General features: G+C 39.7%; 2 long non-coding RNA genes and 1 other non-coding gene across 4 annotated transcripts; 1 reads left to right on the forward strand and 2 right to left on the reverse strand.

The window, feature by feature from the left end:
- Positions 1 to 3,369: 3,369 nt before the first annotated feature.
- On the reverse strand, positions 3,370 to 6,060 carry LOC145723082 (uncharacterized). The gene is made up of 2 exons (XR_014147905.1): positions 5,729 to 6,060; positions 3,370 to 3,861 (listed from the first exon to the last, which is right to left on the reverse strand). It is a non-coding gene; the product is annotated as an uncharacterized LOC145723082 (long non-coding RNA).
- Positions 6,061 to 9,522: 3,462 nt separating this feature from the next.
- On the forward strand, positions 9,523 to 43,414 carry LOC145722860 (uncharacterized). 2 transcript variants are annotated; one of them, XR_014147433.1, is made up of 3 exons: positions 9,523 to 9,592; positions 42,514 to 42,688; positions 42,991 to 43,414. It is a non-coding gene; the product is annotated as an uncharacterized LOC145722860 (long non-coding RNA). The 2 variants fall into 2 exon arrangements; XR_014147434.1 differs by lacking the exon at positions 9,523 to 9,592 and adding an exon at positions 40,166 to 40,312.
- LOC115944337 (U6 spliceosomal RNA) lies at positions 37,731 to 37,832 on the reverse strand. The gene has a single exon (XR_004078900.1). It is a non-coding gene; the product is annotated as a U6 spliceosomal RNA (small nuclear RNA).
- Positions 43,415 to 72,089: the final 28,675 nt, after the last annotated feature.

Raw genomic sequence — 72,089 nt, forward strand, 5'->3', positions numbered from 1 at the left:
AGTACAGATGAATGTCCACTCCTTGGCATTCCCAGAGCGTATGTACTCTCTCTGTGATTGCATTTATCGTGCTGTGTTATCCTTGGCTTTTTTTCTGAATCTCTTACTAGCCTCCCCCTTAAGAACAAAGATTCTATCTATTTTGTTTGAAGCTTAATCTCTGACATCTGGCCTCATGCTTGGCACATAGTTAGCCTCAGAAAATATTTGCTAATGCCTGCCTTGAAAAATAAATTACACGAAATCACTTTTCCTACGTGAGTGAGATATACTGGAAAGAAAAATACTTCTTACCTTGTATTTAAAGCTAGAAATGGGTTTTCCCTTTCCTAACCTTACTGGCTGTTTTAATGATCAGGAAAAGGCAACTTCTGTATGAAGTGGGGTGAGGCAGAAACTGTAGATAGAAGTTTGATAGGAACGGTGCCAGTGGCCAGTGAGAGCAGATTCCCTTTCATCATGAGATCCACACAGAATGGGGGCTCTAGAAACCTCTAAAGTAATTCCCCCAGGGATTGTTGTGGGGTTTGTTTTTTAACTTATTGATTTACTGACTGATCTGAGATAGAACCAATAATAAGTACATTTCAAACTCCTGGTGCATTCTGGAAGATCGCACTATCAGTTTTTCTATGCACATTAAATACATACTAATAATGTCATTCAGACCTCATACTTGGCAGAGTATTTACATCAAAAGGAGCCTAATTCTTATCTGACTACTCAGACCACCTGGCACTCCCAGTAAATTCAAAGGGACTCCAGGTTTGATTCCTTTCCAATTAGACCCTAAGCAAGGCAAGAAAAGTAGTAGTATATTCAATGATTCAGTGATTAATCATGTCAAAGTTAAAGCCCAAGGTGCAAAGAAATCCACTGTCTTGCCCTGAGTGGATTAAGGAGAATGTTTTCAAGGAGGTGATTAAAACTAAAGGTCTTAGCTGGCAAAGCCTATAGAATCTGTTGACTCTTTCTGAGAAAATAAACTGCCTAAATTAAATAGTAACTCCACCAAGAGGCATTTGAAAGCCACTTAGAGCAGAATGCTCTTGTCAAGAACAAGAGGCTTAATTTTCTTCCTGGGTGCTGGGGACACTAGGTAGCGTGTAACATTGAGAAACAAAAGAAATAAACAAATATAATTCTTTTGTCATATCCAATGTTGGATTCCTGGATCCAACGTATCTTAAATTACAGCTAATGGGCCCTAGAAGAACTCAGGGAAAGTAAGCCTTTTAAGCACTGAGTTTACAAACCTAACCCTGAAACGTAGACTTCTGAACTCAGAGGGAGCCCCATTAGAGCTCTCTAGGGCTGGAGCCTTCTGGGTCCCCCAACGTTTAGATGCACATGTGGCAGAGTCAAACAAACACAGAACTCAAGTCAGGAGACCTGACTTTAAATCCAAACTTTTACACACACCAGCAGTGTAAACTCGGATAAGTAAATGCCTTTCCAGAGCTTTGGAAACCTCAAGGTACAACTTGTAGATTAAAAGACCGGGTTGGTTGGTCTCTTGTCTTCTCTTCTAGAAAAAATCTGCTACGGAAGTAGCAAGTCTCAGCTGGCCTCCTTGGCAAAGGGTTAAAATTCACTTCACATCTTTCTGCGTTGCTTTTAGCAGCAACCTGGAAAGCTCTTTCACTTACGCCCAGTTACACTGCAAAATGTCAAGCTTGTGAATTTAAAAACTTACTGTCAACACTTTGCTGCAAGTAGATATTAATTGATATTAAATCACTATGGAATGCCTATAGAAATGCACTGCATGCCAAAGACTTCCTGACAAAGGAAAGGTAAGCACAATGAAATAATTAGATATGACTTTCCATTTCATTACAAATGTTGCTAAATATTTAATTCAGTAGCACTTGGGTTCTCACTGTCTTTATTATTAGCTTACTTGTATTCATTTTGTCTAGTTCTCTGTAGGTGTTTTTTTTTTTAAGCCCCTTAAAATAAAAGAATATAATATTCAAAATCAATTTGCTTCGTTAATCATAGTGCTTTCTCAGCATTAACTATTAAACTGAAATCTGGGTCTGCAATAATGCTGAGACAATTCAAGACTTACAAACATTTTTATGAAAGAAGATGGGTACCTTGGACTTGAGCATGGAGTTATCATTGTAATTGGAAGGATATAGGTAAATTCAAAAATTATTTAAAATTCTTCTCTACCTTACAAAATTGGGGTTATGGAATAGATGTAAACGCTGCTTACCAGGACTGCCAACTTTCTTCTCTTCGGACAGGGGAATATTATACTTTTCGTGTCCTTGAGATTAGATGTAATCATGTGACTTGCTTTGGCCAATGAGAAAAGAGTGTCACTCCCAGGCAGAAGCATGTAATGGCTGGTAACCATTACAAGCCCTGCCTTGGTTACTGTAGAAGCACATATAGATATGAAGACATGACACTGAGTCGTCATGTGAAAGGCTACTCTACGGTGTCACCCAGCCATGCAGGAGACTTAAAATGAATAAGAAAGGAACTTCTGTTGCTTTAAGATTTAGGGCTATTTGTTACCACAACATGGTCTAGACTTTCTAACCAATACAGAGACCACCAAGACTTACCATACCAAGCTCCCTGGGTTCCCTAAGCATGTCCTCACAAACTGTCCATTCTCTCCTCTAATTTGCTACTAAACTTAGAATCATACTTTTGTTTTTGTTTTTTTTTTTAGGAAAACTATTAAGAATATATTGGGTACTAGCACCTGGAAAAGCAAATGATTGGATTGACTATATATACATATAACCTTGACAGAAAAATTCACACATTCATATACTGGATTAAATGTCTTCTGAAATTTTCTCGTACTGAATCTAAAGGGTGTATTAGTTTCCTATTGCTGCCAAAACAAAGGAAGTGACTGAAAATAATGTAAATGTATTCTTTTACAGTCCTGGAGAGCATGAATCTGAATCAAAGTGTTAGCAGGGCTGTGTTCCTTCTGGGGGCTTCAGGGGGAGGTCTGTTTCCTTGGCTTTTTTCACTTCTAGTGCTGCCTGTATTCCTTGGCTTGTTATCCCATTTTCAAAAAGCATCAGTTCAACCTCATTTCCATCATCACACTTCCTACCCATTCACTCTGATCTCTTGCCTCCCTCTGATAAGGACCCTGTATTTACACTGGGTTTACAAGGATAATCCAGAATAATCGCCCCCATCTCAAAATACTTAACTTAAACACATCTGCAAAGACCCTTTTGCCACACCAGGTAACATTCACAGTGGGTGTTTTTAAATCATCTGGCCCATCTTGCTTCGTCACCACTCTGCACCCCTTCTCTCCCTTGCCTAGCACAATGTCTTAAATAGAAATCCTTGCTGAAGAAATGAATGTTTAGCTCAAATGTACACTGTGTCATATCTCCTTTATCAAGAGCGCAAACAATATGGTTAATGAAGATACACACACAGAGAGAGAAAAGTAATGCCTCTCACAAAAGCAAGAATAGGAGAACTTAAAGTAGCTCGATTCAGGCTGATCAAAATTAATGGGAAAGGAAGTAAGATATTTTATCACACTGGCACTTAGTACTAAGTCTTTAGCAATATGAAAAAATGCATCGTCTATGACGATTCATATAAATACACATATTATACATACATATGTCAGCATTTGATACATCTGCATGGATTCAAATCACTAGTTACTAATCAGAATATGAGCTATTATGTCTTCTTGCTGAAAGTTGCTTATCAGTTGTCTTTCATTCTTCTCATATGAGACAATTTGCTGAAAGGAAGAGTCCATTATTTCACTCTTCTCAGTCTGGGGTCTGCGCAGGACAACTCCCTCTACTTCTATTCTGTTGGTGCTTTCATATTCCCCAATTCACATGGGCCCTGAGATTAAAAAAAAAAAACAAAACAGTAAAGATTCCCCTTAAAATGTGTGAGCTCCTTGGGCGCCTGAGTGGCTCAGCCAATTACGTGTTGGACTCTTGATTTCTGCTCTAGTCATGATTTCAGGGTTGTGAGATGGAGGCCTGCATCGGGCTCCATGCTGGGAGTGGAGCCTGCTTGGGATTCTCTCTCTCCTTCTGCTCCCCTCCGCCCCCACAATGTGCACTCTCTCTCTCTCAAAAAAAAAAAAAAAAAAGTGTGATCTCCCAATTCTACCAAACCCTGTGACTCCATGGTAATTTTTTCCAGCACTTTCCTCTGCTGACTCAGCGCTTACAGGTTGAGGAAATTCACTTTTATGGGCTGTCGAATTTGCTGGCACTCTAACAGCTGACCTACAGTTCATAATATTCTTTCTGAAGAACAACATTGACAATTCTGGGATCTCCCATTGGTGAGTATAATCTAATTGGAACAATTATTGATGGTTTCCTAGATTGCAAATAAATCTCAACCACAACAACAACAACAAAAAGCTTTCGTTTTACTGCAAGTTCTGAAGTGAAAGCTAAAAATGTGAAAGACCCAAGTGTTTTTTTAAAAGGCTATTAGAGAGAACACATAGTAAGTACTTTTTGGCCACTGATAAGTGGTACCCAAAAGTCAGAAGGCACAGAGTGGCCTGAGAATGCCTCAGAGGTGGTAGCCCCCATGGCTGTGGCTGGGAACTAGGGTCAGATGAGCCACAACAGTAAATCCAACAACATTCCTTGACATGCCAGACCAATACCCTGCTCATGTAGGCAGGCTTTCTTCCCTTGAATTTCAGATCTCCTCTCCATGCTAGGTGTTCTGCTCACTTTATTCCTAGCTTAGCTTCAGTTTCATCATCCATAAAATAATGTTAGAAGAATGAATGAGGATAACTTATATAAAACACCTAACATATCACAGCACAACAGATCCCCCCAAAGTACTATTTGACTGATTGCTTGGTTGATTCATTGATTGAATCATTCATTCGATGTATTCAATTTGTACAAGTCTCTCTATTAGGTGTGGGAGATAATCCTGTCCAAAAAGTCATGGTTTTTTAAGGAGAGTTTTTTAACCTGGGGTCTATGGAACTCTAAGGTAAAAATATGTAACTTCAGAAGTTCTGTGATCTTCTGAAATTATAAGCAGAATTATATTGTGTTCATAAGTGCTTATGAAAATTTTTCTAGAAATAGGTTTCATCAAATACTTGAAGGAATCTGTGTAGTGGTCATCTTTGCCACCATGTGGGGAAGCCTACCTAAGATGAAAGCCAACAAGGAAGAAAACTATAAAAATCTGGAAAAAGACAGAATTACAACAACTTTTGTTGGAAGACATTCTTTCATCGGATTTTTTAGTTACATAAGGAATAAATTTTAGTTTTTGTGCAAACCTGTTACAATTGTCTTTCTCTCCTTTTAGTGAGAGTCAATCTGGTTAATTCAGTGTAAACTCTCCTTACAAACAAAGACACTAGTTAACTGCTCCCAGATACTAAGCTCTCTATTCTATGATTGCTGAGTCAACCTGGCTTTCTTATTTTTGAGGTCCATTACTTTACCCATCTCCAAGTCCAAATTCAATCCCACCATCAGCCCATGGCTTACAATGCCTTCTCGTTTTATTTTATCACTTCCACATTCACTTCTTCCCTTGTTCCAGAACATGACAGCAGAGATTATTTTTCCATTCTGATAGGCCCTGAGCCATTTGCAGAATCACAAAACCAACACTTAAGTTTCCTTCATCGTTTTCACTCCCATCTTCAGCATGCCAGAATGATGGTATAAACTCTGTCCCAATCAACATAGTTGTACTCAATACTCACTGGGCATTCAATACGTATTTGTGAAATAAATGAAATAAAGATTTCCCTCTTTCTCTGGAATCTTCCTCTTTCATTCCTAAAAGGAAGAGAAGCACCAGAAATGGAGTTTGATCCCAGGGCCTCACAGGGGACCAATCCCCAGGACGAAAGAATATTATCTTCAACCTAACTTGGTGCATGACAGGTCTGAGAGGAGAGTGCACATAAAGTTAGAGAAGTGGGGGGGCGCCCGGGTGGCTCAGTCGTTAAGCATCTGCCTTTGGCTCAGGTCATGATCTCAGCGTCCTAGGATCGAGCCCCGCATCGGGCTCCCTGCTCGGCAGGAAGCCTGCTTCTCCCTCTCCCACTCCCCCTGCTTGTGTTCCCTCTCTCTCTGTGTCTCTCTCTGTCAAATAAATAAATCTTTAAAAAAAAAAAAAGTTAGAGAAGTGGGCAGGCCCATTGCAATAAATTTGAGGCAACATCTAGTTTCACTTTCATGGCACAAATTTTTAAAGCCTACCTAAGCAATCATAACACATAAATAGTAAGTGAATAAAAAATGAAAGTTAATATTTGAAAATGAAATCAGTCATTAGATGAAAAGGGTGGGATGGGAGCTATATTTTCTCTTTTCAAAAAATTCTTATACAATGTTTAATGTTATTTAGAGTATTTTCAAAACACTGGCATAAATTGCTATTTTTTTAAACTATTGCAGATAATTCACTTGTGTTGCAACATATCCTCAAGTGGGAAGATTCCCTGATGACAAAATATCTAGAAAATAGGCCACTGAGGAGACAAATACCCACACACACATACATTTGGGGTAAAATGACAAATTCATTTGATTAAACGGACTCTATTTTATCATCATATGTATATGATGTATATGTATATCAAAATAGAGAAAAATGTCACAAGAATGACTGGAGAGTTGTTTTTTTTTTCATTGTCAGACCTGAATGAACATAAGACATGTATTTTTGAAGCTATGTTTAAAGAAGAAGAAGAGGGCCTATGCCCCTAGGTGGCAATCCCCTGTCGGGGTGGGGGGTGGGGAGCCAGCCCAAACTACTGGGCGGAGAAGAGAAGGAAGAGGCTTCTTAGGAAATCCCTGTGAGCTATAAAGGAAGTGAGGACACAGAAAATTCAGAGACCTAATAACCCCCTAAGAGCCACAGAAGCCTCTAAATTTCCATTGGAGGTTTTGAGAGGTGGCCCTGGTGAGAGGGGAAGGTGACACAGAGAGAAGAGAAACAGCAGCAAAGGCCTTTTGGGGGACGCCTAAGGAATGTGGAGGCACAGCGACAGGATCCGGGGCAATGGAGACACCAGGAGCAAAGATGGTCGACCCTCACTTCCCCGCTGTGCTCAAACAGCCCGCAGGACACTGGGGCAGACACTGGGCTGAGGGGTTGCCTGCACAGTGGGAAAGAGAAGTGTAAAACTCAAGAAGTGGGGGAAATGCCTCTTTCGGAGGGGACTTTCCCTTGCTAGTGAGGTTTCAGATCATGTTCTGCAACAACCTCGTGGCTTGTGACAGGGCTTCAGGGAAATGAGACAACCCAAATGCAAATCACAAAGGAAAAGAAATTCAGCAGTGGCTTGAGCAAACAAACTGAGCCACACCGAGTCTGACAAGGCAGAACTCTCAGGTAGTGTGAACCGTAGCAAGTGCTGCTTTGAAAGGGGAACAGCAGAGAGGAAGGGCACACGTCACTCAGGAGTAAATCATCATCAGAGCCTCCGTTTCTGGACGGCCTACTACGTGCCTTGAGCTCTGCATGCCTTACCTCTTCTCCGTCCAGCATATGATGTGGAAGAGACATTATTATCCCTATTCTCACCTGCACAGAAGAGGAAACACACTCAGAGAAATGCAGTAGGAAATCAGCCAACATCACCCAGTTCCAGGGCCAAGATTCAAACTGAGGCCCATCTGATACCAGGGATCGTGCTTCTCCCCTTGACCCTTCTGCCACTGCGCAAATCACAATCTTCTTTATGCCCAGATTTTCCTTTGTGACATGGTACAAGTAAGCTTAATATTAGGTAAGACAGCAGCTTAAAATTGGCCGATTTCAGCCCTGAGATGTCAGTCACTAACCAGTTTTGTGGAAATGGATAACTCATGCGACTTCTCTGAGTCTCCAGCGTTCTCATCTATAAAATGGGTCTGTGCTGGGGGCTCTTCAGTTCTCAACTTCTGTGAGGCATTCCTAGTCCTCCCCTGCCAAAGGAAGGAAATTTCAAAGTTGTGTTTCTTTTTTAACAAGAATATATGATAGGATTATCATATTCCAATTCTCTGTGGACACCATGCATGGAAGGATCCCATGCTTAGAAATTAAAACTACTCTTAAGATGGGGTTTTAGATGGCCCTGAGAATGGAGCCAGAGCATTCCCAGACAACCCTCTGGTAGCAGAAAGGCTGGATGGAAAAAAAAACACTCCACATTCTTTGCCCCTTCCCAGCATAAATCATCACTTACTGTGGGAAAATGATTACTTGCCAGGAGGTAGGGCCTATGACTCATTATACAGTCGTCCTCGGCCCCTGATCAAGCAAGAACTAAAGGTGGGGAGACTGAGAAGCCGGGGTGAGGACTCTGATTTGCCAACAGTTTCACCTATGACACCATAGGAGAGGAAAACTGAAAGCTAGGTGAGCAGCAGGGCAAAGTGGAGTCACCACGCTGCTATGCTGTGGGGCCGAGTCCAGAGCAGAACGACATGGGCCCCTGACTTTCTGAGTCATTCTTTGGGTCTGAGTCTTTACAGCCCCAAAGAGGCAATGATCAGCAAAATGCAAATAATGCCACCCCTCGGCTTGTCCTGACAGGCAACCAGCTGGCTAATTAACGCTTGTGTAAGAGATATCCTCCTCATCGGGAAACACCAGCAAACTTCACAAAGAGGAGTTAAATAGCTCAACATCAGCATTCATATTCTAGAATAGAAATACATGAGAGACAGACACCGCAAACACCTTCCCTTGTGGTTTCAGCAAATATTGTGCTATCCTTTCTCCTTTGTTGCTGTAAGCTATGGCATATCTACTATAAATACACTTTCTATTATATTTTTCTACATGGTCTTTGATGTCCTTAAAAATGATGTCCTTTGAACAAAGAGCTATTTTGTGATCAAAAGCATAGAAAGTTAAAATTACATACCACATATATAAAATCCTAGGAACTTACGAAAAGCAATAGGAAAATTGATCTGTTATCTGTGCTGAGTATTGTTCTCTACTTTCTTTAATGTCTTAAAGGTAGCAAAAGTAGTTCATTGTGGCGATGATGTAGAAGGGAAGATTTTTTAAATTCTCCTAGTCTGAGGAGGGGCTGTTAGATATGGTCTAGGGGTGGTGGTTTGTGATTAAGGAGCTAGAGCGAAGATACTTGGAATAATTAAATGAAACCAGTGTTAACTAGTCTCTAACTGATGTTAGGAAACAGTAGGTCTTTGGATGTGAAAAACTGAGAGAATGGAAGCCTCTTCCTCATGCTAGTAGGATAAGTATAGAATATTTCTTCAAGTATGTTCCACAGAACTCCAGGCCCTTGAGCCACTCTGCATAAGGAAGGTTTTATACTCCAAAGTAGGCAGTTTGGAGAACTCTGCAGAGTGATGTCTTCCACACCACACCCACCTTGTTGGAGAAACCTGGCACCATTGTCAGACCTAGCATTTCCCGAAGTTACTGAAGACCTCAGAACCATGCCCCTCCCCTTCTTAGGTTTCATGTGACACCCATTAATCCAGTACAACTAGTGCTTCATGACTAGTGTCATGATGAGAAAGAAAAATATAAGGGGAAGAATTTACATGGAAAGGGATCCACAGAAGGTTCCTGATCAGTGATGCCCAAAAAGGTAAGATCCTAATGTGAAGAGAGGTAGCCAAGAGACACCATGCAGGTGATGGATTAAACCGACCAGGGGAGGGGATTAAAACGAGAAAAGAGAATTAGCACTTATAATACTTAAATTATATGGCACACAATGTACCCAGCTTTGTGGGGAGGAATTATTACTCCATTTACCATTAGGAAGAATAAGCAACTCATCCAAGACCATATACCAAGTAAGTTAAAGCACTGAGGCTCAAAAGGCACTTACAGCCAGACAGCCACGCAGAGCAAGGTGCAGGGGTCGCCGGCCACCTAGCCTGGGATGGCAATGGTGCATGTGGACTTGTGACAGAGCAGTGACACGGTCCTCCTGGGACTTGAAAACAGATACGCAAGTTTTCAAAGCCGGAGTGTGCTTTCCTCTCTCTGCAAGCAGAAGCAGGCTGATGAAGCAAGAGGAAAAAACAAACACACAAAAAAAACCCCTTCTATTTCTTTCCTCCCCTCCATCTTGAGTCCCTTAGTTATCAAACTTCCAGAGAAACAGATAGGCAGGAATTGTGTCTTTAACACCTTCTCTTGCCAATTCAAAGCAGGCAAACTTTTCTCTCACAGGGGGTCCTCTCTTCTGATGTCCAGAGGAAAACAGACCCCAGTTTTTCTCTCCCAGAGGGGACAGACCACAGGGAATCTACATGAGCGCCTGTATTCGTCCTTCTGATTTCCATTCCTCTGGCTTTCTCAAATCCTTACTTTGGGAGCATTTGTGGCTGTATCTAGGATGTTGGACCACCATGACAGGGAAGGATTATGCAAAAAGGCAGGTGCTCTGTCCTAAAAATAAATGTTCTCTTTCAAGGACTGCCATCAACTTTATCTAAACTAATACTAGACTCTCAAGGTGGTTGGAGTTCAGAGGAAAACTTCAGATTTTCTTGGGTATATTGTTTACAGGAGAGATAGTGTCTTATAGAGCCCATCTTCACACAATGCATGGAGTGGAGGGACTGGGTATTACAGGCAAGGTGCTACCTAATCAGTAAGCTTCACCTTATTTAATCTCCCCTGCTTATCATTAAAAAAATATTACCCCAATAGATCTGTTTTTACCTACAAATTACATAACTGTGTTGCCAACTAATATACTATGAATAATATAAAGCATTCACAAAAAATGAATTTTTAAAATGATACTTAAAGATACATTTATTTATTTTAATTATTTCTCCCATACCTCAATAAATCAAGGGATATGTGCACCTCACTTTGGGATCACTGACCTTACTGTTTGCCTGTCACGATAGAACTCATCTATTAAAAGAGCTCAGAGGGTGCCTGGGTGGCTCAGATGGTTGAGCGTCTGCCTTCGGCTCAGGTCATGATCTTAGGGTCCTTGGATCGAGTCCTGCATCGGGCTCCCTGCTCCTTGGGAGCCTGCTTCTCCCTCTGCCTCTCTCTCTCTCTGTCTCTCATGAATAAATAAATAAAATCTTTAAAAAATTAAAATTAAAATTAAAAAATAAAATAAAAGAGCTCAGAAAGGTTTTGAGTCTCTAAATAATCTTGTTAAAATCCTAAATAGCCCATTAATAACATGATTGGTCTTAAGGCAATTGAACTATGCACTCAGAAGATTTCATCAAGCAAAAGAATTTAGGCCACTGGTTGGCTGGCTTATACCAAGTTACTTCTATTTCTCCAAATGTTTTTGGATCATGGCCCCTTGGATTTTAAGGGAACAGCTAAATATCATCTCCTCAGTGATGTTGTTCTCCCTCAAGTGTGTGTAATCTTGCAGAGCTGTTTCTCTAGAAGAGAGCAAGGTTATGTGAAGGGGAGAGAACATCTCTCCCTCCAGGGCACTTATGCAATGCAGGGTCAAGGGCTCTGTCTACAGAACTCAAAACCAGATCTTTAGGGAGTGCTAGGAGAAGAGACGGGGCTGAGCAGAGATGCTTGGGCATGGCAATTGCTTGAGTTTTCAGACAAAGAGTGCTGTCGGAAGCACAAGGAAATATTTGGCACAACCAATTAAAAAAAAAAAAAAATACAGGCCTGGGTATGGGGTATTACCTGAGGACAGGAAACCACTAACGCCCTTACATTCACTCTCCATCTAGATGCTCCCATGCACAAAATTCTCCTACACAGAAGGAGAGTATTGGTTGTTCGCCTCACTTTTCCTTTAAAGGTGTGTTCACTTCTCTTTCCATCTACAAAAAGTCTGTATTTGTTTTTTTAAAGACTCCTTGGCAGGGAAGCCCACCAAACTACCATTAACCTCTTAGTGTGGCCTTGGGGAAGGGTCCCATGACCAATGAAAGTGCTAAGAGAATTGAAAATTTGGTGATTGATAACACGGTAGAGAAGGAAGATGCAAAGGGAAACTAGAAAGGCTACTGATCTGAAAGGGGGAGATGCTGGGGGAGAGTGGTGAATAAGATCTCTGAAGGGCAAACAGAATCATTCAAACTTTGGTTTAGAAACCATTCTAATGGCAGCCACTCGAAATTTTGGTTCTTTGTTGGGTTAGTTCAGTGATCACTGAAATGAGGAAGTAAGCCGAACACTTTTGTAAGCCTCAGAGTCCACAAGAAGTTATGAAAATTCCTGGTGGGCTTCCACCAGACTCTAACACAAAGGCGAGGAAAGACAGGGAGATTCCACCGATGAGTCAGACCAAAGGGACAAGGAAGACTACAGAAGTTTTTCTCAGACAAAATGAGTCTTTAAGAGTTTGGGAGAATGAAATCAAGTTAACAACTTTGAGAGATATGGGTGCATTTTCTACAGAACCTGAAAAAGAACACTACATGATAAACCTTTGGCCATAAAGACTAATGTGAGAAGGATGCTCGGATTAAAGAGAGAAAAACAGAAAGCAAAGGAGCTGGGCCCTGAGGCTGGTGACAGTGTTGGGGGAGGCCCTTGAGATGTGGTCAGTTGGGACGAGGAAAGACCCAACCATACCTGGAGGTGCTCCGGGGAGGCGAAAGCAAGTCTATTCTCTGTGAGAGGAGTTGATGAGTGAGGCTGAGTACAGGGCCAGACTTTGTCACATCCTAATTCTTAATGAAATCAGCATGGCAATGACCTTGCCAAAGGCGCTTTAACTGTACGGCCTCAAGGAGACAGAGATTAACTGTATCAGGAAAAAGCACATTGATGGGAGATGACTAATATACGGATGAGAATTTCTCGTAAGCTTTTTCTTATTGAACACATCTGTGATAAAAGCTCTGGCATCAAATTGTATACAATACCAAAATTGTAAAAACTCTGAAGTGACTATTAAATGCGTGATGTCAGATCTAATGTGGGCATAAATAACACTGGACGCCGCAGACGGTAATTTAGAAGGTTCTAATCACATCTTGACAACAAAAACATTAGGGTCTATATAATGTCAAAGCATCTGAATGAAAAGAGAAAAACACAGGCAATAATTTTTCCTGCAAAAGCCAAACATCTGGATATTTTGGGAGACTGAACATACATTTCATAAAACCACGGCATTTAAAGTTAAAACATTCTATGATCTGCTTGGATCTAATTATTTTCCGTAAATCTGGCAAAATAGTATTGGTTCAATAACTAATAACTGAATATAATAATGTTTACTAATATGTAGCAGTGGTTGAGCTTCAAAATTACTATACGATGTATGTATGTTTAATGCCTGTATTTTATATATAATGAATCTTTTTCAAATAATTTGCTCAGTTGCAGACAGGCAGAGTCCTTCAGAACTCACGACTGTCTTTTGCTGTTTCCAGAATCCTAGTTCATCCTGTATGTGGTCATTTACATCTTTTAAATTGGACTTAAACAAGAATTTTTTTTTAATTAGCAACCATTTCTGTTATATGTTTTTATCTTATAGCCTCCTGGTTTTTTTTGTTGTTGTTGTTTTTAAAGATTTTATTTATTTATTTGACAGAAAGAGAGACAGCGAGAGAGGGAACACAAGCAGGGGGAGTGGGAGAGGGAGAAGCAGGCTTCCCGCTGAGCAAGGAGCCCGATGCGGGGCTCGATCCCAGGACCCTGGAATCATGACCTGAGCCGAAGGCAGACGCGTAACGACTGAGCCACCCAGGCACCCCTAGCCTCCTGTTCTATTGTAGCCAAAGTGTCTGCTTCCTTGCCATCTTCCCAACTACACCGTAATTCCTCCTGCGCTCACATGCGGTCCTCAGTTTCTGGCTGTGTTTGGAGCACAGCAGGTGCTCAATTAATATTTATTAAACTAAACAAGAGCTAAAACTGACATAAAATTAAGAATTCGGCTAGAGTTCAGAGAGCATGTCAGATCATTTGCACCTTAACTAATTTCTATACTTAAGCAAAACAAGTTAGGCCTGCAACTTTGATTTCATTGGGTTCTTCAGTATTCACATCAACTTGGATGCAGTTTTATTATTTTAAATGTGTGTAGTTCAGCTTGTTCATTATGACTTTCCTTTTTGTTTTTCCTTTTGCTGATTCCTTGCCAGCTTTTCTACACTTCCTTCTCACTCCCCACTTTATCACTGCCTCTGGACAAATCCATTCAGTCATTTGTTAGATTTAAGATAAAAGTTAGAGACACAGGAAGAAAAAACAAACAGAAACCTTGGGCATCGCCTTTTTACTTTAATTTTGTTTCCCAAATTACTGTAAAAACAACTTAGAGCTATGTTTTTTTTCTTTTCCCTTTTAGCACATTGTACACCCTGGACAGGCAGCTATGGTTTCTTAATGATTTTACATGATTTTTAATGCCTGGCCTTTAAATATTCAAAACAGTTTGTTAAGTCCATAATTAAATTTTAACTTGTTATTCAGAGTCTGTGCCCATGCCCAACCACTGAGAAACACGAAAGACAAATGTTGGCGCTCATTTTCGTAACATAATTAGAATCCATTTCCCAAGGGGGAAAAATATTTTTCTGGTTTGACACTTCTGTGCACAGTGACCCACCTCTCTGTAGACCCAGGCAGGGGTATACTACAGGCCAAGCCAGGTACAAGGGCTACCTTTAAATGATCCCAATTCCCGAATAGAGAGCAAGGTCAGGAGTGAAGCCCATAGCTATCCTTCAACATGGATCTCCAAATCTACCTCTTAACGCTTGCCTTCTTGCAGTTTGAATAATTTTTTTGGACTTATAAATTTTGAGTAAGTTTTTTTTAATCAATTTCAGCTGCACAGGAATAGAGATGGGAGTACAATAAGCCCTCCCACCTCCCCAAACCATTAATCAAATATTCTGATATGCTCTCTTCTAAAGGGGCACACCTCAGTCCATGATTTCCAGAACAGGCCAGGTCAAAATGTTACACACCCCAAATTCAAATGATATACAAAATAATTTGTCTGTTTTTTTTTTTTTCTACAGCATAATCTAAGCTAGCTCCCAAGAAGACTGCAGAATTGATTAATTTTATGTATTAAACTTTCTGTCCTACCCTCCAGCTTTCTAATTCCCTGGGGAATCTACATTTACAGATATACTTCAACACCTAAGTATGAACTAGACTTGAGGGTGTCTACCCAAGTCTTCAGCCTCACTGTTTATATGCTACAAGAATCTCGCTGCTCAAATGGAATTTTGTTGTTTCACATGTATTTAATTCAGTGTTTATATTGTTTGGTTTATTAGTTTGTTTTAGGGCTTTGCTCTTTATTTTCCCTCACATGGATATTTTGCCAAGTTTTCCCTACTTTGTCTTCTTCCTTCACTCCCTACCTTGCTATTGCCTCTCAGCAAACCGACTTCCAGATTTAGACATACTCATGTGGATAGAACACGAAGGCTGCATCTACACAGGCAAAGTGGGGAGCTAAGGCAACTCTTCTGTGTTCTCCGGAGAGTTGCCTTTCCTGTGCTGATATGAACTTTGGATTCATTGGGCCACTGTTCCACGCTCTAACTTTGTGTCTGAATTTAATGCCGAGCCCTGGAATCCATTTGTACTGTTGACATTTGTCATTCTTTAACCCTCTAATCACCTACCTTCACCAAACCCCTTCCCTAAAATACCAGCGAGGCTAGTAATCTTTCAGAAATAACAAGAAAAAAGAATTTACAATTATTTTGATAATGTCTGTGCAAACAGCCATAAATGCTATACTTTCCATCATGCTAAGGGCTGTAGTGTTGACAGTAAGAAAGGGTCAAACCAAATATTTGCATCTGGGGCCTCACCTGTTAGACCAGCAGTGAAGAGTCCAAAGTACAGCCCCAAGGCACCCACTGAGGCCTAACAGTGTACTTTATGAGTATTTTCCTGAAAGTTCCTGCTAGCCAACTCTCTCCGGCCCACTGCCGGCTCCTTTGAAATGGGGATATCAGCTCTCCCCATTCACTTATCGAAAATATGTCCATTACTGGATCAGATAAAATTGTTTGTATACTCATTTGAAATCCTTAGGCCTCATGCCTGCTTTGGACCAGGAAGACAGTCATTTAAAGTTACAGCCAGATAAAAGAAGAAAAAATAATTCAGGAAATTTATCCACACTCTCAACATCTCTTGTCTCCTTCCTGGAGTTTGAACTGAAAGCCCTGGTGTGCAGTAGTGATGGGGAAAATACCTATTCATTCTACTGGGAACCCCTAACACATCTTCCTTTTGTTCCTCAGATTATAGGAAATCAAGAACTTTAAAGAAAGCAATTTTATTTTGGTTCGGTAGATTGAAACAAATTCAAGCTGTTAGATAAAAGAAAGAGGAGGAATGGAAATATGGTCATCCTGCCCCACCTCAAGCCTGGAAACCTTACTGTCCCAAAACAGCATTTTTTAACATAATAGAAGCTGAAATACAGGGGCACCTGGGTGGCTCAGGCAGTTAAGCGTCTGCCTTCAGCTCAGGTCATGATCCCAGGGTCCTGGAATCCAGCCTGCCTTGGCTCCTTGTTCAGCGGGGAGTCTGCTTCTCCCTCTGCCCCTCCCCCTGCTCATGCTTTCTCCCCACTCCCCCAAACAAATAAATGAAAAAAAAAAATCTTAAAAAAAAAAATAAGCTGAAATACATCCCATTTCTTGGATGCTTACTTCAATAGTTTGTTAAAAGAAACAAGACCTCTTGTGGTCCTCAAGAGTATCCACACAGCCAACTTCCACTGAGCTAACAGTTTTGGTGTGAAAGCATTTGGGTGGGGGCTCAACTGTGGAACCAAAAAGGCCAGAGGATGGCTACTGAACACCAGGCGTGTACGAAGAATGTACGAAGAATGAAATTGCCTTAGACTATTAAAAGAAAAATTCCTAAATTATGTTTTCCTGATGCCTCCAGCACAATAAATGCAACCCCACAAAGCCCGGAGCCTTCCACAGGGAGCTGCCCCAGTCATGCCTTAGTGGGAGCTCTGGGAGATACCCTAAACCCCAGAGAATATGCACATGTGTGGAAATGCTCCCAGAGGATTGTGCTGGGTATATGTTGTGGTTTGAGTCCCTTTATGACTAAATGACATTTCTTTTTTTTTTTAAGGGTCTGAGTGGCTATGAAACATTGCCGTGAGGATAGTTTGCTGGGTTTGGTTTGTGTTTTCAAGGAGTGCACCAGTTCTTTTTGAAATGCAGCTGCCTCAAAAAGGAAGAAAAAACTATGAGGTGGGGGAGGTTGAGGCCCGGGAAGAGGGGGGGTGGTGAAGCACCGGGAGAGAATGCACAAAGTCTAAACACTTGTGATTCCGCCCCTCTGTCCTGGCGTGGGGGGGGCGGGGGGTGCTACTATTTCCCAATAATAAAAGGGTGGTGGGGTCCAGATTCTTTATTTAGTCTTAGGTCCCTCCAAGAACAGCGAAGCGGGAATTCAGCGTGTGAAGCGACTTCAGCACGCCCACACCCACCCCAGCCTCTGCAAGGCGTACCCACGTGGCCTTGGGGAGCAGTAAGTGCCGAGGTGGGTCAGGCCAGCCAGCTGACCGTGCGCCGTGCTTGCAACACTAATGGCTCCTTGTTTTCATGCTGAAAATATGCACCTCTTGGAACCTCTTCTGTCTTGGTCAGATGTGCGGGATGTGATTTACATTACGGAATGCAGGACAGGCATGCGCTTGCAAGTGTTCTGATCCAAGAATCAGGTTTCTATTATATACATGATCAGTATTGCCTTTTGTAGTGACCTGAATAGTTTGTGGTAGTTTTTTTTTGGACTTATTTTTAAATGATTCATTTTCTATCAAGCCCTACGCCCAAAATGTCTGCCTGGAAGGGCGCCTGGGTGGCTCAGTTGGTTAAGCGACTGCCTTCGGCTCAGGTCATGATCCTGGAGTCCCGGGATCGAGTCCCGCATCGGGCTCCCTGCTCGGCAGGGAGTCTGCTTCTCCCTCTGACCCTCTTCCCTCTCATGCTCTCTGTCTCTCATTCTCTGTCTCGCAAATAAATAAAATCTTAAAAAAAAAAAAATTTTTTTTGAAAAAAAAAAAATGTCTGCCTGGAAGATAACTGTGCTACAGTTCTCAAAATGTCCTGGAGACTAATTTCACAAGCTCCTTCTTCCTGTGGTCTAAGAGCCTTTGGCTTTACACCCAGGAAATGCTACGGTGTGGATAACAGCCAGGTTAGAGATACATCAGTCCTGGGCCCACTCTCTGGGCTGTCTCCTCTGCTGAGTGGTATGTGAATAAACATGACTGGGATTCCAAGCTTCTCAAAGAGACACCACAGGTCCCATGGAGACATAATTAATATATTTGCCGGAACTACTTACGTATTATTTTTTCCTTTTTCATGAAGTTATTTGTATTCATTGAAGCTTACCTCTCAGGGCTGTAGGGAGTAAGGAATAAGTTTAATGTTTCTGGAACTTAGAAAGCTTAGGGAGCTTAGTTTTAAGCCTTCACTCTACCACTAATGCGCTGGTAGACTTTTGTAACTTATTTTTCTGGGCGTTGGTTTGGGAACCCTTGTTTGGATTCTGAAAAGTTTTGGGGTTTTGATTTGTTTTTTGGTTTCTGTGTGTTTGTTTTTTCCTATAGGATCTCCCTGAGGCTTAGCTATACTAATGAGTATTATGAACTCCAAAAGTATCTAGTGAATCCCCAGCTGACAGGACTATTGAACACTTTTCCCCCCCAAAAAAAGTGTTCATATCCTGGACTCTATTGCAAGTGTTCTGTAGAATATAGATGAAAAAAGCTGAAGAACTAGAAGTGTTCTTCATGCTTTCAGTACTATGAATCTATAAAGGCAATGCAGAATTATACACATTTAATGGATATATAAAGAGGTCGTTTATGAGCTTGTTGTATCAATCAAGGCTTTATGTTGCAAGTAAAAGTACCCACTAGAGCTAGTTCAAGCAGAAAGGGACTTATTATTACCATTAGCTTATACCATCTATAGGAGGACCAAAGAACCAGTCTTGAATACTACCAAGGAAAATGCAGGAAAAAGTGGGCCAGAAAAAAATGCTCAACCACATCAGTTGTTCTAGCAAAAACACCTCCATTGCTGCCCATGGCTTGGCACATGTGGCACTAGGAAACAGGAGAAAACCCTACTCATGCTACCCTGGAAGCACCATTCTTCGCCCCTGGGCTTGCTGAAAGGTGCAGGCTCCCTGCCATGTGAACACTCCCTCACCTTGGTTACTTCTGCCTCTAAATGGAACGTCAGGGTAGGCAGAATTCTGAGATGGCCCCCAAGAGTCCTGCTGCCTGATGTAAATGCCCAGTACAATACCCTTTCCTTAAGTGTGAGCAGAACTTGTGAATATGATGGGCTATCATTTCCATGGTTACCTATTATTATAGGACAAAAAGGGATCTTGCAAATGTAATTAAAATCTCCAGTCAATTGACTGGGAATTAATCCAGAGGGAGTTATCTTGGGTGGGTCAGACCTAATTAAATGAGTCCTTCAAAGAAGTCAGAAATTCGAAGCCAGAGACCCTCTCCTGTTGGCGGCCTTAAAGAAGCAAACTACCATGTTGTAGACAGCGCCCTGGGGCAGAGAATGGCAAGGAGCCTCTACCACCAGCAAGAGAACAAGGAGCTCACTCCTGCAACTACAGGCAACTGAATTCTGCCAACAACCAGGGTGTGAGCTTGGAAGAGAACCCTGATGAAAGTGCAGCGCTGGCCGACGTCATTTCAGCCTTGTGAAGCCCTGAGCAGAGGATCCAGCTACCCCCTGCCCATACTTCTGATCTGCAGAAACTGTGAGCCAACAAATGATGTTATTTTAAGCCACCAAATCTGTGTCATTTGTTACACAAGAAAAGAAAATGAATACTTGTGTTTGCATGACAGAGCCAGGTCGGTCCTCAAAATTAAACTCCAATGGCTTTTCGATTTCTACCTTCCAAAACTTCATTTAAAAAAGCCAGAAGTGACTGGTGTTGGTATTGAGTGAATCAATCTCTAATATCAGCAACCATCGTCTTCGGGGAATTCTTTTCCAGAAGTCCATGTCTCTCATAGGACATATGATAAGTTTTAAAAAGTCCCTTAGTTTTTTGTTTTGGTTTGGGTTTTTTAAGATGGCAAAGATCAACCTAACATACAAGGACTCAAAAGAAAATAATTAACATTTTTGCCAGCAAGTCCCTTTTATGAATCAACCAGTTGTCTAAACTGACACACCAGTATTTCTAGGCTGATTCCTCTATAAAATTTTTTTTTTCATGGAATAGATAACGTTTTTAGGAAAATGATGCTATTCTAGGAATAGACTCTATAATGGGATTCTTTACATGGACATTTTCCATATCTTTATACATGTATTGATTATCTATGTATAAGGCCTCACCTCTGGGTCTCACCAACAATGAATGTATTGATTATATTTTTAGTAGTTTTTTCCCTGAGAATTAAAGAAATCATCAACAAAACAAAGCTAGTAAGGGAAGGATTTTTTTTTTTAATTTTTCCAGAAGAGAAGTAAAAGGGCAAATATTATTTATCTGATAATATACACTATTTCTCCCTGGGAATATGAGAAGACAGGGATCCCACAGTACTCCTAGAAAGTTGGAAAGTTTTCTGGTAAAGCTGAACTTGTTTCTCATCCTTATACGAATGCCCACTCACATACCCAATGTCTAGCCTACTACCTTTCCCCACATTAAAGTGGTTTAGTTTCTATCTGTTACATCAAGTAAGTTTGAACCATCTCCTCTGCCTTATTAGTACTCCCTGACCGAACTTCCTCTCATTTCAGAACCACTTGTGGTGAGGAAAGGTAAACAATGAGAATGACAATTAAGAACCCGTGATCTCCAGAAACAAAACAGAAGCCCCATTTGCTTTACCTCGTGTCGTAATTTCCCAGACCTGTTCCTCTTGGCCAATGTTGAGCCAGGCATTTTCTCCCTTGAAGGCTGAGCAACTTCTTACAAAACCACACTCTGTGGGTTTTCCCAGGTGCTGTTATTTCCTGAGCAGTACATGATAACAGTCCCTTACTTTTTACAGGCTGAAACTTTGCAAAGTGTGTTCAGAAAGTCTTGTCTCAGCTCATTTGATCCTCACAATATTTCCATAGGGGTCAGGCCAAGTGTCATTATTTCCCATTTATAAATAACAGAAACTTCTATTTCTGGAATTAGGTGACTGGTCTAAACTATGGTGAGCCGTGATGCTGAGATTGGAACCCACGTCTTTTGAGTGTAAATCGATGTTTCCCCAGGATTCTTACCCTATTACAAAAAAATACCAATGAATGGATGGAAATAAATATCCAATAGGCATTGGCTTCCTACTGTTCTCTAGTCTTACCCACCCAAATCCTCTGCCACACTTGTAAAAAGCACCTGTGACCATGGCTAACACCATCAAGTACAAGTTCCCAAGCATAAATCTGGATCCTGCCTACCTCTAAGCCTGACCCTTTATCCTCCAGGAACACTCCATTTTTTATAGTACGTACTTTCTTGCTTCTGCCTAGACTTGCCTCTGACTGCATTTTTTGTCTGAGTAAGTTATATTTGTCCTTGAAGACTCTGCTCAGACTTTGCCCAGGCTGGTCAAGATAGACCCCTTCTGTGTTCAGTCTGTTCCTCTGGTTTATCACATTATTAACATTTCTGCTAATATGTACATACATACCTCTCTAGGGTATGGGTCCATGTCTTATTTATCTTGTGTCCTCTGTATTTAACACAGTGCTAGGAATTTCATCCCTGAAATGCATGTAGAATTAGGATTTTTTTTTAAAGGAGTGGTTTTATTGGCTAGGAAATAAAAACCAAGTAACAGTGAGCCTCCAGAGGTGTAGCTTCCTTATCTAAACTGGTTCTGAAGGGACTGAGACTGAGAGTCTAAGAATGGAATGAATCACCATGAGTTGGGCTGGAGATGGGAGTGGAGAACAGAGGGAAAAATGCTCATAACCTTTGGAAAGTTCTGCTGAGAATCCTGAGGATTTAAGGTCACATGGTTGGGCACTTCGGTGGCCATGGAGTTACCCCTTTCAATTCTCCCTTCCAGAGTACCTGCTGCAGGGAACATAGCTGTCTGACAACCTCAAACTGCCATAACTTTGGACCCACTGCAGCATTCAAGTTAGGTCTCCTTCCCTTTGGCTGCTCCAGACAATGAGAACACAGTGGGAGTAGTAAGTCTGGGCCACTTCTGCCTGACAGAGGACTCCTCTGATGGGAAGTGAGCTCGAGGAGCTCAGGGATCCCCACTGACATAGCTGAGACTTTCTCAGAACTGCACTGTGGTCTGAGGCTGCTTCCAGCCCAATCCTCTCTTCTCTCCTGAAGCTTTTTCTTGCCTATTCATGACCCCAACCCCTTTTTTCCTTCAAAAGTATTTCCCCCTCGCCCATCTAATCCCTCCTTGACATCTGCTCTTCAGAAGAACTGGGCTTCTGAACTAAGAGTTAGTACTTAAAGTACTTAAGATTAAGTCTAAAAATCGAATTTTAGACTTGCTAACTCTAAATCTGTAAACTATGCTTAAAATTTAACAACACCCTTAGTCTAAAGCTATGTAGTAGTTCAGAATCAGAGCTAAAAATACCACGAAACAGGACAAATGGTTTCTGCTTCTGTATATCTGATATACACACAGGCAAAACAGAGGGTAAAAGTAGCCCAGGTTGGCCTTTAACTAATGTGAAAAATGTCATGGCTCAGTTGACTCGTGGGACAACAGGAGTGTGGCCACGTCATCGAGGTACCAGAGGGATTGAAGAGCGTGGACCAGGTGTCCAACAGTTACAGAGTATAAACAGCACAGCTGTCTCCACCACTAGCCAGGCGAAGAGAGCCCCAGAGAAGAGGAGATTGCAGAAGTGAATTGTGTATCATCCTATAATGGGGTGACATTTCAATCTATTTTTTAAAAATTTGTATTGGGCATTTCAAATCATTTTATATTTTTGTTGTGGTTATGGATTACTCATGACGGGAAAGGTATATGGAAATCATGAGGGTTGTATAACCTGGAAGCATTTGATTGTATGGAGAAGTCATGCAGAAAGTTAACCCTTAAAAAACTCCTTCAAGTAGAGACCCCAAGCACCATAAGAACACAGCCTCTAGTCCCTCAAAAAGGCAGCAACCAATCACCCAAACATGCTATGCTGTATTTCAACTCTCAAAAAATTAATTAAGCTTATTAAATTAAACTAAACTATCAGCCTGGCCCTTAAGCATGTGGGCAAGTCCACAAAGTAACAAGTAACAACAATTCTACACATTGATACTTCAGTAACTCAGTCTGACTCTTTTTCTTATCTTCTTTATTTTTCTGAGCCTTGTCTTAATGTGACCTATAGTTTTGCCTTTCTTCAAAATACGGTAAGTTTGGGGCACCTGGGTGGCTCAGATGGTTGAGCGTCTGCCTTCGGCTCAGGTCATGATCCCAGGGTCCTGGGATCGAGCCCCACGTTGGGCTCCCTGCTTGGTGGGGAGCCTGCTTCTCCCTCTCCCTCTGCTGTTCCCCCTGCTTGTGCTCTCTCACTCTCTCTGTCAAATAAATAAATAAAAGCTTTAAAAAAAAAAAAGCTTTTTAAAAAAAATACAGTAAGTTAAAAAAAAAGGGGGGAGGGAGACTGAACTTTTCAATAAATTCAAAGACAAACAAGGTATGTGTCAGCCATGATGAAATTCTAGGTGATTAGAGTTTCTTCAGATTAATGCAGTATCTCTCACCTTTATTGAATTCATTGAAAAACATCAAATAATGTAAATTATGGTCCCTCCCACACCTGCCCTAGAGATTCTAATACACCTCCCAAAAAATAGTTGGCCCCCAACCTCTGTGAAACCTGGGAGTCAACATTTTTCAGGGGTTTTTTCTACTGTTAGTATTACAGAAATAAAGTACCTTTCATTTTCTTTTCCAAATATAAAATTATATAGTGATACTGAGAATGTTTTTTCAAACCACAAATATCCTAATGAATAGTCTAATATATCCTACCCCACCTCTGAATACCAGGATTGGTCTCACCAACATCAGTTGAGAATTATTGGTCTAGTCTAACACACTTCCTTTGAAGATGAGAAAAATTGAGGTCATAGATTAAATAATTTGCCCAAGTTTGAAAAATTAATAAAAACTGAAATTTATAAAAGTAATATAAATCTATTTAATCAATTTGAAGAGGATAGCCCAATATTGTTGAAAGGCAGAGAATATAATAACCAAAACATAATTACTGTCCTGAAATGATAAAATATGATACAATGTTTCCTATATTATAATTTGGTTCTGTCTATTAAGTTCCCACAGTCTCTCTTCTATGCAGCCTCTCGTGGTGAGCACGGTACACAGCAGAGCACAATTCCTGCCCTCAGGGAACTCAGTGTCCAACGGACACAACAGACAAGTGAATAGATGACTTCAATTTATGATGTAGGTTTGATGACAGGAGAACAGAGCAAGACTGAAGCTCAGAAGAGAACAACTGAACCAAGCCAAAACTCGTGGTCAGGAAAGCTTCCTTCTTGTCACTACACCATGAGACATTCCTGAAGACAGAGCTTGTAACTGGTCATCTTACTACTTCCACAGTGCCTACTAGTCCCACGGGCTTATTAATCTTTCATCAATATCACTTGCCCTTTTGCAATAACAGTTTTCTATGTGATTCTATAGCCAAATAGTTTTTACTACTTTGCAAACACGATTGAACTCATTATTGCTCTTTTTCTTTCTTTAAACTTGAGTTAAATACTTACCTAACCATATAATACCAAGAAAAAAATCCCACTTTTACATCTTTCTATCCAAAAGGAAATTTCTCCTTCACCACCTCTTCTTTGGTTTCACTTATGAGAACTTGGATACTTGAGTGTTTTTATACATGAAAACAAAAACAGGATTCTGTTTGTATGAATCTTACAATTAAAAAAAAAATAAACCCACCAATTAAAAACCCTCAGATCAGATGGAAGGCCTGGATTATTTCAATCATAACATAGGGCAAGACTCAAAAGGTTTTAGGGCCACGTTACAAAGTCTATAATTTGGTGACCCTCAACTGTTTCGTTCCTCCTCCCTTTTCTATTGGCTTCAGGGCCCGCTGGACAAGCAGTGTGACAACATAGGCTTTTCTCAGAACACTAGAATTGTGCCACCACATTCCAATGGCTGGAGGCCAGGGCACTGCTAGTCACACAGGCAGGAGTCAGGATGTGGTGTGTTAGAATTCCCATTCAGGTTCTTTCCTGATGGCTTTCTTGGAATTGCCACCATCAACAGCAAGATGGCAAGAAATGTGTAAAATAAAAGAAATATGTGGGATGGCTGTTCAGAAAACTTGACTCCCACTCTTGTTACTTTCTAGATGTGTGACCATTAGCAATTTTTCCAATCTGTTCTGCTATCTCACAGTTACTGTATTAATCAGAATGAGACCATGAAAATTCATAGTTTCATTTCTGTTAGTGAGAGAAAAAAGGCATTCACATATTTATTTGGTCAGAGTGTAAATTATATGACCTTCTGGAGAACAATTTAGCTAGTAATTATCAGACTTACAAATGCCCCAAACTTTGGCCTAGTTATTTCTCTGGGAATCTAGCCTCGGGAAATAATTAAGAAAGTGCAGGAAGATATATGGAAAAGGATGTATACCACTGTGCTGACTGTAATAACAAAATGTTAGAAACAATCAAATGTCCAATAATAGAAACTGGTTAAATAAACTGGAATGTACCTACATAATAGTATATTACACAGCTGCTAAAAATAACATGAAAATATAAAATATAGCTATTGGTACATAATGGCATGTAAAGGTAATTACTAAGTATACAAGCAAGTAAAAAATTTGTATATATGATGTGAGGGAGATATATATATCCATAAACATCTACATAGAGAAGTGGGGTGGGTATGGAACTATATTCACCTAAGTGTCCAAAGAGTTTAACTCAGAGTAATGTATTTTATTTTTCTTCTATTTATATGTTTGTGTTTTCTAATTTTTCTATAATATGCATACATTTCTATTATAACAAGTGAAAATAACCTTACCTTTAGAAAGCACAATAAAGTGTATGAAAACCTAGACTCCACTGCTATGGTATATCCAGGGATCAGAGTACTATATACACATATGAATTATAAAATGGCCTAGGTTTTGTCATCTTAATGATATATCTGTCACTGTAAATTTGTAATAGAAAAAGCCCCCCTTTTCCATGGTAAGAGCTTGCTAAGCATTCAAAATACTGAAATATTTTGTACATTTTCACTAAAATCAACGCTCCTTTATAAACTTAATTGAGGTTAATGAAGAAACTGAAGACCTCCATACAAAAGGTGATGTTGTAAAAAGGGGAGGAAAAAAAAGCCTTGATCCATTCATCTTGTATAACAAGTTTGACAGTCTTTACCCACTAACCATACAGCAGAGAGTGTTCTAAAATAGTTACCTCATTTGCAAATAGGAAACTCCAGTTCTATTGCTGGTTCCGGCAAAAACTTTCTGCAGGAACTCAGACAAGTATAACTTGTCTGCGCTTGAATTAATTTGTCTATGAAATGAACATCATGTTGGCAAAGCCTTTAAGTGAAGTTTAGCTTTTGAATGTAAAAATATTATAAATCCTCCTTAAAATCAAGTAGGAGGAGAATTTGGAAGAGGAAGAAAAGAAAGTTCTGATGATTCATTAAAGAAAAATTCATAGCCATTTCTCAACGAGATGCCACAAAATATCTTTAATGAGCCAATTCCAGTGATTTAACTCCAAAACCTTACTCTACTGCTGCTGAAATTTGAACTATTGGCATTCATATCTGACTTATAAACACCAGTGTACTTTACATGGGTCAGGTCTTTTAAAGTTTTAGCTAACTTTAATTTAAATACTATTTTTACTCAACAGTACAAAAATTTTAATGTAGAACTACCTGAATTATACAGTATTTATACTGTATAATTTTTTCAAATTATATTTTATTGAATTGTCAACTCATAAATATATGGAAACACAACTAATAAAGAGAAATCTGTGTCTCTACCCATTATTGACTGTTTTTCAAGTGAAAGAGTCATGTAGAATTGACTGTAAGACATTCCGTAACAAATATATCAGGTCTGAGTCTACTGAAACAGCAGTAAATTACTCACTTTTAGAAGGTAGGTTAATGATTTTGGGACACTAGGACAATATTTCTCCATTTTTTTCCAATCCCTAGCTCATACAAAGAACGACAACTGGCACTCATATTTCTTTTCCTTTTTCCATACTCTTTAGTCTGTCATCTGTATTTTCATATTCTTGATTTATGAGCTTAGGTCACTATGTCCAATCCATTCTGAAAGATGCTATGGAAAATACAACATAATTAAGCCATCAAGAAAATATGAAATTAAGACAAAGACAAAAAAAAGTCTCTTGATACAAGTAAACTGAAAGGACTGCCACATAGTGCATAAAGACACGATAAAGACAATTCACATTCAAAAAGAAGATCAGTGGGCGCCTGGGTGGCTCAGTTGGTTAAGCGACTACCTTCGGCTCAGGTCATGATCCTGGAGTCCCGGGATCGAGTTCCACATTGGGCTCCCTGCTTAGCGGGGGGTCTGCTTCTCCCTCTGACCCTCTTCCCTCTTGTGCTCTCTGTCTCTCATTCTCTCTCTCAAATAAATAAATAAAATCTTTAAAAAAAAAAAAAAAACAAAAACAAAAAGAAGATGAGTGTTCTAATGCCCAAACTTAATTAGAACAGTACATTTCCTGGAACATAATAGGTGCTCAGTAAATGTCAGAGGATTTTGTTTTTCCTTTATGCTTTTTTTCAGCAGGACATTTTGTGAAAGTCAGAGCTAAACATTAAAAGATGGGAAGATTTGAGTAGACAAAAGGGAATGGAATAGGCATTAACACAGGATATTATTATGACAAAAGATTCAAAGGTAGGATGACATATTCTGATTCAATAAACTGACCCCCTCAGTTCGAGTAGTGGTGTTGGTAATGGAGAAATGAATGTACAGATGAGAGTCCAGTGATTTTTGGTGTTTGCACTTGGAAATGGGCATCTATATACCCATACTGTCAACTGAGTGTTCATCAAATGTATACTGGATCTAAAATGAGTGCTTGGAGCTCATCGGGACCTCCAGTCCCCTCGTACTCTTTCCTTGCCTAACAGCCCTCTCCTATCTTTACTCCCATAATTACCCTGCTTAGATTTGGTGGTTGAAATTCTGACTTCTCTCTTACCAATGCTCTGGATTCCCCCGCCCCACTGTCTTTCCATAGCATCTGCTTGGCAAAACCCCAACACTAGGTGAACTCAACTGTTTACTTTTTCCATGCAACTAGCGGGTTTGGTTCAGTGTTGCGTGATGCTGGTGAGAAGTAACAATTGGGCATTTTGCCATCATAAATCTGTGATCACCACTCTCAGCTGGGCTCCCCAACTTGGCTGTCAAGGAGTTGACCAAAATTCCTTAGCGTTGCTTCCACTTTTCACACTGCTTCAAGCTCTCTCCACCCCCCTCGAGTCTGACAGCTACACTTTACCTTGCGTTTCCATCTGAGAACCTTTCCTCTTACTCCACTGAGAAAATAGAAGTCATCATAAGAGAACTTCTTAACTTCTGACCATCAAATCTATCAAATCTACTTTTGTTTTCAAACCTCCTTTTCTTTTCTCATACTGGAAAAATAGCATAATCTATCATTTTATATAAAGCCAATCCCTCAACATGTACTGTAAATTTCATTCCCAGTGTTGTCTGGGACACTGATCTGTAATTAATTCCTCTCTCTCTTACATATCAACCTTCTCTCTTTCTTACTCTTTCTCATCAGTATTTAAACAAACTCAAATCTTATGACTGGGAAGGAAGGATCTTCCTCTTTCTAACATCCTTTGAATCAAATATTCTCCTCTTCTACTTTTGTCAACCTTCTTGAAAAACTTGACTATACCCATTTTGCTCTCACTTGCCACTCATACTCCTTAATCCACTGTAATCTAGTTTTCTCTGCCATGATTCTACCAGGATTGCTTTCATCAGGATCACCAAAGTCTATATATAAATAAATTCAGTGATTATTTTCAGTTATTTTAGCACTTGCCTTTTCTTCAGCCTTTGAAACTGTTGATCACTCTTGAAAATATTCTTCGTGGCTTTATGGCTCCCCACACTAGTGGTTTACTACTTACCTTCTGCTTCCTCCTTTTCAATCTTCTTTACAAGTTTCTCTTCTTATCCTTACCCCTTAGAGAGTAAATATTACGTTTTTTTCACTCTTTGCATTTTCTCTGGGCTATCTTATTTATTCCCAAGATTCCAAAATCATCCCAAATCTTTAATCTCCATCTCTTCTATGAGCTCCCAGTCCATATAACTCCAATTCTCTCTTGAGTGTCTTTAAGTGGAGACACATGAGCAACCCAGACTCAACATAGGTCCCAAACTAAGTTCATTCCCTTCATCAACCAAGTGGCTTCCCTTTGGGGTTTCCTGTCTCAGGGAAGGCTGTCATAACCCAGCCAGCTGCTCAAGTAGGGAATCAAGAGTCACCTGTGTGTGCGTGTGTGTGTGTTCCTCACACACACTCAGTCTACCACCAAGTCTACTGAATCTCATGCTGATTACTACAAACTTCCTATCACCCAGTTCATTTTTTCAACCATCTCAGTGACTGAAACTATTTAAAGTCATGTCATCTTCCTAAGTCATTAGTGTACCTAGAAGGATCATCTGTGCACAAGTTTAAAGTTCTGGTTTCCTTTTTATAAGAGATTGAAAAAAAATCTAGGAAAGGTCTTTTTGTTCCTTCATTTCATCTTTTTAATGATAATGTTGGTTAAGATCACATCCCCAATTTTTGCACAATAATTTTTTGCAGGTACACATCATCAATGTTTGGTCATGCTGACAAAACTGGAAGGAATGTGTTTTCTTTCTGCAAACATAACATTTCTACAGCCTGGAAAAATACAGGTTATTACTATTTGGCTGGAGGCATTAACTATTTATGTGTAACAGGCTGAACTGAAATAAGTGAATCAGTGTTACAGGTATCTGTTGGAATTAAGAGCAATAGTGAGAATGTCACAAGGAAATCTGATTGTTCATTGCCCTATTACCTACAAATGAACAAAAGATCACCTATGTAAGGCAAAGGTCACAGGTGGTGTTAGGGTGGTCTTCCATGGCCATTGCACCTCTTCCCCAGTCTCTGTAGAAAGATGTCCACACAGGGACTTCAGTTTAAAGCTCTCCATCTGTCCTTTTAGTTAATATGACTTTAGTGGATGACGTCAATCATTTTCTACATTCAGGAAAGACGGGAAAGGAAAAAAATTAGTAAAACACTAAGGTATATGCGTAACTACACTTTTAGTAGAAAATAATTGCGTTTACTCACGGAACAGAAAGTCCTATTTGAGACATGAGTTCATATATTTCAGTAGTTTTGAGTACAGTATCATTAGGAAATGGCCAGTTTAGCCAAAAACCCAAGTGTAATCCACAACGATTTTTCTCTTTCCTTCATCTTCCCCCACAGCAGCCTTGACAGCTCACCTCCAGTCTAGATTCTAAATCTCTCCAATTTCTCCCATCTCTCTGGCTGTCCCCCTAATGCAAGCCACCATCAGCTCTCATTGGGTTGACTGCAACAGCCTCTAACCATGGCATCCATCTTGACTTCCATAAGAATCTCTTTTCCATATAATTGTCAAATTGATCTTTCTAAAATTAATTCAGATCATATCATTCCTGGGCATAAAAATTTTCAGGTAATTCTCTTTGCCCATAGAGAAAAATACAAACTTGCCTCATCCTAAGTGGCCTTTTCTGACCCTGCCCCTGCCTAATTCTAGCTCCCTATCAGATCTCCCCCTCCTGCTACTGTTCCCATTCCTCTGTGATACAACCCTGCTTCCTTGTTGCTCAGACCCTCTACTTGCTGTTCTCTCTGACTGGAACTTTCTGTTTCCAGATTCTTCATGGCTGATTTCTTGTCATTCAGTTCTCAGCTCCACTGCCACAAAGACCTCCTAAATTAACCATCTTCACCCTCTATTCACATTGTTCGGTTGCATTTTCTTTGTAATACATTCAAAGCCCTGAAATTATCTTGTTCATTCATTTTTCTTATGTTCCTATTAGAATGTAATTTCATAAATAAAGAATTTTTTTCCTATTATGCTCATTGTTGAATTCCCAGTGTCCAGAACAGCGATCAGCAAACTTTTTCTGTAAAATGCTAGGTAGTAAATGTTTCAGACTTTACAGGCCATATAGTATTTGTTGCAACTACTCAGCTCTAGTTTAGAAGCATGAAGGCAGCCATAGACAACAGGTAATTGATGAATGTGTGTGTTACATTAAAATTTTATTTCTGAACACCAAAATTTGAATTTCATATAATTTTGATGTTTCATAAAATATTCTTCTTCTTCTTTTTTTTTTAACCATTTAAAAATGTAAAAACCATTCTTAGCTCATGAGCCATGCAAAAACAGGCAGCTGTCCAGATTTGGCCTGCAGGTCATAGTCTAACAACCCCTGATCTGGAATGACTATTGCTATACAAAAAAAAAGCTTGCCAAAAAATTCTAAACGAATGAATGAATGAACAAGGAAATGGATTTTCCTTGTGAACATGCATAGACTTGCCATGGACCAAGAGTTAATATGATTACCCATTCTACTGCTTCAGTCCTCACGATGGATTTGTTCTATCTGCTTGGTTGTTATTTGTTTATGGGAATGCCTGATCGTTAGCCTGAGTCACCAAGATCAATGTAAGACATGGAGTTCTTACAATGTAAAAAGAAGAACAGTTAAGACCTTATCTGGTACTTTACATATAAAGGCCAACTAAATTGCATTGGGTTCTATATTCAAGATTAAAATGTACATATTTGACTTTCAAAAGCTTAAACACTATGCTAAAAAATGAATAATTTATTGCTTTTAAAATATATACCTATAAGTCATGAGTGAAATAGGAAGACTCTTAAAGATAATTTTAGAAAGATTATTTTTATCTTTTCCTCCAACTCCTTACTTCATATAATTGGGGAGGTTTCCCAAAGAAAGTAAAATTTGAAGAGTTTTAAATAAGGACTTTGAAATAGGTCAAGTCGTATTTACTCTCATTAAGACTGTTTTCCCCATCTATGACGATGTTTCATGAAACTCTTTCCTTTTAACTATACCCACCCGCCCACCCACCCCCAAATGTTCAAATAAATGGAAGAGATTGAACTTCTGTCCCTAAGTTAAGATTAGAACAAATATTAAGTTTTTAAAAAAGGGAAATTACAATAAAGGTAAAATCCTTTCATTTAAAAAGCAAGTTAAAATGACAAAGGATTACTGTTAAGATACTAAATCATTCTCAAAGAATGATTTCCTTTAATAAATCAGATTAAATCACTCATCAGAGGGAAAACACATAATGTCTTAAAGAAAGTTTTAGCAAAGTCTTCAACAGCTCCTGGCAGCAGCAACTTGGTAGAAAAGTTTGGAATGACAGCATGAGTTTGCAAGAGTGCTCAACTGAGAGCTGTAAAGAGAGCATTGAGGTCTTGTTAAAAATAACTGCTGAATTGGGGATAGTACCTTACTTTAGCGTAGCCTGGGATTGTGTGCTTCTAAATTGTCACTTGTAAAAGTAATTCACAAAGTGGAGACATTTTGAGTGATTTCTTGGGCTGTCTCACAAGTACACAAGGTGTACTTCACACTTCATAGTCTCACTCTGATTAATAAAGAAAGTGCACAATATCCGGGGCAGGGAGTTATTCCTCTGGAAACTCCAACAGATTATACTAATATTTATAGCCTTTATAAGAAAGGAAGGGAGGGAGGGAGGGAGGGAGAGGGGGAGGAAAGAAAGGAGGAAATGTCTTCTTTCAATCACTTTCAGTTTGGAGCGTGATATGAAGTGTTCTCAATTGACAGTCCTTGTCTGGATATCCATTTCTAAACTTTTCTAAGCTCAGGCTTGACATGCTGAGAGCATCCCCAAGGCTTACTCATCTTTCATTGAGCCTGGAACTTGAGGTATCTGTATGAAAGCCAAGTTCTGAGTAAACCTGAGACTATTTACAGTTTCAGGTGGGAATCAGGTGCTATTCAAGACTAATAGACTATGTATTTAATGGTACTTGAATTATGAGGCATTTAGGAGTGAGGGGAGCCCCACTGCTGGAAACTGAACTTGACGAGCACCCCATTTAGCTTTGTACATCTCCCACTGAGAACCCAGCCCCCTGACTTAACACGCAGTGGATACTCAATAAATGTCTGTGTGCCATGTAGAAATACTACTGACTATAACTTGAGACATACCTTCAGGCTTCTAGAGTTAAAAATTGACAGTCTCACCAGAAGAGCCAGAGCAATCTTGAGAGAGAAGAATGAAGCTGGAGGCATCACAGTCCCTGATCTAACTATATTACAAAGATATAGCAATCAAAACAGTACAGTATTGGCATAAAAACAGACACATAGATCAATGGAGGAGAAGAGAGAGCCCAGAAAGAAACTCATTCACATATAGCCAATTAATTTATAAGAAAGGAGCCAAGAATACACAATGAGGAAAGGATAGTCTCTTTAATAAATGGTACTGGGAAAACTGGACAGCCACATGCAACAGAGTGAAATTGGACCCCTATCTTACACCATACACAAAAATTAACTCAAAATGGATTTAAAGACTTGAATGTAAGACCTGAAGTCATAAAACTCTAGAAGAGAACATAGGCGGTAAGCTCCTTGACATTGGTCTTGGCAATGACTTCTTAAGTCTGACACCAAAAGCAAAAACAAGCAAGTAGGACTACATCGAACTAAAAAGCTTCAGCACAGCAAAGGCAACCTACTGAAAGGGAGAAAATGATTGCAAATCAAATATCCAATGAGGGGCTACTATCCAAAATATATGAAGAACTTACAACTCAATCACAAAAAAACAAACAATCTAATTAAAAAATGGGCAAACAATCTGAACAGACATTTTTCCAAAGAAGACAAACAGATGGCCAACAAACACACGAAAAGATGCTTAATATCATTAATCAACAGGCAAATGCAAATCAAAACCACAATGAGATCTCACCTCACACTTACTAGAACATCTATTACCAAAAAGACAAGACATAGCAAGTGTTGGCAAGGATGCAGCAATTTCACTTTTAGGTATTTATCCTAAGAAAATGAAAACACAATTTGAAAAGATAGATGCACCCCCATGTTCGCTGAAGCATTATTTACAATAGCAATATATGGAAACAACCTAAGTGTTCATTGATAGATGAATGAATAAGGAAGATGTGAATATTATTCATGCATTAAAAGGGAACATTATTCGGGGTGCCCGGGTGGCTCAGTCGTTAAGCGTCTGCCTTCGGCTCAGGTCATGATCCCAGGGTCCTAGGATCAGGCCCTGCATCAGGCTCCCTGCTCAGCAGGAAGCCTGCTTCTCCCTCTCCCACTCCCTCTGCTGTGTTTCCTCTCTCTCGTCTCTCTCTCTCTCTGTCAAATAAATAAATAAAATCTTTAAAAAATAAATAAATTAAATAAAAGGGAATATTACTCATCCATAAAAAAGAATAAAATCCTGCCATTTACAGCAACATGGATAGACCTCAAGGGCATTATGCTAAGAGAAAACTGAAATAAGTCAGACAAAGACAAGTGTCATATGATCTCTCTTTTATATAGAATCAAGAAATAAAAATAAAACACAAACTCATAGATACAGAGAACAGATGAGGGTTGTAAGAAGCTAGGAATAGAGGGTGGGAGAAATGGGTAAACTGTTCTGGCTTTCTAGTTTAAATAAATTGTATAAAAATTAAAAAATAAAAAGACCCCATCTACAAGAAATAAAGTAAAATAGTTATGAGGGTATAGAGCATGACAACTATTGTTAATAATGTTGTATTGCATATTTGAAAGTTGCTGAGAGAGTAAATCTTAAAAGGTCCCACCACAAGAAAAAAGAAGTTGTAACTACGTATGGTGATTGATGTTAACTAGACTTATGTGATGACCATTCATAATACATACAAATGTTGAATCATTATGTTATGAGGTCATAAAACTCTGAAACTAGTATAATATGTATATATGTAATATGTCAATTACACCACAGTTAAAAAAATTTTTTGACAGTTCCTTCTTCATCCCCTCCTCTTCCAAATGCATCCCTTAAGGTGGTATTTTGCTCTGCTAGGAGAAATTTTATGAACTCTGTGTATGTGTGTATTTAGGTATGTGTTTCCTTCACTGCACAACTGCTGTTGCTAGACACAAACTGAGGGAGAGAGAGCCAGCTGAGATTTTCTGAGATTAAGACCAAAAGGCCTATAGTGGTGGGCACAGAAGTCAGGCGTGGCCTTGCTCCCCCTAAAAATTAAGTATCTCTACCTTACAATGTGGGGATGGTGCCATCGAGTTCAAGATGTTATGAAAAAGCAGGAAAAATTACTGTACTCATACTGCCTGGCTTTAAAAAAAAAAGTAAGACCTGATCAAACTGAGGTTAGCTCTGTCTCAACTATTGGTAGCCTTTAACCCACTAGTAGAAGCAGAGCGGTTGATGAAGATGTTAAGTCTGAAAAAAACAGAAAGGCAAAGTCAAGGTGGAGGTTCAGAACTTCTTTGAGTCCTTTTAGAGAAAGGTTATCAAGATTTGCATAGGGAACAATAAGAAAGTGCTTAAGGGCAATCTTAGTCAATTAGAATCTGTTTTTCTAAGATTAGAATTTGACATTTTTGATTCTAGTATAATTAAAATTATCTATAACACCCTGCAAGTTGAATACTAAACACTAAACATAAAACTAAGTCCTTGGGAGAAAGAAGAGAAGGAACCCGGGAAAACAGACCACAGAAAGTAGAGTTTATCCAACCCCTCAATTTACAATTGAGGAAATTGAGTCTAAGACAGTTTAAACAAATTAGTATCTGGGATCAGACTGGTCACAAATGAAAGGAATTTCCAACGAAGGTGACGTGAGGTCTAGCAGAGGTATTTTGGGCAGGCAGAAATTCCAATGTTCTTCATAACAAGCTGTGTTTATACACACCCCAGTGTCGCTGTTTTTAGAGATACACACAGTATGCAAATATATCTTAAAATTCTCAAGCCAACCTTAAATGCTATCATGCACATAATATGGGGAGGGATAATGTTCCCATTCACGGCATTCCTTAGGTTTGCTAAGGTTATTTGTGCTAAGCAGACAGACTGCCTTGGCAAAAATAAGGCAATTATCTGTATAGGTCAAGAAAAGGTTGACCCAAACTATCCTAATACAGTAATTGCCTCTATTTTCCACTTAATTGCCATATATTCTTCTGAAATTCCTGGAACAGTCTGTGCTGCTATTCCGATATCACACGCGCGGGCACACACACGCACGCACGCCGTGAAGCCAGATCTCTCTCTCCTCCTGAGCAAAGAAAAACAGAAGAAATGCTTGATTCTATGGTTAACCCATGAAGGGAGTGTCTCCATTTCCATTAGGATCTTCTTGCTTGCTGTTTCCCAGAGTGCCTGGCTTCCAGTGTACCAGTCGCTGACACAAGGCAAGTTGCCCCTCCCACTAAGATGAAAGTAAATCCAAAGTTCGGAGAGAGAACAAGAACGGGAGGTGGAAAGGTAGAGGTATGATACTGTCTAAGGTACTGTAATTAGTGCTGTGAGCTGAAACAGCTTCCTGTGGGTGATTATCAGCTCAATGTGGCTTGTTTGGAGAAGTAATTAAGATACTATTTATGTAGGCTCCTAAGTGAAGCTTGAGTGTCTCTCTTGGTCCTTTGAGTAAAAAGATGTCTCTGTGTTTTCTTCCAAATAAAGCTATATTGCAGCTAAACAATTTATCTTGTCTCCCAACAAAGCTTCTGAATCTAATTCCTGTTATATCTTCCTAAAATACAGTGAACTAACTACAAGGAAGGAAAAACTCAACTATCCCCACATGCTTGAACTCAGTTTGGGCTGTTACATTATTGACTCATCTAACTTGAACTGTTAAGCAAGGGAATGGCATAACTCTTTGATATTTAAACTCTAAATTATTTCTGAGCTGATTTTTCCAACTCAGCTGTATTTGTAGACATCAGCATGTCAACTTAGTGAAGTCGTTAAGTGCATCTCTAGGAAAGTGATGTGCTCTCCATTCCCTTCATGGGGAATGGGAAGTATCAGAATCTCCAATAGGGAATCTGTACTTACTATTAGCAGTCACCCTTGTCTTGAATATCTCCTCAGTGTAGATTAGCAGGGTAAATATATAAGAACCCAAAGAAATACACAACTATCTGTGTAGAAATACACAACCCAAAGAAATACACTATAAAATGTGTCCTCTCCCTCAATTTAATTGGGAAAACAAGGCATGTCCATAAAAAAAGATAAGAACAGTAATAACACAATGCAAGGTAACAAACCTCAAAGAAAGTTCTACAGACCATAAGAGTTACAGGTGTTCACAAAGCAATAAATCAGAAGTTACCAAGGGCTGAAGAGGTGACATTTTTTTTTCTTTTTTCTTTTTTTCTTTTTTTTTTTTTGCCTTGATCAGGGAAGCCCTAAGCAAGGTTTCCCAAATTTTTTTTAAACATTTGTTCCAGCTTCCACAACATTCGATTCCCATCCCTTGTGATTCAACTGATCCAGGCCAGGTAGGGGTCCAGGGGTGAGAGTGCATTCCAAAGTAGCATAAAGATAGAAAGAAATTACCCTTGATTTCTGAATGTCATCTCAAACTTACATGATTATTTTTTGCGTGTCATCCTTGCTCAGGGGCCATGCTAATCTTCTCTGTATCATTCCAATTTTAGTATATGTGCTGCCGAAGTGAGCACTACATGATTATTTTTTAAAGGGTTTCTCTTCAGTCTACCTTGGGAAGGAAGGCAGCCACCTTGAGGTTCTTTTCCCCCACTGTAGCTTTCAGCAGATCCTATATGGGGGTCCTCTCTAGGAATGAGTAAAAGTCACATGAACTGGTGAGTAAGGGACAGGCAAAGCTAGGTAGGAATAGACAGGTAGGGGGCTAGGTGACTAGGCTACACAGGAGGCTGGCTATGTAACCAGGCTCACAGAAATCTCAGATGTGAAGAAAGAGAAGGGAACATAACAAATCCCCCTTGTTTTTTCTAAATATAGATGTGATACTCACCTGATAGTTATAAATCTATCTTGTTAGCTTTAAATATAAACAGGATATTTTCATGATATTTACAAATCCACCTTGTTTGTGGTAAATGTTATAGATAAGGTATTTACCAAGTTCCCTGGTCAGTTTTCTATAAAAGACCAACCATAAAAGCCCTCGGTGGCCACCCATTCCAGTTGCCTCTCACTTTAGAGAGCTTTTTTTCCTTTCCTTTCCTTTCTGTTCTCACCTTCAGTTAATAAATTTTCATTTCACTTCACCCTTTTGTGTTTTTGAGATTCATTCTTCAATTCCATGAGATAAGAACCCTGCAACACTGGGACCCCACCAGGAGCTGGCAGATGAGTATCCATTCCCCAACAGGTCTCCAAGCATGACCAGACTTCGAAGAGTGAAAGTTTTCTTCAAAAAGAAGCATATGAAAACATCTAAAACCAACAGGCCCTTGATGTGGTACTCAGAAACATTGCCCAAATTTTCCTCTTGCAAGTCCTATCTATATGAAACCATTTGTTTATATGAAAACTTTTAAATATATATTTTAGTCATTTTGTGTTTATAGATTCCTGGATGACTAAAGTTCTCAGTTTTCACCCAAATGTGAGGTTGGAGTTTCAGTTCTCTACCCAACTAGTCAGTAAATTTGACACTTTTGAGGTCTGTCTTCAATTTAATAGTAAAAACTATTCATTAGAAATAGTATCCAGAAAAAAAAAAGAAAGAAAGAAATAGTATCCAGGTGCCACATAATCAGATTTAAGATTAAGATACCATTTTTCAAAAAAATATATATATATATAATTTATACAGAACTATAATAATGAGTTTGTATGATTAAGTGGGAAGATGCATTAGTTGAGATTAAGGAGCAAAATGGATTTTAAAAATACTCTGCCTTCCATCCGGGATTGTTGGGTAGATCAATTTAAACTATTTGTTTCAGGGGCACCTGGGTGGCTCAGTCAGTTGAACATCCAACTCTTGATTCTGGCTCAGGTCATGATCTCTGGGTCATGAGATCGAGCCCCACATGGGTCTCTGCTCTGGGCATGGAGACTGCTTATGATTCTCTCCTCTCCCTCTCTCTTCCCTCCCCAAGCATGCATGTGCTCTCCCTCTCTCTCTCTCTTAAATAAATAAATGAATAAAATCTTTAAACTGTCTCAAACTAGAAATACCTAAACAAATTTAAATTCTGAAAGTAAGGATTATTGAACACCAACCTCAGCCCCCACTAGCTGAGTCCTTCAACCTTTTCTCCTGATTCTTATTTGAAGAATGTAAAAAATGGCTCCACACTTGTTCTGATCACCTTACAATATCATCCTGAGGATCAAATTATTAAAAGAATGTAAAAGTTCTTCAAAAAAATTTTAAAGCATTTTGCAAGTGCTAGAGTTCAGATAAAAATATAAGGTAATTAGCCATCTAGCTTTAAAAGTTTAAAAAAAATGAGTGTAGTATCAGTGAAAAAATGTAGCTTAATTATAACAATATCTTTCTCTACCCCAAAGAATTAAAGAGTAAGGATATTGAGTTCTCCACTTAGTACTCATAAAATCTTCATCTACTCAGACAAGTTAAAAAGGTAAATGCATTCCCATATTCATGATTGCTACTTGTTTTATAATACAGTCACACTCATATGCTATTTCTTTTCTAATTTCCACATTTCCTTAGGATCTTGAAAATAAAATGACTTTGGTGTATGAAACTATCTTTTAAGAAAGTGAAACTACAGTAGGCATTTCCTTTAAGGTGCTAATCGAAAATCATGAGTGAATTCCATGTATGACATTAGTCGTCTCAGGTTTACCTCCTAATAGAGTATATGTACCTATTTTTTCTTCTCTGTTCTTAAAATTGCTTTTTCATGTTTGTTCAGTTATTCTTGAAATACCAATAAAATGATAAAGAATACCATTAACAGTTCTCGAGTGTTTATCATGTGCCAGGCACTGGGCTGAGCCCTCTTACATTTCACTTTACAGTAACCTCATGTATGTATCCTTACTATACAGTGAGAAAAATGAGGCCAGAGAGGTTAAACAACTAGACCAGTGTCACAAAGCCAGAACCAGAAGGGTGCGGATTCCAAGTGTACAGTGAACCCATGGCATGATGCAGCCCCTCAGTCTCTTTCTCAATCTTTTCATCTCATGGCAGGTAAAGTTTTCTTTATTCATCAATCTTGATTACAAGTGGTTGTACTTATTCCTTCAACAGCTTGGGTGAGTGGGTCACAGAGGTCTAGCACTTCTCAAATAGACCCCAAAGTCACTTTTACCATCACAGCTGTTCTGTCCCTGTCCAACCGTGGGTCTAGCACCATAAGTGAGAATCTACTAGTGTGTACCCCATGCTTCTACTTCTCTTTCTACTGAGACCCTTGCTCCTGAGCCTAAGAATACCCCACAGCCATAGCAGTGTCAAGGTTCTACTGTAGAATCTCAAAAGGCTTTTGAGATGTTTGACACGGTACCATAACTAATATAGGCAACATTATCTCAGCAAGTAGTTGCTCTTCCTTTTTTCATATATCCTGTTTGCAAATCCAAACACCAGTCTTATATTAAATCTGAAGGATCACTGTATCAAGTGTCAGTTTGTAGAGATCTAATAATAGAAAGGACTTATCTGAAGTCCACCTGCCCCCATCCACTGGGTGGTGCCCCCCCACCCCCACCCCCATCACTCAAAAGATACAGGCAGTATCCAGCTCTTAGGTTTCTGCTACTACAGCTTCTCTGTGCTGATGAAAACCAGTTTCAGGTCCCAAATCTAATTGCAGTACCAGTTAAACCAAAGCTTGGTATCTAAAGATGGTAACAAAGCAAAACAGAAGTTCTTCAAGATGCCCAGTACTCCCCATAGTGAATACTGATACAGAGATACTTTCATAGGCTTTCCCCTTGACAGTTTCTTTTTAAGAAACTTTGAGAGCAGAGGACAAAATAAAAATGTTCCCTCTTAGTAACTCTTTGTTCAACTTTTAAGCTGAAAAGTTAACAAAATGAAATCCTGCAAATCCTACCAAGATTGAAAACTGAATCTATATACTCTCGGTTAAATGGTTTTACACCTGTTTTATTTCCCCCTGTAAAAGCCAAGTCTTCATGGGTAACATGTTAAATTAGTTCAGAGTGAAAACGCAGAAGTTGATGAATGGATGGAAATTATTTTACCATGAGTGAAGGTAAAGAATATGCACTTAGGGAGACCCCAACCAAAATGAACAGAAGTCCCCTGAGACCGGAGGGGCTAATTATGAAGAACAAGTCAGAAAAGACAGACGTTGAATCTCCATGGTGAAATGAACATCAGCTGTGGAGGACAGCCCTCCATTCTGTTCTGCAACAGACAGCTCCTGTTTACCTTGGTCAGAGCTTGCCGTAAGCTTGTCAGATCTGTACACGTTGGTGTTACTCGGGTATTAATAGGCTGCATTTCACCAACAGCATGAAAGTGTAGCTCTTTCACCCTTCAATCCACTTGGGACTAATTTGAGCAATGCAAGGCATAGTGGCAGGAAGCATGTAAAAATTCCATCCCAGATCTCTGACAGCTTCAGAAACTGGTGTGTTTGCTTTAGGATGTCCAAAACAATTCTGGAACTTCATAATTGAAGAAGCTAACTACAAGACTTAGACATATTTTGAAAAGTGAAGAAGTCAAACTTTTCCTCTTGCCTGCTTCGTCCAGATCAGGGCAGAAAATCTTTCTATCAAACTATCAAATTTTGCCTTTGCGGGATTTATGCAGGCAGTGTGAGACCCACATGTTCCCAAAGCCAAGAGCTTCTGACAATAGGCGTGCAGGCCTGTAGCCTTCACATTGGTGGGCCTCAGCCCTTCCTGGCCATCAAGTAAACATGCAGAGGGTAGAGTTGCAAAGTCCCAGGAGGCAAGGCCACTAGTTAGAGTTTCCAGAGACAGCCAGCAGACCTCTGCCACTTCTCTGCGCTGCCATCCTTCAGCCCCAGGGGAAAACATAAAGGGTTCTGCTTACCAGTCAAACCACACAGACAAATACCAACTGCTCACGGGGCAGTCCAGCCCCAACTTCACAGAGAACAGCTGGTCCCTGAAAGACCAGAACACCAAGAAATTCTCGTAATACAGGCCTCAGCTACCAAGATGCTCTGTTATAGAAATTTCTTTGAATTTCCACATGGGGAAGGGACCCTGTCTGTGTCCTATTGCTGTGAAATACAGAAATCTCCTGCTTTTCAAAAGCTTGTGCTAGGCCACTTTGCTTTTACGAAAACCCTACACGTGTACTAGTTTTCGCTAACCAAAAGAAATCCACGGAGGACTTTTAAGAAAAAAGATGAAAAGCAACAACTGCGTGTACTGTTTGTTTTGCAGCAGGCTGTTACGGAGGCGGTGCGCCTGGAGCAGTGAGCCTGGCCCCACCAAGCTCCTTCCCTAGAAACCACACTCTGCATCTCTGCATCAGCGGCCAGAGCTTCCAGCTGTGTCTGTGAGCGTCTGGGCTTTATCTCCATTAATTTTGTCGTCCATTAGCAAGATGTGTCCTAAGGTATCAGAAAAGCCTAGGAGAAGGTATTTTTGGAGTCTGGGAACACTCAAAATTTTTTCATAAAAATTCATAGTAATTGTTTCTTTGCTTTACAACATTTCAGCTTACGGAAGATTTCTTAGGAGCACTCTACTTTCAGATAGTGGGAGAAACCAGTGATACTACTAAGAATGGCTAGCTAATATTTCTTAAGCACTTTCTGTGAGTCAGGCACTCTTCAAAGCACTTTCACAAATTATAATTCCTTTAATCTCCATAACAAACCTATGAGGTTAAGAATTGTTTTGGTTTGTTTTAAGTAGGCTCTACGCCCAGCATGGAGCCCAACACAGGGCTGAAACTCAGAATCCTGAGATCAAGATCCTGAAATCAAGACCTGAGCTGAGATCAAGAGTCCAACACTTAACCCACTGAGTCACTCAGGTGCCCCAAGAATTGTTTTTATCTCCCTTTAACTCAAGAGGAAACGGAGACCCAGCCTGTCCAGCAGGTGCTTGGTACATGATCGTCTTGAGATAAATATTTGCTAATTGAATCTAAAGATGTAAGAAAGCACCCCTCTGTATAAATAATGTAATAAATAGGAGGATGACCTCCAAGATCAGCCCATAAAATCTATTTAATCCATTTGTATCTTTTTATTATTAATTTAACACTATTTCCTTTAAACCTAATAAACATTATAACATTGTTTTGATAGGGAGATATGTTCCAAATTCCAGCTTGTGGTGCCATTCAACAGTTTACTTATTAAGCAGTGACTTTCTGAAACAGTATTAGTACTAAGGGAAGGTGCAAAGCTGAGCGAGGCACATCCTCAGCATTTAGGAACTTCTATCCTTACCCCGCCCCAAGGAGCAGCAGGGTACTTTCTGGAAGGACTTCCTGGCTGGTACTGGAATAACGATAAATCCTTCTGGACATAAGGCCCACTCCTTCACTACCTTAGATGCTCCTACATCCTTTCAACAGAACCCTGGGGCTCTCTGAGCTGCTCCAGAAATGGAGAGATCATCATTTCCCAAAGAGCAGTTTTAGACTAAGCTCATGGAAAAAATTTTCTCAGGTCTTCATTTTCCTTCAGCTTGTGGCACCTGTTACTGTTTGTCTGGTGACAAGTGCTAGCAGATGACAAAATTAATTAACGAGTAGTATATTAATATTAACAGAAAAATGGGGGAACAGTCCATCCTGCTTAGCTCAACAACTTGGTGTTATTTTTGTGGGCTTGGGAGTTCACAGTTGTAATTTTACAGTTCATATATAGATTTAAGTAGTCATGCTTTCTACTTGTGAGATCGATTCTAGTTTTTGTGGTGAAATAAAACGGATCGGCATTCCTTAGTGTTCCTCATTGGCATTCACATCCTCCACCACCTTAGCCGGTTAAAGATTCCAGACTATTCTTCTCTTGATTGGACCCACCCCCCCCAACCACACCCCACCCAAATACAACAGCTTTTCCACCCGTGAGCTCCCTGAGGGCTGGGGGCCATCTCTTGTTTATTGTTATATCTCCAGTGGCACCAAGAATTAGGGATTAATAATAACCCTAATAACTGTGTAAACTTTGCTGGATTTAAATTAATCCTAGTGTAGGGGAATGAGCGAGGCTCTAATCTTGGCTTTCCCTCCTGTCCCATTTACTTAGAGAGGGCTGCCCCAAGTCCCTGGTTTGAAGAGGGGCTGTTAGTGAGCCATTTCTCATTTAATCTTAAAAACAACAACCAAATGTTAAAACAAAGACCACCGGCTTAAACAATGATTTTCTTTCCAGTGAGAATTTGATTCCTTGTCAAACCCAAAGATATTTCACCTCAGTTCATTTCCTAAGTATTAGTTTTTCCAAACATAGACACACTCTCATTAGGTATACCTGGTAGAGTTAAACTTCAACCATGACCCAACCAGCAAAAGTTTCTGAGTAAATCAACATTCTCTGCTGAACATTTAAGTAAAACACCAACTGAAAAGAAAGAAAGCTAGAAGTTTTATTCCAATATTAGATAAGTAATTTTCATTGTTTCCTTTCATGCACAGCACAAAAGCAACTTCTGTCATTGTCCTGCTGATAGAAATGTGCTACAAAATCTTTAATCACCAAGAAAGTTTTGATTTATAACCACTGCCCACTGATTTTAAAAAGTCAATGGTAAGCATTTTAGAAAGATTTTCAACAAAAATTGGAAACAGGAGTTTTTCTTTTAATTAAGTCTGTCGATCAAAAAAAAAAAGAAAGAACTGATAACAAGAATCTTCCAATTCCCTGAAAATTCTGAGCTTTTATTGCAATATGGAAATTTTTTTTCTTAAGAAATAATGAGATAATTATATTCTTGGCAAAAGATCTGCCAGGAAATTCCTTTCAAATGGCAATTTCTCTGCTAAATTTAAAATGTTATTTGATTTACAAAAGTATGATTCTTCAAACTTGGTCAAAATCTGTCTGTTGTGTGAAGTGCACCCAGCTGGTTTACTTCCTGTGCAGGGTAACTCTTCCAAAGGTACGTTTGCGGCCAAAGAATAGCTTAGATCCTGGGAAAATCTGCCTCAGTAACATTTTCTGGAGAAAAAAGATATTTTTTATCCCTGCCCTTGAATTTGGCTAATTTCTCATTTTTAATAGCTTGTTCCCAAAGGAACTAGGACACAGGAAGGAGAAAGGAGGAGTGTCCGTAGCAAACTGAAATAAACAAGGTGCGTGAGGTCTCCTGTGTGCCTCCCCTTTCAGGCAACACTCTTCATGGTTTCCTTAGCCCGGCAGAGCTGACCCACTCCAGCTGACTGTTAGGAGTTTTGGGAGCCACAGATTGTGTTTGTTGATAAGTAAATGCATTATTGCTTATCAAACTTGCATCCTTTTTCAATGTGCAGAATATTCCCGTATGGCTTGTAAAAATCTGTGTTGGAAATATCCCCAAACAGCTTTGAGCAGGAATTCCCGGGGAACGGATTCCCTCATTATTGTATCCAATTATCCATTCAGAGTCTCTCTTTGACATTATAATTAACTCCTTGATGATGATTGTATTGTTCTGTTTCTTGCCAAAACAAATTCAGAGATCCATTGATCTGGTTTAAGGCTAAAATCCCCGGGTTAAAAAATTAAACTCAGAATGAGGTTTTTCTTCTAACCCACTGATTCACAAACTTTAGCATGCATTAAATTCACCAGGAAGGCTTGTTAAAACATAGATTGCTGGGTTGCACCCCCAGAGTTTCTGATACAGTTGGTCAGAGTTAGAATCCAGGAATCTGCATTTCTAACAAGTTCCCAAGTGATACTGATGATGCTGATCTGGAGACAATGTTTGGCTGTTCTGCTGAGAATATAAACTCACCTAGTGTATGCAGATAAAGCTGGCTTTCCTCCATCAGTCCAACCATCCTTAGACTCAGAGGAGGAGAAAGAGGACAAATGGACTATTCCCTTTCTGGGAGAGAGTAGAGAATGACACCTCCCACCAGTCCAAGTGAGATGGAGGAATTGGGTTGGCCTGAGCAATTCTACTCTAGAATGATATATGCTACACAGGCTGGAGTATATGTCTAGTTACTTACTCCCAGCCTTCTGGAAAAGAGAGCCCTAGAAAACTCCTTTTAATGGCTTTTATGAAAAGTAAGGGCCTGGTTTCCCAAACACAAGTAATAGGACAAATTTTCTAGATTATATTACTGTAAGTCAATCATAATCTTGTATTTTAAACATTTGCACGTAAACTCAAATTTCTAAATTATAGCATCTTGCTTATATCTTCAAACCTATGAGTTCTGGGGCGCCTGGGTGGCTCAGTCATTAAGTGTCTGCCTTCAGCTCAGGTCATGGTCCCAGGGTCCTGGGATCAAGCCCTGCATCGGGCTCCCCGCTCTGCGGGAAGCTTGCTTCTCCCTCTCCCACTCCCCCTGCTTGTGTTCCCTCTCTTGCTGTGTCTCTCTGTCAAATGGATGAAATCTTTAAAAAAATAAATAAATAAAAATAAAGCCTATGAGTTCTAACTAATTTAAGAGATACTCTGCCAATCAAAGAGACAAAGGCAACTATCAAATGGCATTTGCATAGTAGATCTAAACCCCAGAAGAGGATTATCCAAGGGGCCTTTTCCAATACTAGAAGAAAAGAACATCAGCCCCAAACACTATTATGCATATAGTTCATGTATATAAGTGTGCCTTATTATTCATATGCAATCTGGTCTGATACCAGATACTCAACTACTTTCCAGGTCTGAAGACATATTCATCTGTCACCATCCGGAGCCATCGAATCATTCGTTAAGCCAATCTTGAGCTAAGTAACATGAATAGAGCCCTGGCAGCCATTTTAATCCAGGCCCTCATCATTTCATTATGCCTGGATTCGTGCAAAATTCCCTTCATTGATCTTAATTGGTCAAGATTGCTCCTATTTTAAAATCTTTCCATTACTCCTTTACTTCATAATATGGCCTCCCCGTATATTTCCAGCATCATCTCTCACTACCCACCCACCCATTGCCCAAGAATGCTTATTCCAACAACACAGCAACTCTTCCCTTCCATTGCCCCAGATTAATATTCCTAAAGCAACACTTTTTTTTTTTGGTCATGTCAAAAATGACTTTACTGAAAAATCTACAGTGACCCCTCATTGCCTCATAGGCTAAGCTCAAATTCCTCTTTCTAATGAAGAGAAAGCTTGCTGTTTGACCTGATTCACCTTATCTCAATTGTTCCCTAACCAACCACTGCACCCCACCCACACACACACAGATGCAGGTATGCTCTTAGACTGAACATAGAGTGACAGGGTAGTCCTGTAGGAGCGCCTGACCTGCAGGGCATAGCTCAATCTGAGCTTCTCTGGCCACACAACACATGGGGATTTTCCTGCCTATCCTACCTCCTGGAGCAGTTCCACCTAGAGAGTGGTCTGCAGAAGAGTTGCATGTCATAACCTCTAACTGGTCTGCAATGAGGTAAGTATAGAAATTAAGAGGAAACCTTTAGAAACTTTTATCACAATGTGACCAAGAAAATGCATGCCTTTGAATCTAATAATAAAAAAATGGGGACTTGAATTTTATATGCCTGTATGAGTCAGGGCTCTCCAGAGAAACAGAGCCAATAGGACATGTACACACATATAGAAAGAAATTTATTATAAGGAACCCGCTCAGGTGATTATGGAGTTTGATATAGATATATATCTATATATCTATAGATGTAGATATATATATATATATATATATATATATATATATATATATATATATATATACACACCACATCGTCTTTATCCATTCATCAATCAGTGGACACTTGGGCTGCTTCAATAATTTGGCTATTGTAAATAATGCTACAAAAAATAGGGGTGCATGGATCCCTTTGAATTAGTGTTTCTGTAATTTTGGGGTAAATACCCAGTAGTGAGATTACTGGATGGTAGAGTAGTTCTGTTTTTAACTTTCTGAGGAAGCTCTGAACTGTTTTCCTCACTGGCGGCACTAGCTTGCATTCCCAGCAACAGTGCACAATGGTTCCTATTTCTCCACATCCTTGTCAACACTTGTTGTTTCTTGTGTCATTGATTTTAGCTATTTTAACGGGACCTAGTAACTCACTTCTGATGAACAGAATATAGCAGAAGGCATGGGTGTCATTCCCGAGATCAGGTGATAAAATGTTTGCCCTCTGTGTTGGAAGCTCTCCCTTCTCTCTTGGATCACTTGCTCAGGGAAGCCAGCTGCCTTTGTAAGGCCACCCTCTTGAGAGGCGCATGTAAGTGAGCTGGGAAGTGGATCTTCTCAGGCCTCTCAATAGTCACAGAAGTAAGCTTGGTTGGAGATCCTCCCCCAGCTGAGCCTTGGGAGGACTGAAGCCCTGGCCAAGCTTTTAACTATAGCCTTTCAGAGCTGCTGAGCCAGGATCCCCAGCTAAGCCACTTCTGGACAGAAATTTTGAGATAATATATGTTTACTATTTTGAGCCTCTTAAGTTTTTGAGAGTAATTAGTTATATAGTACTAGATAATTAACACAGGGCTATAATTTGTGCTGCAGAGCAAAGATTGTATATTGTCTGCTGGAACTTATACATAAAAGCCTAATTTTTGCAGGAACCCATTTAAAATAAGAGTGGTGGGCACTAGACTCCTTTTTGATGGACTGAACAGTTAAATGAGGTCACATTTAGTCTCATATCTGAATGTAATAACCACAAAGGAGGGTTGGGTTTTTTAAAGATGGCCTAAATATGCCTGGAATTTTCTCTTGGTCACTCTAAAATAATTGTGGAAGAAGAACTTTTCTAAGGCTAACCTGGGGTCAAGAGAAACAACAACTGTTTAAATAAAGGTTGTCCGGCTCCTTACACTGCCGTCTAAAAGATAGCTTAGCAACAGAGCCCTCAACTCTGAGGGGGATCTAATACGTCCCTGGGGAATGATTTTTCTAAAACTCTACACTGGTGTCTCACACACACACACACACACACGCACACACACACACACCCCCATTCTGTCTCACATAATCTCAGGCCCAAACAAATACACTCACACCCACCATTAAACCAGGAATCCACAAACAAAAAAGCTATGCTCTCAGCTTCCAGGGGCTGGGCCTGCCCAGGAAGCCACGATCCATGGGAGTCCTCGTCTATTCACCATCAGTTTTCCTGGTTAGAAGCTACTCTCCCTGGCAGGAGACTAAATTCTTGGTTATAACCACTGAGAAATGACTGAATCCAGTCCTGGGGCTCACCACAACTTTACACCCAGAAATGTCACTACCAAATAATACTAACATTTCAAAAGCAAATATTCTTGTTATTGATGCTCTTCCCAGGGAGGGCCAGTTCTAGATGCCATCCCTCTGAATCTTCACATCCTCACTGTGGGGCCTGCGAGGTTGGTCCACCCCAGAAATGAATCCAGACGAAACCATGCCGGGGCTGGAGGTGAGCTGCAAGAACACGAGCTCTGGATCCACCCAGATCTGCGGCAAGAATTAAATGATATAATGTATTAAGTGCCAACCACCAAGGACCAAACAGCAGAAACGTGCTAAGCCGATGTTGATAATGTCACCATTCCCTTCAGAGAGTTGACCTACCTCCTCCTCTTCTCCCACCTCTTCCTTTTTCCCTCTCTCCTTCCTTTCCTCCTCCCCCTCCTCCTCCTCTTCTTCCTCCACTCGCTGCCGCCTGAGTTCTAGCTTCTTGCTCCAGAAAAATGTGTTCTCACGTCCTTTGGCCAAACTCAAGTGATTGAAAGACGATGTTAAGTATGTTTTTCCCCAAAGACACTGACGCAGTAACGGGCATTAATGGGATAGTCTCTCCCAGACATCAGATGCCATGTTTGTGTCCTCGTGTTATCTGCAGCCTCGAGAGTCAGACTGCCTCCCCTCGAATTCCACCACTTCCACTTAATACTCTTGAGACCTGAGGCAAAGGAATTAGCACCTCTACCTTTATACCCTCCTCATCTATAAAATAAAACCATCCTGGGGCGCCTGGGTGGCTCAGTCGGTTAAGCGACTGCCTTCGGCTCGGGTCATGATCCTGGAGTCCCTGGATCGAGTCCCGCATCGGGCTCCCTGCTCAGCGGGGAGCCTGCTTCTCCCTCTGACCCTCCCCCCTCTCATGTACTCTCTCTCTCTCTCATTCTCGCTCTCTCAAATAAATAAATCTTTAAAAAAATAAAATAAAATAAAACCATCCTCCCAGCACTGTGATAAAAATAAGAGAAAATCTGGGTGAGTTCCTTAGAGAAGCTCTGGACACTCGAGTGGAAGCTTCATGAAGGCAGAGAATGTCTGCTGGGGTCACGGCTGCACCTATGACCTAGTACAAAGCCCAATATAAAGTAGAGCCTCCAACACTTGTTGAATGGATGAATGGGCACAGGGCTAGGCCTGTAGAAACGATGACATTTATTAGGCTTATTAATACAAAGAAATACAAATAAGAAAACAGATTGTCTACTCCTGTTTAAAAATAAAAACAATTCATGCATAAGGTTAGAAAGTTCAACCTATTATGCTTCAATTTTAAGTTTATTTTGTAAGTCCAACCTGCAGAACTGACATAATAAAAAATAAGAGCCAACCATTCATTCCACTTTTTCCAGATCTTTGTCCCAAAGGATACTATGATAGTAAGTTTCTTGTAAATGCTTTATGCATATATTGTAAACAACCATTGAGATGTAAAGACAAAGATTGAAGCTCTGATGGAAAATTTCAGGAGTCAGAGAGCACAGAGTAGAATTTGGGAGAGGAGGATTTGAGGATTTGGGAGAAGAATACTGTAGGGTCTTCCATGGCCCCTGAGATCAGACAGTGTTGATTACTCGGTGCAAGCAAGTGACAAGTTGATCCCCTAGGCATACTTCCTTTCTTTTTTTTTCCTGACTGAAAAGCTACTAGAACCAGGATAGGTTCATTTTATATACCACCTCACCTTCTTGGAGTGCACGATGCGGCCCCTTGCAACACTCAGAGCGCACCATATCGATTGATTAGTAATGTCTGTTGTGGGCACAAGAAAAGTGATATTGCAGATACCTCTCCAGAGTCTATTTTCTGAAATGAATAATGAAGTCATTTGATGCACTCTAGGATCCTGGGGATACAATTAGAACACCTCTGTGATTTATTACCCTTCTCTTCATCAAATAAGACTTGACTCAGTTGCAAGTGAGAGAAATGCATTGCAAAGAGACATAAGAGAAAAAACACAATTTTGGTTCCAATATCTCAGAAGTCCAGGGCAAAGTCATGGCTGGATCTCCACTCTCAGACAGTTTCATTAGGAGTATGTCTCCATCCTCAGTTCTGATTAACTCAGGACTTTATTTCACAGTGAGTTCATCCCTGGGGTGGTAAGATTGTCTTCAACAGTTTTAGACTTATGTCTTACTAACTTAATAACCAGAAGAAAGGATATCTCTTCCCCAGTTATGCCAGTAAATGATTTAGAGCAGACATATTGGATATCTTAGATCACATACCCATCTCTCAAGCATCACTAGTGCCAGACAGATGACCAGCTGTGAGACATAGGCCCAGCCCTGACCAGGAAGTGAGATCTGCATTTTCTGAACAACGTGGTCTAGGACAAGGGTGACTCCCCAAAGAATAATCTGGATGTGGCTAACAGAAGAAAGAAGAGTGGATATTGGGCAGCAAAACAATAGATACACGCCCAGGGAACAGTAGCAGGGCACGTGGATCAGCCCCAGTTTGCACAGATGCTTCATTGGATAGGCTGACCCAACCTAGGGAGCAAAAAGTCAGTGAAATGTGAGGTCAGTAGCCCTGGCATGATGGGATATTTGGAAAGAAGTCGACTTCTTTGTTTTAAAAGAGGAAGTTGCTGCCATTCAAATGCCCAGAAATAGAACACATCTGTCTCTGGGTATACACTGCACTGTATTTATTAAAGCTTATTATAGATTGAAAGAGAAAAGCAAAGACACACAAATGTCAATCTTACGTAGAAAAAAGATATGTTGAAATTCATTTTTAAATAAATAAATATTGCCAAGTTAAAATGCATAAGGGCAATAGGTTTTTATTCAAGGTAAATAAATTTATTCAGATCTATCTGGTAAAGATGACTTTGGATAAGACCAGATATTTACTTCCATGTTGCTTTATTTTCTCTTTACTCCAGCTGTAAAATGTCAAATTCCAAACAGCCCAAGACTTCCCATCTTAAAGAGCCCTTGGATCAGTCTCAGATAGAAACTTCTACCACAGAGTTTACAGAGGTTGTCAAAACCAAGAGAAGACTATAACCTCCATTCTCACTTGGAACACCATGTAGGACACCATAGCCAATGTCTTAGGTGGAATCACCTTTCATGCATCAGTCCTGTAAATTAGAAAAGTGAGCAGCTAGCAACAGAGGGCCTGGATGATAGGCCTTTATATAATGAATATTGGGACTAGAAATTTTTTAAAATAAGATAGTTCACTTTTTCTAATGCTTTCCTATTTTTTAGCTTTATGTTGATAGGAGGATGCTTTTGTACCTGAAGGAAACCACCTTGGTTTTCATGGTCAGGGCCGAGGAAATGGCAGTACCCATCAAAAGTGATCGTGGAGGGGCGCCTGGGTGGCTCAGTTGGTTGAGCGACTGCCTTCGGCTCGGGTCATGATCCCGGAGTCCCGGGATCGAGTCCCGCATCGGGCTCCCTGCTCGGCAGGGAGTCTGCTTCTCCCTCTGACCCTCCTCCCTCTCATGCTCTCTTTCTCTCATTCTCTCTCTCTCTCAAATAAATAAAATCTTAAAAAAAAAAGTGATCATGGAATAATTCCACAGAAATTGAATCTTGAGGAGTCAATAGGCCACTCCTCCAAATTCAGAATCGGCCTTCATTTAAGAATCACAGATAGATAGGGACGCCTGGGTGGCTCAGATGATTAAGCGTCTGCCTTCGGCTCAGGTCACGATCCCAGAGTCCTGGGATGGAGTCCCGCATCGGAGTCTGCTTCTCCCTCTGCCGCTGCCTCTCTCTGTTTCTCTCTGAATCTCATGAATAAATAAAAACAAACAAACAAACAAACAAAAGCTATTCTTTAAAAAAAAAAAAGAATCACAGATAGATAGAGAACAGATACTGTTTTTAAAGTACTCTTGGGGCGCCTGGGTGGCTCAAGTCGGTTGAGTGTCTGACTCTTGATCTCAGCTTAGGTCATGACCTCAGGGTCGTGAGTTTGAGCCCCACACTGGGCGTAGAGCTTACAAAAAAAAAAAAAACTTCTAAATGAAGAGGTAATTCATGATTACCTTTAGTATTCTGTTATAGTATTTAACAACCTTTTTTCTTAGAGAAGAAAATTGTTTGATGTTTACATATTTATTAATCCTTTCCTTATTCAGACTTCAGACATAATGTTCAGGAATTCCCACTGTAGAAAAGAAGAGACTTTATTACATAAATATTTGTGCAAAACAAGAAGTTTTGCAGTGACTTCAACTCTCTAACTACTCTCTCCGTTCTACTTCTGCCGGGCCCTAATCTGCTTTCTGTCCTGAATGTTCCCTTGCAGCAAGGCAGTCGCTCAGGTGTGGAAGCCGCTGAAACGCTGTCAGCTATAATTCAACTCTTTAGAAGGTAACTCCAGTGTCATGGTAATGAAAGTACAGGGAGTTCTTGGAATCCTTTCTAAAGTGTCCTTTGTTTAGTCAATATTTACAAATCACCTTTGTTTTTCCTGCGTGAATAGAACAATAGACAGTGAAATAATGAGAGTGGTGAACTGGGGGTGTGGGTCGGAGATTTAGCAACAGACTTTGTCATACAAACTAGATACTAAGTTAACTTGTCATTTAACCTCCAGCGCATTCTGGAATGCAAGGTACCTTTTCTTGTAACAATGTTGAACCAAAGGCCTTTTTTACCATTAGCAAATACCACACGACCGACAGAGGTTCTACTTATTTTTTTTTCAATTTTCATCTCTTGCTTTCCAAACTCATTGTTGATGGAGTACTATAGCAGAGTCACGTCAGTTATGTGTATTTTTCTACTATCATTCATAAACTGGGTTCTAGTAAGAGGCGTACACTGTGCTAGATATTTAAGTCCAAAGATAAATTAACAGCCCAGAGGCTGGAAAGGAAAATAAAGGAAGAAAATGTACTTAGCTCCACATGCTTAGAGAAATACAGTTCTCTCTCTCTTCTGGCTACTAAGAAAGCAGCATGGCATGGAAGAAGGCAAGGTAGATTGATCAGTAATGACATTTTGGCTCCAACTTTTAAAAAGTTGTGTGACCATAAACAAGTCACTTAACCTCTCTGTACTAGTTTTCCATTGCTGCGGGAACAAGTTACCACAGACTTTGTAACTTAAACAATACAAATCTATTATCTCACAGCTCAGGTTTCTGGTGAGACTCAGGCTAAAATTAAATTGTTGACAGGGCTGTGTTCCTTCTGGAAGCTCTAGAGAAGAATTTGTTTCCTTCTCTTTTCCAGCTTCTAGGGTTGCATGTATTTTTTTTTTTTTTCTTTGTAGTCTCTTCCTTGATTCCAAAGCTAGCAACTTTCCTCTTCATCACATTTCTCTCTAACCCAGCCAGGAAAGGTTTTCTGTATCTAAGGATTCATGTGATTAGATTGGACCCACCCAGATAACCCCCAAAAAATCCCCCCCCCCCAAGGTCCAAACCTTAATTACAGACACAAAGTCCCTTTTGCCATATAAGGTAAAACATGTTCCCTGTTCTGGAGATGAGTGTGGATGTCTTTGGGGGCTGTGATTTGGCCTACCACTCTATCTTAGCTTCAGTTTCCTATCTGTAAAACTTGTAGGTTGTTGTAAATCTAGTACAAGCCATATAGATAGGGCCTAAAACCCTGTCCAGAATGAGGTCTTGATAAGAAGTGGTTAAGATAACAGGGAGAAGGAGATAAGAAAACAAGGATAGACTATTGTCAAATGGGCAAGAAAAACCTAAAATTTTGACACAGGAGTGAAAATGTATAGAAAGAAGAGCAATCCACAGGCCACTCAGAAAACAGGAATGTATTGTGAAAACTGAAATTAGAATTTAAGATGCTTTCACTTGATAAGAGACAATAAGAGATTTTAGTTCCCTTGAATTTTTTTTTTCTCTGAAACTACAGCAAAAAAATTTAAGACAAATACATAAAATCATACTACGGGAAATGTTTATGGTTTAATAACAAACAAGCAAACATTCTTCAGGATCTAGTCAAGGAAGAGACTATCTTCCCAGCATTTGACATAGGCAGGCAAAGAGAGAAGAAAAGAAATAATTTTGGTACGACAAAAATGCCCATGTTTCAATTCTTAGCTGAAAACTTAAGGCACTAGATTATTCTAAGAAATACATGACTTTTCATGAAAGTGACTTGGAAAAGAACAGAAAAGGTAAAGGAGGGCAGGGAAAGAAGAAACGGACAATTTTCAAATAATCATCAAAGAATATACAATATCACTTTTCTTCTGTTATTTTTTTTTTTTAGGTTTCTTTTTTTTTTTTTTAAAGATTTTATTTATTTATTTGAGACAGAGAGAATGAGAGAGAGACAGCACATGAGAGGGGGGAGGGTCAGAGGGAGAAGCAGGCTCCCTGCCGAGCAGGGAGCCCGATGTGGGACTCGATCCAGGGACTCCAGGATCATGACCTGAGCCGAAGGCAGTCGCTTAACCAACTGAGCCACCCAGGCGCCCCCTTTTCTTCTGTTATTATAACTTGTATGAAAGTATATTAGTTCAGTAGCTCTTGATGATTTTCAACCTCTTTTACTCCCATTTCCTCTCCACCCAATATGCCTTATTTGAATCTAAGTTCAATACCAAAGCATTTCAAGGAATTCTTAAAAGCTAAACCACTCACATAATTTAAACGGCTCACCACAATTTATGTATTTAAGGTAAGTGTTACAGGAACCGCTTCCCTGTTTCCTGAAAGCTAAAGTCCCCAAAGAGCTCTGTAAGTAGAGCCTTATCACTCCCTGACATCAACATCAATGTGAAAATTGAAGTCGCTCGGGACAGGGATTCAGGAAGAAACAAGCTTGACATTTATCTAAGAATCGTGTCAATTCTTAAACACTGTTCTATACATTATCAAATATTAAAGCAAACTGTGGAGATAGCATCTAAGCAAAGTTTAAAATATATAAATGTAAACAACGGCAAATGATGAGAGAGCACTGCATTAGAAGAGATTGATTCACATTCATTGACCTTTCTGAACTTATAATGAAGTGCTATAGAAAGGTGTCCTCAAAACCGGTCGGACCATGAAAAATTTCCCAGTCAAACGACTTACTGCGACTGTCACATAGGTCAAATTAACCAATCTGCCTGCTTTAAAACCATTGTACTTGTTTTGCTTCGTTTCTACTAAATTCAGTGGGATGTAAATTTAGGTAAGTGTGTGGAAAAAGCTGACATGTCATTTGTATGTTTAAACATCAAGTTCATGTGTTGAAAACATAGTAGGCTTCCTCAAGACAGAAAGCAAGAGCAGGCTAAGGTCTACAGCGAGGAGGTGCTTGCCTCAAGGTGGTCAGCCGGTGACTCAGACATTCACCTGTCACAGCACTGGGATATGGAGAGCAGGACGGGATTCCTGGAAAACTGCTAAGAAAAGCACATTCAACCCCAGGGAATAATTTATTTGTGAATTCCGGAAATACAACAATTCAAAAGAGCATCCGAACTTGGAGAATAACAGCAAAGTCCCTTCAAGCGCACACTTGGAAAATGAGTTAAAGAGACCCCCCCCTTCCTGCTTTAATTTTAACGAAAATCATGGTGCCAAAATGGAGTTACTTTATGACTAAACAAATCATGCTGTTTGGGGAGACTGAAAGTTTACTTGGCATTTTAGAAAAAATACAAATCATTGAAAATGATCATAAAAAGGGAAACAAGCCTTATTAAAAATTTTAAGAAATGCACAGTGGTTAAACAACCATCTCTGAGTGGAAGATTCACAATTTTGGGAAACTTTTCATGTCTGTTAACAGACCAAGTAGAGTCCAATTGAACGAATTAAAATATCCATTCATATTTTAAACAATATGGATTCCAGAAGTAAAGCAGTTGAGGAGCATACTGTTTCTCAAATCAAGCAATAATACAGTTGAAATAACAAAGCAAACCATGAGACAATCCAGTTATTTCAGTTACTTAAACATCTGTATCATTCTGGCCACACAGCAGTCTGGGTGATATCATCAGCACCTGGCATCCAGCTGCCTTTGAAACCTGTGCCCAAATGAAGATGCCACTACTGATTGACTCAAATGTTGGATCTGTACCGCCCTTTTTTTTTTTTTTTACAAGATTTTGTTTATTTATTTGAGAGAGAGTGAGGACCAGCCAGAGTAGAGGGAGAGGGAGAAGCAGACTCCCCACTGAGCAGAGAGCCTGTGGCGGGGCTCCATCCCAGGACCCTGAGATCATGACCTGAGCCCAAGGCAGATGCTTAACCAACTGAGCCACCCAGGTGCCCCGGGATATGTATACTTTGACAAAGACAAGCCAATAATACGAAGCACATGAATCCAATTGACAGTAAGTGTGTTAGTTGTAAAAACTTTTTTTGTTGTTGTTGACAAATGCTGAATGCAATTGAGTAAAAGGCACTGAGTCAGCACAATGCTATTCAAAGACACACAACTATAAATAAAATCATCAACTAATAAATATCTGTCAGGCATCTATTAAGCTCTCAAAGACCTTGCCTGTACGGAGTCTAAGTCTTGTTTCATACAAATCACCTAAAACAATTTGAACAACAGTGTAAGATAATGCTCAATAAATTGATGCATCCAAGGGGTACAGCAACAATTCAGAGAAGGTTGAAATAGCGGTGACCTGACGTCTTCAGGGACGTCCACAAACAAGGTCAAACCTGAGGCTGGGGCAGAATTCTCACAGGTGGAATAAGGAAGGCTTTAGAGTCAGAAAGGGAAAAGGGAGGTACAAGTGAGTGTGCTGGATAAGTAAAGAGATGCTGAAGAAGGAGAAAATCAGTCTGAATAAATTGCTGCCTTCTTGTAGAAGAGCTAGAGAGGTAAGCTTGAATATGTTAAGAATTGTCTTTCTCCTCTGCTGGTTCATTCTATTACAATGGCTATGAAGTCACACTTCCAAGAACCAAGTTGCCCTCTCTCTCAGAAAACTTCTGTCTTTGAATTGAAACTAACCCAGGGACCAACAAAAATTCTTATGACTTGCCTTTGCTAGAGGAATGGGAATGAACAAACATAATGGAAGATTTGTCCTAACAGAAAGGTGTTGTTTTTTTTTTAAGATTTATTTATTTATTTGAGAGCGTGTGTCTGTGTGTGTGTGTGTGTGTGCGCGTGGCGCGCGCGCACAAGCGGGGGAGGGGAAGAGGGAGAGGGAGAGAGAGAATTTCAAGCAGACGCCCCACAGAACTCCAATCCCTATGTGGGGCTTGAACTCAAGATCCTGAGATCTTGACCCTGAGATCATGATCTGAGCTGAAATCAAGAGTCTGACACTTAACCAACTGAGCCACCCAGGCGCCCTTTATTGCCCTTATACAAGAGGCTTCAGAGAGCTTCCTTATTCCCTTCCATCATGTGAGAACACAGTGAGAATTGGAACCAGGAAATGAGTCTTCAGCACACACGGTCTCTGCCAACGCCTTGATCTTGGATTTCCCAACCTCTGGAACTGTGAGAAATAAATTTCTGTGGTTTATAAGCAATCCAGTCTATGGTATTTCTATTATAGCACATCAAACGGACTGACACCCTGTTTAACCAATGACTACTCTTTCAGCAAAGCTTGAAGTAGAAAGTGCCTGGAAGAAGTAAGATTCTTCCGAAGGACTTATGTCAGTGAAGATTATGAGGTGGTTGCAAAAAGGCATATAGAAGAGAAAACTTTAAGAGTTACCGTGAAGAAAGAGCTATTAAGTTTGCTTTAAAATAATTCTACCATACCTAAATCTAACAACAGACTTACAGGATGTACGGTATATAATTTACTCTCAGCAATTGAAGCAGTAAGTACTCTTGATCTAAAAATAATTATACGGCATGACAATTGAATGCAGCGAACTAATACTTGGCATGGAAAAGAAGACAAAAGAAAAGCAACGATTCAGAGACAGTCTGAGAAACTAGAAGTCAATATGTTAGGAAAAAAAATACCACTGCTAGATAATCTACGTAAGTATTAAATAAAGACTGGTGTAGGGGCACCTGGCTGGCACAGTCAGTGGAGCGTGCGACTCTTGATCTCAGCGTTGTGGGTTTGAGCCCCATGTTGGGTGTAGAGATTACTTTAAAAAAAAGAAGAAGAAGAAGAAGAAAAACAATGAAAATAAATAAATAAAGACTAGTGTCTAGAAGTAATTGAAAAGACAACCTAAAAAGCTGACTCAACTGGCTGGATAGGCAGACCCCATCTACAAACCCCTGGGGCATGCTGGCTCAGCTTTAGGGGCAAGCACACACTTTCCAGTCCTTCTTGACCCTCACACAGCAGAACACAGGAGACCTTGCTGCTACTTGGAGCTGCCTGTCTTGCAGAGCCTGCTACTTCCTGCTTGCTTCATGACTCCAAAGTTGACTGAGGATGTTTGCTACAGATAGAAGAATTCCTTCATCCAACTGACTTTTATGAGCATCTACTATGTTTTAACTAGTGGTAGTATCCAGACCTGCTACGTAAATTGTGGGGCCCAAAGCAAAGGGAAAATGCAGAGGGGAGGGGAGGGCCTTTTGTTCAATAATCATTAAGAATTTCAAAATGACAGCAATAGAGCATTAAACCAAGCAGAGTGACCTTCCAAGTGCCAGGCTCTGTGTGACTGCACAGGGAATATGCCCATGAAGCAGGCCCTCCATAAGTTTTCTCCTCAAAGATCACACAGCTTGCTGGTCACAAGTTTGCATGGTCTCATAAACCCTAGTCCCAGGGTCTCCCATGCACTATACACAGATCCACAGCCATGATCCCTGGCCTGGATTTGTGGTAACCCTTAGATTCTACTCCCTGAAATTTCTCAGATTCCTCTGCTTCTCTCTCTCAACACTATCACCACCCAATGCCGACCACCATCCTCTCTTCCTGGATGACTACAACGCCTTCTCTTTAGCCTCCCTCTCTGATCCATTATCTCTACTGTGGGCCAGAAGAATCTTTAAAGAGCTCATCTGATCTCATCACTCCCCTGTTTAAACACCTACAAGAGCTCACCATCAGTCTTACGATGAAGTCCAAACTCTAACATTGCTTTCAAGGCCTGTATGACCTACCCCAGATGACTTACAGGAATATTTCTTGCCCCACTCACCTCTCCCTCCTCCGTGTATCTTCCCTACTGTTCATTCACCTTTCATGTCACCTGGCAATTTTTTCCCTCTCTTTTCTGTTTAGGCAGTATTTCCTCTAGAAAGCTTTTTTTTTTTTTTTTTTTGAAAGCCTATTTTGACTCTCTGTTCCAGCCTAATCTTTATCAGGTAACCCTATTATGTGTTCCAATGGTCTTTATCACAAAGGTTGCACTTGCCTGTTTATTTATCTGCATCACCAGTTTACAAAAAGACCCACAAGGTTTTTCTTCGTCATCATTAACTTTGAATATATAGTCCAACTTCTGATAAATAAGAGGACCTTGAATATTTGTTCACTAAATGAAGACTCATACATCAAAAATCTCCATTTAATATACAGCTACATTTCTTAAATCTTTGTGAAAATGTCATTCACTAGTAAGAAAGAGAGAGAGAGAAATAGTAACTTTTCTGAGCTCATATGTCCCCAAACAATTCCACCTATGAACCAATGTACCGTTTGACTTCCCTGGGTTTCAGTTTCAGATCTTCTTGGCTTGTCCACTGTGTAGCCTGAACTCAGCATCCATCAAATTAGCAGCTCATGCATATGGTTCTTAGCTCAACTATTTGAATACTTATATGATGACTGATCACATGCATTCAAACATTTCTTCTTCCTCAGTTAATCATTAATTTTTCAAAAAACTGGTAGTGTGATTAAAATTTTTCTTTGGAGAAATCACTCAAAAAATAGAGTTTTTTCTTTCGTTTATTTAATAAATATTGACTAGACGCAGACTATATGCCCCGCCCTATGCTGGAAAACAAAGATAAAGTAATGAATAAGACAGACACTCTTTTTGCCAGGAGATAAAAACTTTAAATAAGGGTTACTAAAAAAACTAAACAAACATTATCACCATGGTTTTCAACAGCCAGAGCTCCCACTTTCACAAGGGTGAACCATCCGCTGAGGAGGTGATTTTCAGGATGGATTTATAAATATCACAACACTGAAACAACATAGTTATCAGGAGAGAAAACATAACAACTGAAATTGAAGGCGTAGCAGTTGGAGTGTCTTCACTGAAGATGATGAAAGGAATCACATAGGCTTGTAATTGGCATTTGCTATATCCAGAGTGATTGCAAAATGTCTGGATAAAGAGACTGTAATGTTTATTTCCCAGCACTTTTTTTATATTCCCCCACTTAATCCTCACAGCCACCATGAGGCAGCTAGAGCAAACATACCCATAATACCCTTGTAGAATTTAGGAAATTAAGGCACACAGGAATCAACTGACTTGCTTTCCTTCATTTTATAAATTAGTGGCAGAATCAGAATTGGAATCCACATCTCTAGTCCCTTCCTCTGGACTTTATGCCCATATAGCAACAAAAGTGACTAGGTGAGCTGCACAGGGTCTGGTTTAAGAACAGACAGCACAGTGTTCTCAGATGCCGTGACCCTGGCTCATATGTCTCTTACAAAGCTGTAGAAAACGTAGCTGGGCAAACATACCTGGCTTGTTTGGCCACAGTACGTGATCGCTCCCAGTTCTTTGTTTGGTTTTATTATAGATTCTAATTACTGCCGTTAGAGGATATGTTTTTATTCTGGAAACCATTTTATACATTTTATTGAAGTACTTATGACAGAACATCTGTGATCTTGCTGGGATTACTTATTATTCCCAGCTTTACGCATGATACTTTCACTACAATCACTTGTCTAGATAGATTTCTGTGTCACTAGAGAAGTTTAAAAACCTCTCTGTTCACTGATGTACTTACAGAAAATAACTGAATATATATGATACAGTAGATTATTTTGCTTTCTTCTGGAGACAACTTCCTTCCTTCCTGAGGAGACAACTGCTCTATGCCAGACACAGTGTCAGGACTTATGAGAAACATCCAAATAAACTCAGCTTTGGTCCCAGAGGAGTTCCCAGATGGGTAAGGAAGCCTTGATGTGAATCAAGCACCTGTGACATGGATAACTCCTTCAACATACATTTCTGTGGGCCTACTGTATACTTTGCTCGTTCCTAAGTGCTGAGGGTAAAAAAAAATGATTGAGACACTGTCCCTATACTCTAGTAGAAAAAAATCTAAAAGCTTTACAGTTAGAATTTACAAGTATCTCAGCTTTTGTGACATTATCTCATTTAGTCCTTATAATCACTGCGAGGTATTAGCATCCCATTTCATGGATGAGAAACCTGAGGTCCAGATAAGATAAGTCACTTTTCCTGAGATCACGAAAGTGATCACAAAAGAGGGGCCGAGTCAAAACTCAAACACACATCTTTAGACCCAGAGTCTCTCCATAATTCTCTCCATAATTGTGTTAAGGAGGTTTATTCTAATAATTATGCCTTCATGATATTTTATGTAAGCAAATCCCTTGAGATGAAAACAGATTGTTGATTATTTAGAAGAGTTATCTTATGCTAGAAAGAAAAGAAAAAGCAGAGAGACATTCAGTATTCAGGTATGTAAAATGGGGGGAGAATGGGAAGCGAGTCAGAGCACAAAGGTAGCAAAACCCGTTTGTTTAGAGAAAAGTGAGGGAACACATTTTAAAATATTTTCCCCTTAATTCACTATCATGTCTTCTGTCTGACTCAATGGGAAACAATAAATTAAAAGAACCAGGCTGACTTTTGATCATAAAATGTTCTCCTTTTAATGTTTCTCTCACATGAGACCCTTCCTATAAAGACCTCAGTAAGTAGCCTGGCAGGTGGCTCTAGAAATACAAGGGAGAAACCAGCAAACATTTGTTTCTCAAGAATCAAGAGCATTTCTTACTTATCAATATCCGTTTCCTCTTTCTATATTCAGCCACTGATATTTATAACTGTTTTTAAAAAATGAATGACTAATGAAAAAGCAGTAAGACATTTTTCTAATGCTGCTTTAAGCACGTACATGTCCAGTACACTTATGGTTTACTATCAGTTTTCTTTTACCTTTTTCAATATGCACCCTGCTGAGCACTAAGTTAAGACAAGCCCCTCAATTAGATTGAAGCAAGCTAAATTTATTCCCAAGAAAGGAGTTAAATACTATTAAGTAAAATCAGTAGCTGTGAATTTCACATTATCATCTGTATAATGCTAGTCTGTGTAATTATTTTCATTTGTCCAAAGTGCTCAACTATATTTTCAAACAATATATGCTCAGTACTCTTTGATTAAATATTCATGACTTAAATATCATGGTCATTCCTGAACAGAGAGGAACTCAGTATACCAAACTGCTTGTTTTCTCTAAAATAGTTTAGACAGGGCGCCTGGGTGGCTCAGTTGGTTAAGCGACTGCCTTTGGCTCAGGTCATGATCCTGGAGTCCCGGGATCGAGTCCCGCATCGGGCTCCCTGCTCGGCGGGGAGTCTGCTTCTCCCTCTGACCCTCTTCCCTCTCATGCTCTCTGTCTCTCATTCTCTCTGTCTCAAATAAATAAATAAAATCTTTAAAAAAAAATAAAATAAAATAGTTTAGACAAACTAGGGTCACTCGTCGCATCAGGAAAGTGGGCACTGGCTCTCTAAGGAGAGAGAAGCTATATACTAGGATAATGTTCTCCCTAGATCTTCGTATTTGCCATTCTTCTACCCCAAATTAGAGCCAAGAATTGAGTCTGAGACTGACGTCAGCAGCACCCAATCAGAACCAATCCTCTGGGTAGCAGTCCATAACAAATACAAATTATAAACTCACTGTCACACTTCTCTTAAATATCAATGAGGCTTCATCTGATTTTCTATTCTCTACCTTTACAACAAGCCTGGATCAGAAGAGGTACCTGGAGACTCTGGAAATGAAAAGTTTGCTCATCTTAGCCATTATGCCATTCTATATAACCTCCACCTCTCCAACCTGCTCTGCAGAGCTAATACATTTCAATCAAAATATTCATCTGGGCATTAAAATAATTTCATTCAATATACTTTAAATAAATGCAAAGAACCTTGATCATTTTTGTTAACATTACCTAACAGATCAGCTTAGGATATTATCATCTGATTCAATGGTTACAAATATTACATCACCTCAGACTAAGGACAGATCTTTACATTTATTCAATATTTACTCAACAAATATTTAAGTGACTACTATGTGCCAGGCTTGAATTTGGCTCCAAGGTTTTGGTTGTGAGTCACTGTCTATCACTCCCAAGGAGCTCATAACCTAGTGAAGAAGACAGATGTGCAAAGACACAGCTATGATTCAAGGTGGTGGGTACCCCTGAGCTATGCCCAAAGTGTGCTGCTCAAAAAAGGAGCACAGGTAGATCAGAAAGTGTTTCCTAGAGGAGCTAAAGTTTTAAAGATGGAGAGAAGTTCATGGGGGGGGGGGGAAGGGTAACCATGTAGAGATCTCAGCAGGACCAAAGGTGTGGATGTGAGAAAGAAGATGGTCTCTTTAGGGACCCCTATCTTCCACTCTGTAGTGTTTTAGCATCTATTATCAAGAGCAACAATAAACATGGCTGTGGCTACATGAGGCAAGTATTTCCAACTGCACTGTGTTCTTTGGCTCAAAACACCGGTCCCCATCTGTTTTATTTGTCTAGAGTACACAAAGGACATGAAAGATAAGGTGGGAACTTGTCCGGGTGAGGCCATTAACTACCCAAACAAGGCCTTTGTCTAGAAGCCTCCCTTCAGTATGGTAGAAAAAGGGGTTTGGAACAAAGATTTAATAAAAGAAAGAAAGAAAAGAAGGAAAATAAAGAAAAAAAGAAATGATTTGTCAGCAAAGACCCACCACCAATTAATTGAAACAATTAATTTTATCTCAATATATTTGGGTCTTTCTTCTGTTGTCTGATCACAACTCTCAAACACAACTGTCTCAGAAATAATAATATGTACTTCATTTATTATTGTGGATAATAATATGAAATAGGCTACAAACCAACAAAATGAGTAAACCGTTGTAATCCACTTCTTTTCTTTCTCCTCACTGATCATACACAAGAAGGAAACGGTTCATATTGGTTTGCCGTTGTTAAAGGAAATAATAACATTAGCCTAAAATGTCTAATGAGAACTGCATATATCAGTCAAGTACCAGAAAATTAGACTATCATTAATTTAGATCCAGCAGTTACATGCATAAAAATTGAAATGAATACAATGTGATTCTTTTTCTACCTTATTTTTGCCTCTCAGACAAGGTGTAGAATAGCATGACATTTGGAAAGGCAAAAGTTAGACAGATAGAGAAGTGTAGATATAGATATGGAAACAACCTGTGAAAAGAAGTGAATGCCTTCCAGTCTGGCCAATTCTGAAAACTTCAGGTCATTCATTAATCCATGCATCCATCCTTCCATTTATTCATTAACTCAACATTCATTACATGATAAGGAATTACTCAACATTCAATTTATTCAACATATATATATTAAGACATAGTATGTATAAGGCATATATAATATCCAGGAGATATAACGTGTTCCCAAGGGGCTTCCAGGCTAGTAGGGAAGCTGAGCAATTAAATAAATGAGAAAAAAAATGATGTAATCCAAGCTATGGCCATGACAAGCATATGGTGATGGGAAGCACAGAGGGAAAAGGGCACTTAACCCAGGCTGGCTCATCAGGACGCTTCCCCAGAGCTGACTTTGAAGGAAGTCTAGGGGTGAATCAGATGAATCAGGGAAGGAGAATGAGAAGAGGCTAAGAAGAGAGAGACATATGTGGGAAGGTACAGAAAGTAAGAAACTTTCAAGCAAATCCAAATGTAATTTGTAGCAGGGAGTAGTAGGAGTTAACTATGAAGAGATAATGGAGAGCCTGACCAGGAAGCACTCCACCCACCACACCATGGAGGCAAACCTGACTGAACTTGGCAGGGAGCCACTGAAGGATTTAAATTGGGCTCAGTCAAGATTAGATTTGCATTTTGAGAACTTTATTTAGCTGTGAGTGGATCAAGGAAATTGTGATCCAGTCAATATATGATGAAGCCATGAGTACAGCTGGAGGTAATGCCTTTTAGAAAATTTTAAAAGGTTGAATCAATAGCACTTTGTGAATAGTTGTATCATAGAATTTAATTATAGAGAGAAGAGGGTCTAAGACCACTCTAAGCTTCTGGCTAAGGCAATTAGGAAAACATTTAGAAAAGCCTTATACTTATTAAATGTTTTCTATATACCAAGCATTGTGTTAGTTTTACGTATCCATGACCTTATTTAATCCTCATAATAACACTGTGATATAGGTATTATTACCTCAACTTCAGATGAAAAATAGTGTCAGAGATTTAATTTTCACAAGAGCACCCAAAGTGGCAAAAACCTTTTAGAGCCAGGTTATGTCCAGTTGCCTTACCCATCAGACAATATTGTACCATCCATACCACCATGGGTGGATGGGTCCTGACGCTAAGGCAGCAAATTTTGAATGAAGAGCAGGTTTGAGAGGCAACCCACCAACATGGAAGGATTGAAGAAAGACAAATATCCATGAGGTGAAGAAGTAAACAAACACTGAACGTTAACACGGGAGCCCGGGGATTGAGTGAGTGATCAACAGCGTTGACAACTTGTGGACAGACAAGATACTGATTGACAGTGTTTGTTGGATGTGGTGACAAGAATGTTGGCGGCTTGTAACCTTGAAAATAAGAATTTGGGGGAAGTAACAGGGACAAAACCATAGGTGACAGTTGGAAAATGGCTATGTAGAAAAAACTAAATCCAATTTGAAACTTTAAGTGCGGAGGGGGCGAAAAGAATGAATTATTTCCAGGGGGTGAGCCTTGTCAGGGAAGGCTGCCTCTTGGACTATCCTGGGAAGCAAAGATTTATGGCATCTTGACCCCTCAGTAAGGTGTTGATATTAATCTTAAAGGTAATGTGGAAAAGTTGCTGGTTCTATACAACTAAGGAACTGCAAGTATGTCAGACATAATAAATTTATCCCAAGAACCCATCACCAAATATCAGCCCAAAATTCTTCCTCCTCAACTCTTACATGCTTTACACTCAATGACTCAATGGAATCCCAGGGAAGAAATGTGTGGTCAAGTGCACAACATGTGTGTAGAGAATCAAAAAGAAATGCTGATTGTAGAAAAAAGAAAATGTGTGTAATTGCATGTGTCTGTATATCTACATTTATGTACATACACACCTACTTACTCCCTTAGTTCACAGGTGACACTCCTGCAAAGAAGTATTACTTTAACACTTCAAACCTCCTGTGCTGTTTGGATCTCTAAAGCTTTGAGTTTCCTAAACTCTGTCTAATCTAACACTGGGCACACACGAAGAAAATGAGAAAGTTGTGTGACAAATAGTATTGCTTTTGGTTCTTTTATAAACATCTATGAAGGGATGGCTTAATAACCAAACACTAAAAGGCTTACCTTTTAACCATGAAATATTCAAATAAGTTTACAAATAAGGATAACCATCTTATCTACTAAGGCCTCCTTAAATTATGAAGTATATAAAATATTCAAATACTTCAAAACATCTTGTTGAGAAATTGAGCTCTAGAAATTGTGACAGCTTTGTCTTAAAACTGTTGTAGGTAATATATCTTGAAATATCTCTAATTTTAATCATTCTATTTGGTCACCTGAGATTAGTGGATTTAATCTCAATTTTAACAATTATAACTGAGAATTTTAAACTATATTTGCTTAGATTTCACTTTAAGAACATAAAGTAACACTAAGTTCTACGGCTTGTTTTATAAGAAATGAATTGTGTAACAATCAACCATAAAGAAAAAATTTTAAGTTGGTAATATTTGATGTAAGAGGACAAACCCTGATTATAGTTAAGAAAAACAATTCCATTTGTGTGACATTCCCGATATTAAATTTTTAAATATATGCATACTGTGAACTCTGCCATATATATAGTGTGTGTTTATATATATGTGTGTGCGTGTCTGTGTGTCTAGTGTATGTATATATATATTACACCACACACACATATACACACAGAGTTAGAAACAATGACAGAATAATCAATTCCATATAATGTTTTCAGAATATAAATTTTCTGATTAATTTATGAAGGACCTTTTTAGATGATAGGTAGGATTCATACAAAGATAATGAACAAGAAAGATATTAAATTAAGGTTTTCCTAGTTTTAGTCTTTATTCCAATTTTAATACTAAATCATGTTCATTTTGTCCTCAAAGATATTGAGCTAGTTGTTTTGTGGGGTTATTGTTTTGTTTGGTTTTGTTTTGTTTCTGTAATTTATGACTTCAACCTGAGCTAGTTTCTTTGAACAACTCAAAAATATAACTGAATACTTTCCCAAAGGGTTCTGGGCATACCCTATAGCCTAGTCCATTCGGGCTGCTATAACAAAAATACCAGAGACTGGGTGGTTTAAACAACATAATTTATTTCTTACAGTTCTTCAGGCTGGGACGTCCAAGGTCAAGGCACCAGAAGATCTGATGTCTGGTGAGAGCCCACTCAGACTTGTAGATGGCTGTCTTCACATATGTATCATCCCGTGACAGAGGGCAGAGAGAGGAAGCAAGCTCTCTTCTTACACAGGGCACTAATTCCCTTCAGGAGGGCTCCACTCTCATGACCTCATTACCTCCCAAAGGCGCCCCCCACCCCCAACACTGTTCTATTGGAGATTAGGATTTCAACATTAATTCAGGGAAATACAAACATTCAGTAACACCCTACATTAATTTTACTTTATTTTAAATGACTTTAAAAAGTGGCCTAAAGCCCCTAAGGGCCCAGCATCATGTAGATTTGCCAGACCTACTTAGTGTATCTCATCCACCCTGTCACCTCAGAAAGCTCTCCAGGAAAGCTGAAAAGTTATCATTCTTCATTTTGTCACCTTTATGTCCTCTTGTGCCTGTTGGTTCCCCCAGGGAGAGATGATTCTGAGACCTTGGCGGAGGCTGCAAGCAATCCTCTGCAAGAGGTCATGTTGTACTGTGAGGAGTCACTAACTCTACTGTTGCCTGAGTCAACACAGGTGAGAGCCTCATCGGACCCTGTGCTGACACCCCTTTAATTCTTCATGAGCATGAGAGCCCCAGGAGAGACTGCAACTCAGGACACTTACAAGCTAAATGGCGTGCCGCCTAGCTTTCTTTGCCATAGCATCCCAACCCCGCGTCTTAATACTTACTCCCCCAGGGCAATGGGGATGTGACAGAGACCCCCCACTTCACACTACATTCCCAGGGGGTGACTGCAGCAATAGCCCCAAGGCAGTAACCAGGGTTCCATGGGGAGGGCTTTCTTAGTCTCATAAACACAATTTTTAAAAAACTTAACTCTGTATTCTTCCCTATTTTTAAGAATTCTCTATTAAGGGTGCCTGGGTGGCTCAGTTGGTTAGGCGACTGCCTTCGGCTCAGGTCATGATCCTGGAGTCCCGGGATCGAGTCCCGCATCGGGCTCCCTGCTCGGCAGGGAGTCTGCTTCTCCCTCTGACCCTCCTCCCTCTCATGCTCTCTGTCTCTCATTCTCTCTGTCTCAAATAAATAAAAAAATTTTTTTTAAATCTTTAAAAAAAAAAAAGAATTCTCTATTAGTTTATCTTATTTTGTTTTTGAAAAAGAATGGAAAAGGTGGCTCTCAATATTTATAAATATTGGTCCCCAGAAACCTAAGGGGGTTTTAAAGATAGCTGTTTAGTTGATTTAATGATGCCCATGAGGAAGTGACCAGAAGTTACCTGATGCTAGAGAAGGAGTGTCTCCAAATTTCTGTTTCTAACTTGTCACTTTCCAAGCGTCTAGGAGATGTGGCGGTTATTGCCATAACAATATAGAAAAAGGGAAGAAGTTCATTTGGGTCACAGACTAATCAGATCAGTTTCCAAGTGAGACAGTATGTTACCACCATGTTTTTCAAATATTCATTGGTTTTCTGTACCTGAGGAACAGTTTTTCATTTCCAGTTTCCAACAAGTCCATAATGAGTAGTCATGGGCTTTTGGGTTTTCCTATTTAGCCTATTTGGCAACTTTTTAAAGTACAAGCCTTCTCCAGGGCCTGACAGTCTACCTTTGACTTCTCTTTGGCATTAACAGCCACATTGCTAGAGGTTTGGTTTCCCTTACCCTTTTAATAAATTTATTTCCAACTTCGCCCTTACTTTATCATTTTACCCACCTCTGACAATCTGTGCTACTAGTCCACACCCTAACCTAGTTGTGGAATGTTATCTGCAAGATATACTGTCATTCACAGATTCATAATCTAATTACACTAGTTTGCATATTATGATTACTCAGAGTCTGGTAAGAAGTGTCTAGAACACATTACAAAACACCAAGAGACAAGATCCCTTTCCTGAGGAGCTTAAGATCTAGGTCCCTAGGTCAGACAAGACCTAGAGTGGCTAACAAGCAAAGCAGAGTTGCAGAAGATTTATAACAGATTAATATTAGAATGCTGTGAAAAAGAGACAACTGGACATGTAAATTTTACTGCTACCCTTTCTATGAGTAATATAAAAACAAAGCATGAAGGATATATGAAAAATACTCCCCAAAGCCAACACAAGGGCAAAAGCTTAGAAATGAAATAGATCAAGCTGAATTTCAGATTGCGCAGAGGCTGTGAACAAAATCACTGAACTCAGTTTAGGAAAAAAAGTGAGTTAAAGATGCATGTCATGAAGAACAGTAACAGGATTTTATTTGTGGGGGAAAATATGGCGTGCTTAACATGGAGTTTTAGATCGATTTCAATGTAAAAGTTTAGAAGTTAAAAAGTGACAGCTCAAATCAATTTAAAACTGCTTTTATCTCATAGCATAATATAATTTTAGATAACTTTTAATTGTCCAGATTTCATAGATTGTGGCATGTATCTACCATGGTAAATAAACAAGGAAACGTTAATGAAATAAAAATCACCATGAAATTTTATGATTATATCCTATCAATGGTACAGAATTCCTTGGTAATTGAAAGACATTTCCTCATTAAGAGTCTTTTTAAAAACTATTTTAGAACTGTTTTACATTTGATAGAACATATTTTACTTCAGATATTCAGCTGTTTTTTTTTTTTTTTCTCTTTTTGTTTTACAGATGAGACTTGCAGGCTTTGGCACTTGGTTTCTTCCTTTTTAATTTCAATTATCCCACACTGAAGTTGGCAGGAAAACCAAGTCCATGGCTTATAAACACAAAGTGCCGTAGAGTAAATAACACACTATGAGAACACCCAGCAATTTATGCTAAAACCCAGGGTTAGCCTGTGAAAGCTGGTGTCAGCTCCATGAGGACACTCTCCTGAAGAGTGGCTTAGCTCTGGGTGTTCCAGGTGGGGCTGAAGGGGTATAGGCCAGGTGGGATTCTGATCCTCCCCTGGGCTGGGAAATTTATTCGTTAGCCGTCGGCCTCTCTCCCCCCCAGGCAGAGTGTGAATTAAGCTGTTATTGGATTTGTCACAGGGAAGATTCTCTCTCAGTTTGCCTTGGCAATGATGGCAGCTGCACTCCCCGCCGTTCTGTCGGCGATTTCCCAAAGGAGAAAGTCGCCTTTTTCTATCCTCTTCTCTGTGGAGTGAGGAATGAGTGTCCTCTGGCCGCCGCAGAGAGCTGCCAAGGATGGAGAGAGTGGCTGTC

This window comes from Leptonychotes weddellii, chromosome 8 (assembly GCF_054177405.1).
Source record: "Leptonychotes weddellii isolate Sample4059 chromosome 8, ASM5417740v2, whole genome shotgun sequence".
NCBI lineage: Eukaryota > Metazoa > Chordata > Mammalia > Carnivora > Phocidae > Leptonychotes > Leptonychotes weddellii.